Consider the following 71504-nt stretch of genomic DNA (forward strand, 5'->3'; position numbering starts at 1 on the left):
GACCGCACTTTTTTTTTTTACAGTGTGTTCAGGGGACAGGCAGCTAGCAGATAGTGAGGAGATGTTTTTTACAGTGTGTTCAGGGGACAGGCAGCTAGCAGATAGTAAGGAGATGTTTTTTAAAGTGTGTTCAGGGGACAGGCAGCTAGCGGATAGTGAAGAGATGTTTGCTGTATGTGACAAAAAATGTTGTAGCCTAAAAACCGTGTGACATCGCTTAGAGCACCTTTAAAATCCATAAGGTGGTGTAATATGTAAACAAACACTGGCCTTCAGTATGGACTCTGATAAACCTTGTTTTTTTACTCCCCAGCAAAGTTTAAGATTGTTCAAGATTTTCATGAAATCAAACCCCGTGTTTGAATCTATTTATGGTCTGCATTTGTTTTTCAGCAATGGCCATTCAATGTACTTACATTCTGTCATTACATCTCTATTAGTTGCATGTTGGATAAAAATGACCCCTCCCAAACAGTGAGCTGAAAGGGGAGTTGCAGAGTTGGGAATACATCCAACCGTTTCTCCCATGAGACCAGGTTGGATAATTCCATATTGGTACATGTCATTGTGAGTGACTACTTATCATCATTTGATCAGTTGGTAAAGTTTACCCACACAGGTCTTCCCACTGATGTTGCATGATTACAGGGCCCACACACACGTGTTAACACACACATGTGTTATAAAGACACACTTGTCTTTATAAGTTTAACAAGGTTCACTATCAATCATGTATCAATATGGGTGTATATGATCATGTTGTAATTTTGTGTATCATGTCTTAGAGAGGAGACAGAGTCTCTTCTCTCTGTGTAAAGGCTGTTTTATGCTTCTGCGTCAACTCCACGCCGTAGCTACGCCGTCGCTACGCCGTCGCTCCTACGGCGTCGTGACCCTTTCGGAGTTCTGCGTCAGGGTTGATTAGCATCGCGGTGCATTTCACCGCCATAAAGCTAGGGGGCAATAAGTCTGAGGTTATTTGCGAGGGGTCTGCCTGCCAGTTTATGTTATGTTAGCTAGCAAACTTTAGCACAACTGCCCGCAAAGTACTGCTTGCTGGTGAAGTGCTAATCTCAAAACGTTACTGACATATAAGACACTTTACAAACGGATAACCCCGTCATTGTATCCAAAATATGTTTGAGTTTATTTGCAAAGCTGATGTCAGTGAACTAGCATGTTGCTACTCCCCACAGTAGGCTGCTTGAAACACCGACTGTCAACACACAGGACCAGTTGACCAATCACAGTCCTTGAGGTCTGCGTAGCCTCGACGCAAAGTTACACATTTTTGGAGGTGCGTGTCGAGGCCAGGGCCGATGATCTGTCTATACATAATTGCAACATGTATAGTGTCTTCCACTTTACTAATTAGACCATGCTAGGCCAATATAATTAAGGTTATGTTGTAAATAAATCTGCATGGAGTGAACATCAGAGATCTCTGGCGTCTTCATGGAGTCCTTGTCTGTCAATGTATTCTGTACTAAAGTGAAATGGAACCCTCCCGCCATTAAGCCCAAGGACAACAGGAGAGTTTTAAGGGTTTTTACATCAGAAATATGGTTTCTTTCAAGCAAATAGCCCAAAAAAATAACATGGATGGTTCCATACAACGCTCTTCACAAGTAAAAATAATGATCAGTTCACTACTTTCATTGAATTTCTTTGAGTTTTATTGAATATTATAGTTATATATATATATAGTTTTTTTTTTATAAAAAGATGATTGTTTTTCTTGACATATGTCTGTACAGCATTATAAATAAAAGGACGTGTTAGCCATTGTAGCGCAGACAAGGATAAAATATTTCTTCCAACTTCACAGTGAGGGTTAGGTTCAGACAACTTCATTTTATTTATTAAATATAAACTCATCTGGGGGAAGGAACAGAAGGGTGTGGTATTACACATTGTCTTCAAAGACCTTGAATAAGCTCTGAACTGCAGATGATGCCTGTTATGTGTAGTTTGGAGTGTGTGTTCGGGCTGATCAACCCTAAAGCTCTAAAGAGATGTGTCTCAGTATAAGGATGAAGCTTCTACTGAGCAGTCTGTTCCTCGCCTCTCTCCGGGCCCGCTCATCTGGCAGTAAGTCTGCAACCAGCTCACAGTTAGCTTTTTTATTGCAGTATCCTAGTGTTGTAATGTAACAAAGTGCAACTACTTTGTTACTGTACTTCAGTAGAATTTTCACCCATCTGTACTTTACTTTCTTATTTATATTTCTGGAAACTTATACTTTTTAGGGAATGTTTCCGTACGTTGGAGGGAAAGATTCTTCCTCACAAAAAATGCTCTGTCTCTCTCTTTGTTGATGTCAGACTTGGAATTTAATGTTTAAGTCGGACGTGGAAACCCTGAATATTATGCTTCGTTAAGAAGCCACAATAAAGCTCATAATCAAAGTTCTTTTTTACATTTTACTTTTCCTTCTAATAATTCAGTAAAAAATCTAATATCTAAATCTAATATCATAACATGACTTTTGATACTTGAGTTCAGTAAATATCCGATACTTTAAGACTTCTACTCAAGTAGTGCTCTAAAAGGACTTTGTGTTGTCTTCCCGTTGATCATGCAACTTTTAGTTTTTCTGATTCAAAATTTAAAATTAAAACCTCAAGACACTTTTGTCACTTTTTCCGATGTCTTGGTCGATTTTTTTCTGCGCTTTTTGGGACGTTGTTGTTGTTGTTGTTTTTTTTACATTTTTGTCACTTTGTTTCTTCAAATGCCATAAAATTGAATAAAACACCCAAATTAAATAAATGTAGTGAACTGATCATTTATTTTACCCGTGAAGAACGTTGTACAGAACCATCCACGTTATTTCCTTTTGACAATTTGTTTGAAAGAAAACCCAAATTTATGATATAGAAACTTAGTATATTGATTGTAGAAGAAAATGTAATTTTAATACTCAGTATATTATGCACACACTGTTAAAGCATGTATGCATTTCCATATGTGGTGTTAAATTATGAACATCCCTGAGAAATGATTTAAAGTGTGTATTTATTTTATAAAATGTACAAGGATCAAATAATTGGATCATATCAACTTCATGAGTAATATTTAAGTTTTCTTGAATGTGATTTGATTACACATTAGTGCTTTCAAACTAAGAAACCATAAATGGATTAACACAGCGTTAAACTGCTCACAGATACAAACACTCAAAGGTCAAACCTATGGCAACACTTTCAATCAATCAATCAATCAATCAATCAATCAATTTTGATGTCACATGAAATTGTAAAAAGTACTATTCCAGTGGAAAAAAAAAAAGAGTCACCTGATTAAATGGCACCCACATTGTTATATTATAATTATATTATATGATGTTGATTCTGGCCCAGTGTTAAAGCACCTCAACTGATCAAGCAAATAAACACCAGGTTCCCCAATGTATTTTACTTTCTTTAATTCTTTAATTATCATTTCTGTTTTTTAGAAAACACACTGATAAATGTGTAACAAGAAATGGAAATTGGCAAAAAAAACTGACCACTCTTTCTTTATTTTTGATGTTGCCTTTCTTTAAATAATTGTTCATTTCTTATACTGCACTGTGACTTTGATTTTGGTATTTTATCTTTTTTTTATATCTTGTTGCTGAAAATGTGCTATACAAATAAAGCTGCCTTGCCTTGCCTTTATTGGTGTGGCATTACCACTTTACTTGGATGTTAACTATTGCAAAAATGTGATTAATTCGCTATGATCTAGTGTTTTGAATGATGTCTATATAGCGCATATCCTCTCATTTTGTTGGAAAGGGCCCAAAACTCCCTACTCGCTACATTTACTTTCTGCTTCAACTTCTGAAATGATGCAATATGTACCAGATGATGTAAATCCTCTGTCTCTTCATACTGTAGGTGTTTCATCATCAGACACACTTGTTGTTACCCAGACTCCTGATGTCTCTGTCATGGAGGGGGGGGCAGTCAACATCACCTGCTGCTGGACACGCCAGCTTGAGCAAGTGAGAGTACAATGGCTGAATCATATAAATGAGATTGCAATAATTCAGAATAAAATTTTCAGCTGGACGAATCAGTCTGAAGGATCTCTGCAAAAGGAAACATCTAACTGCTCACACTTGATCTTTACGAATGTCACAAGAGAGGATTCTGGGAGATACATCTGCAAGGTGTCTGTGGAGATACCACTTTTACGTGTGGTTTCTGGAGATGGCACGGTCATCACAGTTAGACATAAACCCTCCACAAAGGACACCAGAGAAGGTAGGTGACTTCTGTCCCCAAAACGTTTGGTTTCTGTGTAGGTGTAGTCTGAGCATGTTGCCTCTGTGGTTGTATTTCAGGTTCTCAGAGGGAGGAAGTGTTCATTTATATCTACAGGTGTCTGCCCATCATTTCCCTCGTCATATGCTTCCTCTTCTTCTACATTTTAGAGACTAAGGCTCACACACCAGGTACAACATCACTGTCACTTCATTATAGAGCTGCAAAAATGAACCGATTAATCGATTAGTTGTCAACTATTGAATTAACCGCCAACTGTTTGGATAATCGATTAACCGGTATGAAAATTTTCTGACTCTAGCTTCTTAAATGGGAAAATTGTTCTAATTTCTTCACTCCTCTGTGACAGTACACTGGATATCTTTGACAAAACAAGACATTTGATGATGTCTTCTTGGGCTTTGGGAAACTCTGATCCACATTTTTTGCCATTTTCTGACATTCTATAGACCAAACAACTAATCGGTTAATCGAGAAAATAATTTTCCAAGTGTCTAGATCGTACAGTAGCAGATATTTATAACACAGTACTGTACATTATGACTAATTGTTGGTGCATTCATGTTTCAGCTGCTGCTGGACATAAACTCCCAGGAGAAAACCAAGAAGAAGAGGAGATGGATGAGATAAATACTGAAGCAGAGTGAAGATAAGACAGGAGGATTTGCATTGTCTCGATTAGAACACAGAAGCATCGTCTCACCCTGTATGAGTGGCTGATGTTTAGGATAAAATATTTATATATATATATATATATATATATATATATATATATAGTACAGGCCAAATGTTTGACACGCACCTTCTCATTCAATGCGTTTCCTTTTTATTTTCATGACTATTTACATTATAGATTCTCACTGAAGGCATCAAAACTATGAATGAACACATATGGAATTATGTACTTAACAAAAAAGTGTGAAATAACTGAAAACATGTCTTATATTTTAGATTCCTCAAAGTAGCCACCCTTTGCTTTTTTATTAATAAGGGGAAAAGTTCCACTAATGAACCCTGACAAAGCACACCTGTGAAGGTAAAACCATTTCAGGTGACTACCTCATGAAGCTCATTGAGAGAACACCAAGGGTTTGCAGAGTTATCAAAAAAAGCAAAGGGTGGCTACTTTGAGGAATCTAAAATATAAGACGTGTTTTCAGTTATTTCACACTTTTCTGTTAAGTACATAATTCCATATGTGTTCATTCATAGTTTTGATGCCTTCAGTGAGAATCTACAATGTAAATAGTCATGAAAATAAAGAAACACATCGTCACCTTCCTAAAATAATTGCCTAAGTCATTTTTTAACAAAAATGATTTTGTTGCCTAAATCATCTCCTCATGGTGCAGGCCACCTCTGGTAAAATTGCTTACATCCTCAGTTGAATAGGTCATGTGATTCTACACCTTTAGTATAACTGCCTATGTCAAGCATGTGACTTAGGCAGTTTTATTTTTTGTGTTTTCTGAAAAACCTGAAAAAATGACTTAGGCAATTATTTTAGGAAGGTGACGACATTGAATGAGAAGGTGTGTCCAAACTTTTGGCCTGTACTGTATATATAAACTATTGTACCACCTGCACTGCAGGGGGAGCCAGACGTTGTGAAAATTTAGGATTCAAGCTATTTGATAATAGAATGCCTAAAAATCTGTACATCATTTGGGAAAAACATGATTGCCAAGGAAAGAAATCATGCTGTGGAGCCTACATCGTATTTTGTTCTCCAACTGTCTTCATCATTTTGTAACCAGAACACAACACATGTTGAGGATGACTCATTTTCACTTCTGCCACCTAAAAAGAGGAAACAGCTGATGTTCCTATTTTGAAGTTACATGACATAGACAGGGTAGGAGTTTGGTGTTAACAGCATGGCTAATCTTAAACCCTTTTTTGAAGTAGAGTTCACAGAGTGAATGTGCGATATACTATATTTCCCCAGTAATAGAACTTTTGCTCCATTGATTTGCTGGTCCAGTCAGAGAGACTGAGGGAAAATGACACAAAATTGAAGTTATTTTGTTTAAGTAAAAGTATGTAAGTATCATCAGGAAAATGTAAAAAATGTAAGAAATCCTCCCATTTTAGAAAGTGTAAAGGATCCAAACAGTTGTGTGTTTAATGGTCTAATGTTATATTAGCTGTTATATTGTTGGCTAGTTTACTTTAGAATAAAACATCAGATTTTATAAACTACACTTGTTTTGTGTGCAAAAATCTTAATTTGTAAAGTAACTAGTAACTAAAGCTGTCAGATGAATTTAGTGGAGTAAAAAGTCCAATATTTCCCTCTGAAATGTAGCGGAGTAGAAGTAAAAAGTGGCATGAAAAGAAAAGACTCAAGTAAAGTACCTCAACATTTGTACTTAAGTACAGTGCTTGAGTAAATGTACTTAGATACATTCCACCACTGGTAAGTTAGAGCCCTTCTGTGAAGGATCTGATAAACAGTTGAGACTCTGGGGACTCCTAGTGCTAGTTCTATAGAATACACTGTGCCATTTCTAACCTCCCTCTAACCCCTCATTTACTGTAAGTAGAAACAACAAGTAAACAGCATCAATTTCCACCAGGCTCACCTCCATGTCCTACAAACCCAAATGGTAATGAACTCACTGTGAAGAAAGTTAAACATATCAGGTAAACTTAGGACTAAGTTCAGGGATAGAAAATGGAGTCAGGCCTCCATTTCTGAAACCTGATAGATAGAACACAGGTCTAGGCCAAGACAGCCTCACAATCATTCTAATTTCAATGGCTCTGGAACAGCCTCCCATTTCACATTGTTATGTTCCACAATTTAAAAAATTTAAAAACCTACCTTTCTCGTTTTTAGTACAGTCTGAGGCTGCCCCATGGCTTCTGTCAAGTCCCCTCTTGACTTATTTTTTTGTGCTTTTTAAAGGTGCACTATGAGTTGCTGCATGGTTTCAGTGCAATTTCATTTTTGTCTCAAATGGTAGTCATCTCTCCTTGATCCACTAGCGGCCTGCCCCCCCTGAATACACTGTGAAAAAGCCTGGTCTCGGGAGACAACACGGGGGTCGTAAACGTAAAACAAACACTAGGGGCACAGGCTGTGCACCAAAACACAACAAACCACGTTTGCAGCAGCTACTCTCAGACACAACTCACGCTCAACGATCAACTCGGCTCACTGATGTTTGAGGTTACATACACAGCTATAAACTAGCTCTACGACAGTAAAACTGGGCACTTGCAGAAAGTAATGGAGGTGGAAGCAACGCAAACACCACAGCCATTTGTATTTATGTAGAGACGATGCAGGTGCATGGCAAGAGAGGACGATGTGTGGCCTGATGCTGCTGGAGGGAGGCAGGATTAGTCCCACTATTCTTTGTTACTATTACAGTACGTACCTTTAGTATAGTGTAAATATACATCTATTGAAGCAATCTATAACTGCTGATTTTCATTCCTTCTTGTTCACATCAAAAACTGGTTATGCTATGAAATACAAAACAAATTCATGTGAAAGATTTCCCTCTTTTCTTTAAAGAAAATATGGATTTGTGTGAAATCACTCAAATTGTAGGTGTTGGATGCTTGTGTTTTTACTCTAGTGTGTTCTGAGTGACAGTGTGTGATTATTCTGAGTGTTTGGCTGCACTGAGTCTGTTTTGAGACGTGTGTGGAGAGTTGTGTTGCTGTGAATGAGTTTAGCAAGTGATGTGAACTGTTTAGCTCAGGTGACTGTTGGCGATGCAAACTGTGGTTAGAGTTATGCACATGTGGCTCCAGTTGTGCCCACTGTTGTTTAGCAATCGAAAAATAAAAAAATAAATAAAAAAAACTGTAAATGTGCTGTGTACAGTATATAAAGATAAGTTGATTTGACTTGACTTGAATGAAAAAGTCCTTTATAAAAATATGAACACTGCTTATCTCCTCAACAGCGATTTTGTTGGTGGCACATTTCAGTATTTCTGTGTTAGGGTTAATAAAACCACAAACTGCATACAGAAGCCTTCTGTCTGAAGCAGGAAGGAACAAAAGCTGGGTGCGTGTGTGTGTGTGTGTGTGTGTGTGTGTGTGTGTGTGCGTGTATGTGGGTGCGCGTGTGCGTGTGTGAATGACTTAGAGAAGCTGTGTAGAGATGATATCAGTGGAGAAGCTGTGTGTGAAGATGAAGCTCCTACTCAGCAGTCTGCTACTCGCTTCTCTCTGTGCCCTCTCATCTTGGAGTGAGTAAAAACACGATTAACTTAACCTTTAACATCGCATCTGTTCCACGGACACATGCAATGGTTGAAATGCCTGCTCAAAAAATCAAAACTATGACTTTTGGTTTTTCCTATTACCGTATGTATTGATAATGTTAAGTAACATAAATGTAGATAGAATTCTTGGCTATATTCAGAGTATATGCTACATATACAGTGTTTCCCCTAGATTTGTGGGAGACTTAGGGGCAGGTATTTGGCGGGCAATTTTAGGGGTCCTCTCTTAAGAAGATTGTTTTTACAGGAAAAAAATGCAATTTCACATCATTTTGGACCATTCTTATTTTCATATCTGTGTCTAAAACGTTGGAAAAGCTAGAGCAGACAATGAATAAATAACACTCGGAAAGCTTAGAGACAAAACTCGCTAGAGAAGGCCACTGGGGACCGACTACAATCATCGGATCTTTATGTAAAATAAGTGATGCGGTTGGTTTTGATTTTACATTTTACATCCCAAGCCTTATAATGGTAGGAAAACCCCTTGTGTATGCTAAAATTAGCATTTGGAATGTCTTTGTCTTTCGGAATAATATATGTTACAACTGTTTAAATCTTTCACACTGATAAACGTGTAATGAGAAATAGACAAAAAGGGACCAGTCTTTCTTTACTGTCAGTGTGGCATCACCACTTTATTTGGCTGTTGACTTGAGTTAAATCCCTCTGATCTATTTTGAATGATGTCTATATAGCGCATATCCTTTGATTTAGATGAAAAGCACCATAAAATGTACTACTCGCTACATTTACTTTCTGCTTGAGCTTCTGAAATGATGTAAAGTTGTGTGATGAACTACCAGATGATGTATCCCTCTGTCTCTTCATACTGTAGGTGTTTCATCATCAGACACACTTGTTGTTACCCAGACTCCTGATGTCTCTGTCATGGAGGGGGGGGCAGTCAACATCACCTGCTGCTGGACACGCCAGCTTGAGCAAGTGAGAGTACAATGGCTGAATCATATAAATGAGACTGCAATAATTCAGAATAAAATTTTCAGCTGGACGAATCAGTCTGAAGGATCTCTGCAAAAAGAAACATCTAACTGCTCACACTTGATCTTTACGAATGTCACAAGAGAGGATTCTGGGAGATACATCTGCAAGGTGTCTGTGGAGATACCACTTTTACGTGTGGTTTCTGGAAATGGCACGGTCATCACAGTTAGACATAAACCCTCCATAGAGGACAACACAGCAGAAGGTAGGTGACAACACAGCTGGCCAGTGTTATATAAAGGGTTGAACTAATATCTTGGTCTGCCGATGGCTGGGGCTAACAATGTTGTGTATTCAGAATGGGATCAGACAAAAAAAATGCATCTCTTTTAAAATCCTTACTAACCTGAACTGCTCACAAATCACATTTTCTGTCAAAAAAAGAAATCCTGTTAATTTTCATCATAATATTTGTATTTCATGTTTTCTCACAACATGGACACCCAGGTTCCACCAGCGATCTACCGCTCCCGGTGCTCATTTCCCTGGCTGTGGTGGCTCTGCTGCTCCTCATCACTCTCGCGTGTTTCTGCACTCTGCGTAGGATAAAAGGTACAAAGGAAGACGTATCATTAACCATATTATTCAAGCATCAGAAACTCAATTGATGCATTGTACCAAATGTAGCATATTTTTTATATATTTACCTACCTCCAGTGGTATCTACTTTTTGCTCAATTTGACTAGGAGTCTTCTACCCTAGTCTTCTAAAGATAATTTTTTGGGCTTTTCCGCCCTTAATATTTGACAGGACAGCTAGGTGATAAAGGGGACAGAGAGGGGGAAGACATGCAGGAAATCATCACAGGTCAGATTTGAGCCCTGGACCTCTGCGCCAAGGCATAAACTTCTCAGTATATGTGCGCCTGCTCTACCCACTGAACCAACCCGGCCACAAAGGTGCAGCTTTTTAAAGGGTGAGAGGAGGGTTTCAGGAGAAATGGTAGGAATGGTTTCCTGCCACAGTCCAAACCCAATGGAGTACTTCCATAGGCTTTATGCCCCCCCATTACTGTGACCACGGATAAGTTGGAATAGAAAATGGAAGGGAGTATGGCATGTAAGTAGTAGTAGTAGTATTGTGGTTGTAGTAACAGAAGTACTAGAGCAACTTGTAGCAGAAGTTAACAGTGGCAGAGACAACAGCAGCAGCCGCAAAAACAAAATGAAGTATTTTGATTATAGCTGGAGTTTCATTTTGTGCAACAAGCCTATTAATTGTGTGTGTGTGTGTGTGTGTGTGTGTGTGTGTGTGTGTGTGTGTGTGTGTGTGTGTGTCCCACAGGTTCACAAGCAGCCAGGGTGATCTACGAGGTTCCCCACATTGACTCGGAGGAGGTAGAAATGGACAAACACAGCACGGGCTCCTCCAGAGGTTCTTCTCAGTGGGTGAGTCTAATGGCATCAAGTTCTACGCCTACAGTTAAAGGACAAATCCGGCGCAAAACGACCCCAGGGGGGCTTCGGTTGACACGTAGGGACCCTCATTATGCTACTGTGGAAGTGTGGTGCTATTTTGAGCCTTGTTAGTGGTATAGAAGTAGCGATTTCTTGTTACTTTACCCGTGCCCCGGCGACTAGCGCTATAAGCTAATTAGCGGTTTGCGCTAAAACTGGTCACATTCGATTAGCATGAAAACATATCCCAGAGAACTCGGTCGACTCGGTACCCATGTGTTATTAACCCCTAGGTTCCTTTTGCGCCAGATTTGTCCTTCAATGATGTGTGTAGAGTAACGTTGCCAAAACTATCGATACCTCGATACTTTTTCAATACCACATGTTTAACCCTCTGAGGTCTAAGGGCATTTTATTCTCCTTTTATATAGGTATTTGCATATAACCTGATCCCCCGTGTCTTTCATATCAAAATGTTCAGAACAAACTCAGCTTTCTGTATAGTGACGCCCAAACTTGTCCCAGAGCAATGTATAAAGAGATAATTTGGCCCTAAAGCGGAAATATTTCTCAAATCTCGTGTGAAAACGTAACTACGCTCCATTGTTTTGGTGCTTGAAATGAGTTTACAAAAAGTCGGGTTCACAAAAGTAGCGTAATATAAAATTAAAATAGGAAATAAATATCTAAAATAAAATTTTGTAATATTACTTTTTGAGTAGGAGTGCTGTCAAACAGCGCTTGGACTCGCCAGTGCGTCTTTTGTCCTTAAAACAATATAATCTATGTTAATTAAACATTCAATGTATCAAAGCTATACAAAATATATATATATATATCTACAAACACATTATTAAAAATGTGTTGGCATGTGTTCAGTGACCTTTTCTGTAGCACCGTTGAGGATTTTAAATAAAAAGAAGTTGTGAGACACTTTTGTGTGGTGAATGGTGTAAAATATGCACACGTAGACCTACTCCCTGAAGGCACATCAATATGATTTTATAGACAAAGAAAGCTACATCAATTTACATATCCGCCGTTGGTTACCGATGTGATGTTGCTATGTTATGCATCAACATTGACAGGTTTGACTATATTTTCAACCCACATAGTAGGGCAGTGGTTAACAAAGACGAGGCTGGGCGTGGCAGGTGAGCAGGTGAGGGTGGCAGCACAAAAGGGAACAAAAACAAAACGAAATGTCAGCCATGCAGGGCAAAAGGCAACGAGCGAAAGAACTAACAAGCAGGATGCAAAAATGCTAGCCGGCCGTGTAGCTACCACCGAGGGGTTACTACTGCAGCGGGAGGAGGTAGGAATCAAGTGCCTAAGGCCTAAGGTGGTTGATCGAGCAGGCAGGTAGGGGGAAACAGACTGCCCACGCCCAGCCTCTCTCAACGGCACACACAGGCGAGACAACACACACAGGGAAGAACAAAGGGAAGGGGCAAAGCTGCTGATCCTAACAGTGCATACACAACATATACTTAGTGTCCGCCCACGCTTTGGATCCCCATGAGTCACATAGGCTGTGGCTGTGGAATGTTGTAATGCATCGACTTCTACTTTAGTTGTTTCAGGTCACAACTCTAGTATTTTTTCGAGGTTGTATTTTGCAGCATTGTGTTAAACTTCATTTTGTTATTAGGTGGGGTTTGTTTTAACCCTTGTGTTGTCTTCCCGGCTCAAAATTGACCCGGTCTGTTTTGCCTGTTTTATAAAGCATAAAGTATACATCTTTTGAGCCAACTTCAATTCAACTTATCACCGCTAGTTTTACACTTATGTTTGTAATTCATGGTCAATTAACCTCATTTATATTAAATGATGCCTAATTTTGAGTTAAAAAAACCCCCATTATGAATTACTTTAGCTAATAATTAAGATCAGAGGAACGTACGTTGATGCATAGTTACAGCAGTATTGTGTATGGAACTATTCATGTTATTTTTGGGCAGTGTGGTTGAAAGAAACCCATATTTTTGAAAACTTTGAAAACGGGTCAAATTTGACTATCACCTTGCAGCGTAAAGACGTTTTTCTAGTCGCTCAGTTTGAAATACGATGCCTTGGACAGTGTTACAGAAAAGCAGAAACTACCAGCGTTGAGACATTATTAGGAAATATAACCGACATCCTGTGTCTGACTAATTATGCCTGTTGCCTCACGCCTACTCACTTGCTTTGTTTTACACATGCAAGCAAGGGTCTTTTGACACATGCTGATATACTGCTACACTGCACTGATACGGTATAGTGGGTCTAACTGTGTTTGTTGTTTTTTTTATCTCCCTGTCTCTCTCAGTGTCAGGTACCAGTGTATGAATCCTTCGATTACTTTGAACGGGTCCAGACCAAAGAAAGTGAATGAGGATCTATCTGCTGAGCGGCATTTTCCTCATCTTCCAGTATTTTCTGTCTTCACTTTTCAGCCTGAATATATATATATATATGTATATATATACACAGTGATGTATCCATTTGCCTTTCCCTGACTTAAATGATTCCAGATGAGTGTAAATATTTTATATTTTTCTACAAACTCTATAAAAGTCTTATCCATCTTCGTCGTCTAAGTTAATTTCAATGATGACCAAGTGTGTGTGTGTGTGTGTTTGTGTGTGCCTTTAGACAGGTTTACTTGACATATCATTGCTTTTGCTTTTGGCTTGAGCACACCATGTGCTAGTCCGTGGTCTATTTGAGTGGTATTGGTTCTGTAGCAAAGATGCCGCTATCTCTTCAGATCACACAAAGGTCGCTGAGTGGAAACTGTGGTCGCTGCATAACGGCAGGAAGTGGAAACAGCCCCCGTGACGGTGGAAGAAGTTTCTCCCCGGCCTTGTTGTGTGCTTTCTCATCACAGGAGCTGATACAGAGCTGTAAGGTCCAGATAGGCTCTAATGCACGACCACTGAGCAACTGACTCTTACTGTAAATACATTTAGCTGAGGCAGTGTTTTACTGCTGTATTTTGTGCATGTGTGTTTGTGTGTGAAAAAGTGCAAACATTGTCACTGTACACGTGAAGAGTAGGACCAAACAAGCTGGGGGTGGTCTCGGTACGCTTTTGATCTAACTCTGGAGTGGTTCGTTTGTGGTGAGAACGTGTCCCGACCTCTCACCGCAGCATATATACTCAGCACGTCTGAGCTAATAGGCTCGTTCGAGATGAGCCGGCCCTGCGCAGAATGGATCACCGGCGATCGCCGCCCAGTGCACGCCGGTTCGATTTGGGTCCGACTTGATCCCGACTTGCTCTGACGTCACGCACAGGTGGGCAACGGTAACCTCACGAGATCGAGGCGGCCGCAGGTTTGAGAGAGGTCCACCTGGGTCTAGCAGTCGCTTTCCACCGACTGCAAGACCCAGGCGGACCCAGGGCATGATGGGAAACGCCTGGCTCTCAGCTGATCTAACAGCTGATTGGTTCAGCTTTGACTCAACATGAGGACATTTTATATCAACTTTTTTATTGTTTTTCAATTGGAGGGATTTGTCTGATATAAAGGCTTATTCTGTACAGAACACATGTTGTGTGGCTGATAGTGACGTTTAGAAGTCAGAGAGACTAAATCTGTTCAGATTAGGGATCATCTACAGTCTGTTGTATATTAACATCATAGTCAGCTGCAAATATGGCTTGACCCCAAAAAAATTCTAACAAAAGATTTTTCAGTGGTTTACAGTAGTATCAGATGTACTTAAAAACATACTAAAAGTTTACCAAAGTTTGACTTCAAGAAAGGCCCCATTTTCAAAATGGCGGCCACCAGGTCCTTAAAAAGACCATTACTCCTTTGTATTCCTACTACATCATGAATACTTGTACCTTATACATGTTTTGGCCATTTAATAATCTAATTAGCATATTTGTATGATAAATAACTGATTACAAGCACAATTATATATATATATATATATATATATATATATATATATATATATAAGCAATTGGTTACAAGCATATTTATGCGAAAAATAAGGGCAAATAATAAAATGTCCCTTAAGTAATTGCATATTTCTCATAAATTTTTTTGCCTAGTGTTGGTGGTTTCTGTGACAGGAAGAGGTCTGGCAGACCCAAAGCCACCACAGAATCAGAAGACAAGTTTCTGAGAGTCAACAGTTTGCGTGATAGGCGGCTCACGGGACAACAGCTTCAAACACAGCTTAATAGTGGTCGTAATAAGAAGTCTCAGTTTCATCTGGAAAGAGAAGACTTGGAGCTGCAGGTTTGATAGGTCGAGTTCTAGCAAGAAAGCCATTGCTAAGACGTCAGAATAAGAAAAAGAGGCTTGCCTGGGCCAAGAAACATCGTCAATGGACTACTGAAGACTGGAAGAAGGTGTTATGGACTGATGAATCAACATTTGAAATCTTTGGTTCATCACGCAGGATTTTTGTACGCTGTCGAATAGGCAACAGGATAGTTCCTCAGTGTGTGACATCAACTGTCTAACATGGAGGAGGAAGCATGATGGTCTGGGGCTGTTTTGCTGGATCCAGGGTCGGTGATTTGTACAGTGTGAAAGGCACCCTGAACCAAAACGGCTACCAAAGCATTTTGCAGCACCATGCAGTACTCTCTGGTATGCGCCTAGTTGGTCAGGGGTTGATCCTACAGCAAGATAATGACCCAAAATATAAGTCCAAGCTATGCCAGAACTACCTTATCAAAAAAGAACAAGATGGTAAGCTTAAAAACATGGAGTGGCCAGCACAGTCACCAGACTTAAACCCCTGAGCTGGTTTGGGATGAACTGGACAGAAAAGTGAAAGCAGAGCAACCTACAAGTGCCACACATTTATGGGAACTTCTGCAACAGAGTTGGGAAGAACTTTCTGAAGAATATTTGATTTCCATTGTAGAAAGAATGCTTTCAGCTGAAAGTGTGTTCAGCTGTTATATCTGCCAAAATATGGCAATAATTTAGACTACATTTTGGTTTATAAATTGATTCCATCATTTCTTTTTTAACTTAAATTGTTCATTTGTTCTATTCTTTCATTTCAGAGTACAATAAGAGATTGAACTGCATGAATTTCAATTAAAACCTGGAAAAACTGGGGTGTTCTAAAACTTTTGACCGTAGTGTACATTTTCTTTTTTTACCCACCACACGGAGGAGGGGTGTGGTGGTGGGGGGTAAAAGTAATTTAAGTTACTTTTGGGTGGAATAACTTTTACATTGAATGTCAAGTCTGTGTTTTAGCAAAAAAAGGGTATGTCTCCAAAAACGCATACTGAATAGGATTTACATGACATAGGCTAAATCGTTTACATCTCTGGTTCACCCCAAAAAAGATAAAACCTTACAGTTATCTCACAAAATGTATTCCATAAGTATTTCATCATGTCAGTGCAATTTAGACAAGTCCAATGGATTCATAGACCCAGAAAACATGGGGTTAGATACCAAGATTACTTGGCTAGGTCCAATAATGAAGGAGTTAGGATATTTTGAGGGCTTCCTGTCCATCTTGGACGCCATCTTGAAAATTACACTTTTATAGTGGTCAAACTTTGGTAAACTTTTAGTATGTTATTAAGGACACCTAATACTACAAAAAAACAGCTGAGAAACCTTTTGTTAGAATTTTTTTAGGGTTAGGTGTTTTTTTTTCATATATGCAGCCGCCTATCAGCAACAGATCGCCTGTAGAGCATTTAGCTATTCTGTCTTAATAAAAACCACTGGAGACTCTGTACAAGCTGATTTATGGGTCTGAGAACATTTTGTTAAATTGGAATCGGACCTTACAGGATGTGAGTGTTTCTGTGACTTCCTGTTCCACCTGAAGGCTGCTGGAAACGGCTGGAAACTGTAGCTGAAGCTAGTTAGCTAGCAACTGTGTATGTAAAATTGTATGTTTGGTATTTTCATGTAGCCTATATGTTATGATTGTTGTACGTGGACCCCAGGACGAGTAGCTGCTACATTGTTAGCAGCTAATGGGGATGTGGATAAAGGCATAACTGTCAGCCTTGTAGGATATCCTATGTATAGAGAAAATGTGTCCTTTTTGTAACTGAGCACTCTTTACTCTGTGAGCAAGAGTTCTCCAAGTCCAGTGTTGGGAACAGGGGCGGATCTACAGCGGGGCAAGGGGGGGCAGCTGACCCCCCACTGTAGGGCCTTGCCCCCCCAGCTGCCCCCCTAACTCTGGTGTTCAAAAAACTTTGCTTGTAAAAACAAACTGCCACTATGTGCACAGGCTTCTTAAAACATTGAAACAAACAATTCATTTATATTAATTCATAATGAATAATAACTGTAGATGTAATCTTAGTCCCCTGCCCCTCAAATACTTAGCTACGTCCCTGGATCAAACGTGCAGAGCGGCGTTCGCACATTCTGGCTCGCACACACACACACACACAGCGAGTCTGCAGCGGGGCGGTGGCCCTGCATCCCGGCAAAGACTGGAGCAACCGAGCAGAGAGGTAGAGAGTGATCAGGAGGAGGCAGATGAAGATGACAGAGAGGAAGAGGAGGTTGCAGTTACCCATGGACCATATGGTTGGTTTATATTCTCCTTACATATAAATTGCAGTACAGTAACATAACATGTCGTGACATGACATGTTTCAGTTTTTGGCTATTTCCCTTCTGTTGTATATGTTATCGGGTTAGACATGTAAATATTTACATATACAACAAAAGTTCACTCTTCTACAGATAGAGTAGGTCTAGACCACACTCTTTAAGTTACAAAGACCCAATAATTCTCCCAAGAGCAAGCATTTGGTGCAACAGTGGCGAGGAAAAACTTCCTTTTGGGCAGAAACATCAGACAGATCCAGGGTCTTGGTGGCTGCTGGTTAGATACAGATGGATAGAGATATACAGTTACAGAGAATTATGATTCATAATAATGGTAATTATAGTAACAAAAAAGATAATGGAACTATGACTAGAAATAATAGTTGTAGCAGTTTAGGGCGTAGCAGTTTAGGGCGTAGCAGGGCGTTGCGGGGCTTAGTAGGGCATAGCAGTTTACATATGGGGGTTCCCATGTACCGCCTTCCCCTGCCACCCTACCAAGATCTCTCGCTACCCCTTTGCCCCCCCATGTAAAGTTTTCTAGATCCGCCACTGGTTGGGAAGGATACTTTCCAAACGTATTTCGTTACAGAATACAGAATACATGCCCACAAATGTAATTTGTAACGTATTCCGTTACATTACTCAATCTGAGTAACGTATTCTGAATACTTGGATTACTTCAGGATTACTTCCACATTGAATTGCGTTTTATAAGTGTAGGAATGCGACTATCACATCCAGCTTACTAAACAGGCCTATAATGGTGTGTTCTTTTTATTCCAACTAGCTGAATGTGTACCTGAACAAGCAGATAGATTATTGTATTGGTAGTCCCGAACTGCATACTACCAAAATCGAACCGCGGTCTAAGCTACCACAAGCTAATTTTAGCTAACGTTAGTTAGCATGTCAAACGAGGCTAGTCAGTCTTTAAACGGCTCTGGAGCTAGTAAATCAGCACCTAGGAGAATGTAAAGTCGCACGTCAATGTTAAAATAGCAAGGTGACCAGTAAAACTACAGCACGACTACTCTTGGCTAATAAAGCAAAAATAACTTACTTTAAGATGCTTCTTCAGGTTGGAGGTGGAGTAATTTGGAGCTGAAAGAAGGCTGGTTGCTGGCAAGCAGAGGCTGCACAGCACAGTTAGCTGTATTTCATTCTCCCTGTTTGTTCTTTAATGTGAAATGCTGTTTGATTTTCCAAGATAGAAACTTATTGCTGCCCTGGCTCTGTCGTGCCGGTTCCGACTCCATTGTAATTGATCACACAAATAGCTATTTTTTCTATTTCATATCTGGGCTTCTGGAAAATGCATTAAGTTGCCTTAATTTATTCAGAGTGAATAAACTCGTGAAACAGAGAAGTATCGTCATGTAATCCATTGATTTTAACAATGTAACTGTATTCGAAATACCAACTATTTAAATTGTAACTGTAACGGAATACAGTTACTCATAATTTGTATTCTGAATACGTAACGCTGTTACATGTATTCCGTTACTCCCCAACATTGTCCAAGTCAGATGTCTTCTGACTATCCAGAATAATAAATGTTCATATCAAACATTCCACAGACTTCGCTGCATCACTTTGTATGGTAGGCAGTGACTTTGGTAGTCTGTGGGAATAGGATTTCAACTTTAGTTTTTTTGCCCATGCAAAGATTTTATCATTCAGGCAGATAGTAGGCATCTGTGGGAAAACGTTTACATTTCCAACTTAAGGTTGGCACAAGAAATGCTAATAATGACCAGTAACTAGTAACCAGTGGTGAAAGAATGTAACTAAGGGCCTACAGGCCTACTTTTTAAAGACCATGACTCACTCGAGACAATGGGGAATTACACAACAGTTGGTATTTGGTCTGTATTGTGTTTACACCTGACTAGTCTGAGGAAATGGTGGAATGTAACCAAGAACATTTACTCAGGTACTTTGCATATGAATGAGTTTTTTCTTTTCATGCCACTTTCTGCTTCTACTCCAGAAACCCAAAACCAGTTTCAAACTGTTAAATAGTATTCAAATCAACAGAAAGGCACTCCTTCACTCATGGGAACAAACTAAACTGCACCTCTTACTGCAAACACGCTGTATTGTATACCCACTGATGTATAAAAAGGTGTTAACCACCACACAATGTGACTCTTTCTCACGCGTTCACACTATTTATTTCACTTGCACACATTCACCCTTTGCACATACAAATTCACAACATCAGTGGGATACAGTAATACTGTAAATTTATTTTACTGTCATGCACATAAATTGGATCTTCGAAAACCTTATTGATTCTGCTCTTATCACACTGCAATATATGTCTCGCCCTGCCTATGCAGTATGCACCACCTGTCTATACTTGTGTATCACATTGCACTTTGCTTTTTTTGCACTTCTGATTGGACGCAAACTGCATTCCATTGTCTTTGTACTTGTACTCTGCACCTTGACAATATAGTTGAATCTAATCCAATAAAACCTCAAATATGACTGAACCCATTGTGTTGAGCCACTGAATGCTTTTACAACATGTGAAGTGATACTCCAAAATTGCTGAAGTTATTGAACCATGTGTGGGAAGCATAGTTTGAGGAACGTTGCAAACATTTCATTAACTCTTCGATGTCACTCCGTATTCATACGTCCAATTTCTTAAATGTTTTTATAATGTTTCTTTCTCATCGTGTTTGACGTGATCTTTTTCCACCAGAGCAAGTGACCAGATAACATGCTTCTCTACGGTTTATATTCTGTTTACTGTATACTGAGCACTGTTTCCAGGAAACCAGCCCATAAAACAGAAACACGCTCACTCATATACCTTTATGCAATTTCCTCTCGTGGTTCATGTCCACCCTTACGTAGCATCAGACAACCACCGACTCTAGGGGATGCAGAGACTGCAGAATGGGTTTAAATGGGGTTTCCATATCAGCAAAGTGAGAACCAGCACAGGGTTAATACCTTGCGCTTACTTTGTCTCAAATAAAAAAACAAATCCCATTATCTACTGTGGTTCAGTTAATGGAAAAACCTCATCTTGAATAAACATGCTATTAAATTACGCCCAAAAGGGCATGTGAGGCAATATGTACACTGGGTGTTGTGCGTCTAAGCCTATGTTGACAGTTTGGTAGTGGCACACCCACTTAAAAAAGCCAGTACAACCTGTTATTTTGAAATATTTCCCCAACCCATTTTTCAAAAAGGTATAAAGGTGGGCTTTCCTCCTTTGCCGTCACAACACATTCACTGCTCTGTCAATCGGTGTTGTTGAATTTCTTTTCTCCTTATCACCGTATCAACCACCTCTCCAGCAGCCACCATGACCCAGCTAGAGACAGCCATGGCCATACTGATGAAGGTCTTTGACCAATATGCTGCTGCCGATGGCAAGACCAGCTCCCTGAGCAAAGCCGAGGTGAAGACTTTGCTGGAGAAGGAGCTTCCTCAACTAATTAAGGTACCGTACGTACGCCTGTGGGGGGAGGCATAGCTGTGCTGAGCATGAGCAAACGTAGTGACAGCACTGATTTAAAGAGGCTCATACTTTATCCACTACACGCAAAGCACAAGCTCAGAGCGTAGTTACAAAAGAAAGCAGCCAATACTGGAAATGTGTATTTACTTATGGTGTCAGGCCCCAAGTAGGAAAGTTAATTCAACATATCATAATGCCAATTTTGCTGATTTAATGATGATGCTAAACAAGCCGATTTACATTTGTGTTTTTATGTCAAATTTGTATTAGCTTCTTGGCTGAGAAATGTGTGTGGCTACCAGTTTTGGTGGTTACTTTTGTGGCTGTGCCATGACAGGTTTGTGAACAGCCTCCAGCCACAGTTTTTCAAATGATGACATTTTGCAGCTGCCCAATTTTAGGGTGTTTTGTTGAGAGGTATTTTGCATTTTTTGAGCAGTCTAAAAATTCCCTCCCGTCGTTGTGGCATGCCTCACGTTGAACTTATTACCATTTATGTGCCCAAAGAGTCATCTTTGAGCTTGAAAGTCTACTTAATATGTCTGAAAAAAAAGAAACTGACCCTTATAATTAAGCATTTAATACAGTATCTAACAACATAAATGTTGTTTTGTGGGTGTGTGTGTGTGTGCAGCAAGCAAAGAACAAAGAAGATGTAGACAAGCTGATAAAAAGTCTGGATTTCAACGGAGACGCCGAGGTGGACTTTGAGGAGTTCGTGGTGCTGGTAGCTGCTCTCACCTGTTCCTGCCACGGCCGCCAAGGCAAGAAGTGATCAGGGTGGCCGCGCCCCGGGGTGGGGCCAAATGGCAGCAACAACGACATACAATCCCCCTGTAGTTACTGCTTTCTGTTACAGCTCAATAAAAGAATTGACGTACCTGTGCGTGGCTGGTGTCTATGTCTTGTGTGACTAATGAAATCAAAAGCCATAGGAAGATACTTTTAGGTCATAAAGGAATTGATCCCATAAACCACTGTTGCCTTTGGAATGACAAGAGTATGGAAAGAAAACTATAAGATAGATATAACAGAAATCACATCTATGGTAATCCATCTTAAAATAAGGCTGGTTTTATTTGCTTAACCCTCCTGTTGTCCTCGGGTGAATTTGCAAAAAGTTTCTTCATCAGAAATTTGGGTTTCTTTCAACAAAAAAACGTGGCTGGTTCCATACAAAAAAAAGGAAAAATAAATGATCAGTTCACTACTTTCACTTTACTGAATTTGGGTGTTATATTCAATTCTATAGCATTTGAAGAGGTTTTTTTTTTGTAAAAGAACATTGAAAAAAGTGACAAAAATGTTGGAAAAAGTTTCTAAACACGGGGGAAAGCAAGAAAAGTGTCTAAAAAGATAACCAAAAAGTTGAAAAAAAAAACGTTCCAATTTGAAATGTTTAACCAGAAAACCTAAAACTTGCATGGTCGACAGTCAACACATACATTTTGGAGACTTTCTAATAGGTTTTTGTGACAAAGTAATAGATACGCATAAAACACACACAAAAAAAACCCATTTACAATACAAAAACATGATTTAAAAAAAAAAAAACAGGCAAAATGTGCGCCCAGAGAGCTCAGTTGGTAGAGCGGGCGCACCTATATAGAGGTTTCGTCCTCGATGCAGCGGTGCGGGGTTGGACTCCAACCTGCGGCCCTTTCCTGCGTATCGTTCCCCCCCTCTCTCTCCCCCCTTTCATGTCTTCAGCTGTCCTGTCAAATGAAGGCCTGAAATGCCCAAAAAAATATCTTTAAAGAAATCTATAGCAGCAGACAGAAAAGGTTTACAATATAACTTTGTGAACCAGAAGAATGAAATGATTAAAACATGTGCAACAGATAACTTGAAAAAGCTGAAAAGATATGAACATGTAGGCTACTGTACTGTGATTGTCTGTTGTATTAGTATGGTGGAAAAAGAACAACTTTGTAGGGTGACATTTCATGTGGGAGACGGTGCACGAGCTAGAAAATGGTTTTAAAGCGCTGTAGCCGGTGGTCAAACGGCCTGTTTCGTGTTAGAGCGCTCGTCTTCCTGTCTAACTAGGTCAAGTTAAGCTGCGTACGTACACAGTGTGTGCCATATGTCTTCTTAGAGGGCCAAAAGCAAAGATGTCGCACAGGTTTTTGACTTCACCTGCAGGATTACACAACATGTGTTTATGGTTGCCAGCCATGGTTTGATGAAACCATCTCAAGCTTAAAACAGAAAGATGAAACTGAGCAGATGGTAGAGTGTGACTGAGTAGGCTACATTTACTCAAGACAATATACAGTACTTAAGTACAAATTGAAGGTACCTGACTTGAGTCTTTTCTTTTCATGCCACTTTCAGCTTCTACTCCGCTACATTCCAGAGAGAAATATTGTTCTTTTTACTCCACTACATTCATCTGTTACAGCTTTAGTTACTGGTTACTTTACACATGAAGAGTTTTGCACACAAAACACATGGAGTTCATAAAATCCGATGTTTGATTTTAAAGTAAACTAGCCAACAATATAACGTCCTACAAGTCCAGCTGAGATGATTAGACCATTAAACACACAACTGGTTGGATCCTTTACTCTTTCTACAATGGGAGGATTTCTGTGCATTGAGCACTTTTACTTTTTATACTTGTACATTTTCCTGATGATACATACTTACTTTTACTTAAGTAACATTTTCAACACAGGACTTTTGCTTGTAACAGAGTATTTTAATTTTATTTTTTACATTATTTTGTCAGTAAAGGATCTGAATACTTCAGCTCACAGCTCCCCTGTAACTTTATCATGGGAGCTGATCTTGCCCTGCCAGAAACATGCAGCAATGTCAGAGCAGTGGCTTTGAATCTGATACGACGGTTTGAGCCGCGCACAAACAGCGTGTCGCACACATCTCAGCGGTCACACACGCACGGCTATTTCGAACTCAAGGGTTAGAAATGAACACAAAAACAACAACAGGATCTTTCTAAAGACCATGGCTAACTCGAGACATTGGGTAATTACACAACAGTTGGTATTTGGCCTGCATTGTGTTTACGCCTGACTATAGTCTGAGGAAGTGGTGGAATGTAACTATGTACGTTTACTTATACTGTGCAAATGTTGAGGTACTTGTACCTCACCTGAGTCATTTCTTTTCATGCCACTTCTACTCCGTTACATTCCAGAGAGAAATGTTATACTTTTTACTCCACTACATTCATCTGTTACAGCTTTAGTTATTACTCTACAAAGAAGGAATTTGGCATTCAAGACACGTGAAACGATCGATTGACAAAATATGAATTGGCAAGCTATTTTGATTATTCAGTCATTGAAACATTTCACGGTTCCAGCTTTAAAATCATGAGTAGTTTTTTTTTAAAGATTATTTTTTGGGGGCCTTTATTGGATAGGGCAGCAGAAGGCAGGACATGGGAGAGAGTATGAGGATCTGTCGCTTTTCCCTTGACATTATTTTTGATTTGAATTATTTGAAGTTTGTGCTATTGGCATTGTGAAGGTGTCACTTAGGGCTTGGGGTATTTGTGACGGCATGTCCCCAATTACTTAATTTTTTACAAATGTATAATCAACCGATTAATAAAAAAAAATAATAATAATAATCAGCTGATTCATCCATAAAGGAAAATAATCTCATAGTTGCAGTCTGCCTAAACCAACTCCAACAGTAAAATCCAGCTTTTACATGAATTTAGGAGTGATAATAATCCAGTAATGGGCTATATAACATATAATACGTAGTATAATACCATAGTAAAGCTTCTGAATGCTTCCTCCACCACTGGTCTGCCTATTCTCCCCCCTGTATCTGTGATACTTCCTGTCTTTAGGTCAGGTCAATACTCTATTAGCCCCCCAGGGAGACCTGGCCCAGTGACACACTTTCTCCAGTCAGGACGGTTGTGTAACTACACAACACCTCTACTGCCCTCTAGTGGCAGCAGATGATCTCACCCTTTAGACAATATACAGAAGAAAACTAGGTTACACCATACTTGAAGGTATCTACATAAGAGTGGCATGACACTGTCGTGAACGTGTCATAAACATTATAAACAAGTCATAAACATTCATGACATAACGCTTAGTAGGAGTGTCATTTGGTTTATGTCAAGTTATAGTTATGGTTATGGTTAGGGGGTTAGGGTTAGGGTTCTTGTGTCTTGACAGTGTCATGTGTTCATGACAGTGTCATGTCACTCTTATGTAGATACCTTCAAGTAAAGTGTTACCGAAAACTAAAAGAAAAAGTGTGCTCAGTGGAGATTGAGCCTCCTGACTGGCAACTACTGAAATGATTTACCGGCTGTCTGAACTCTTCTTCGGCTGTTATTATCTGAATCTCCAGCCTTTTTCTGTAATCAAAAGTCTTGCTATTTCATTCCTTTTATTTTTTATTTTCACCAAATTGAGATGAAGCCTGTAATTAGCTCTGTAATTATTTTTGTTATTCTACTTTGCAAAGATAGAGTGTGCTGTGTGTGGACATTGGATAGGAAGGGGTGAATGAAATGACTTTGTTACTGGTGCCATGTCATTCTGTGTGGGATGGGCCACGTAGTGGCATGACAGGTGAATAAAATAGCATTCATCACACAGAAACTATTGGGCTCTACATTAATGCTGCCTTCAGTCTGGGACCGGCCCCAGCCGGGCCCTCGTCGTAAAAAGACACTTGCCACCGGGGCTAAACAACTTTTCTGGGGGAAACCCTGGTTACTACCGCCACCAACGAGCCTCTGTATCTGGATTCGTGACCTCCGTTGTCTAGGGGACTGCAGTTGATTGGACTGTGCAGGACGAGTGCGAGGCCTCGCTGTTGCGAGGGCTGTTTGTGGAACGCGGCTGGCCTGTAATCGGCTTGCGAGGTCATTAAGCTCAGACTCTCCTCTCCCCACTTCCCCTCTGGCGCTCTCCCTCTTTCTCTATGTCCGGGGGAATTATAAAGGCTTATGGGGATTAGGTATCCAGAGTGGAGGAGGATGTAGCTCTGGAGTCAGGAGATTCAGGTGGAAAGAAAAAGTGTGGCGGGGTGAGGAGTCGCCCGTCTTTTGTGGTGCATGTGATCTTGTTTGCGTGTGATGTTTGTTTGTCCTATTATTAGCACCGTGTATTGGCAAGAAGCTGGCGATACGATGCATATCATGATACAGGGGTCACGATTCAATATATTGCAATACTGCAAGGCGATATATTGTCTGTAAAGGGGAGACTCGTAGGTATCCCTTTGAAAACAGCCATGCAATATTTGCCCTCGCCAAAATGTAGCCAAAGTTTGGAGCGTTCTTTTTGACAATCATGACACGGTTAGTAGAAATATTAACGTAGTCACCCATAAGTTTCTGAAGAGCCAAAATGAAGCTCAAAGTGGGCGGCTCCAGCTGTCACCATTTTGGCAGTGCCTGACGTGGGCTAATCCAAAAATGGGCAAAGAGGTGGAGCCTGGATGGAGCTGTGACGCAAACCCACCCTCAATTACTTCATGCATGAATATATAATTTTAGCGGGTAAGTTATAAAAAACAGATGTCATGAAGGGTGAACTTAGCTATAGACACGAAAACCAATTTTTGTACCAGACTTTAAACTTGTTTAATTCTGCTGTAAAGTTGGGTATTTTAGCATTGGGGTCTATGGGGATTGACTCCCTTTTGGAGCCAGCCTCAAGTGGCCACTCGGTGAATTGCAGTTTTCGGCACTTCCACGTCGGCTTCATATTTCATCCCCTTGGTTGGTATCTACAACGTGAGACAGGTGCGTAGGAGGGGGACAGGTAGGTCAAGAGTTGCAAAGAAAAACTCCCGCACGCTGTCAAAAAATATAAGGTTTTAATAACAGGCAACGTTTCGGTATTGGACCATCTTCATGGTCTTAGGTTATCTAGGTTTATATGATCCCAATACGCTCACTCTAGCTTTTAAACGAAGCTCGCTACAGCCTCTTAAAGATGGTCATGTCATCCTAGACCACTGGCTGTCCTGCGGGTCTCAGAGGGTTGAAAAAAGAATGGTAGTGTTCTTGAGAATCAGAACAGTATCACAAACGTAATACTCAAGTTTATCAATATTTTCTTACACCCCTATTTGTCATATGTTCTTACTGCTTTATTGGCATATTATAAATAATGGTCACAGAACGCACAAACGTATTTCATTTTTATAGCGTATATGATAAATCGCCACCCTTTCTATATGTCTGTATATGTGAGTTCTGTTATCTGAAACAAGCAGTGGGATGTGGTCAAAAACTCTGTAAGTAAATGGACCTTGCATTTAGAATAGTAAGCACACATATGTGGCCCCAAAGCCAAGAATAAATCGCCATGCTCAAGCCTTTACGAAGCCTTTATCAGTCATAACAAACTGCCTTATTAATTGTTGATACGTCTTTTTTTTTTAAAGCGCAGTTTCAGATTACTGCTGACTCATTATGGAGCCAGAGTCTTCCCATAGGCTACAATCTCAAACCGTGTGTCAATTCACTATGTTTGTGGTTAGACGTTAACACACACACACACACACAAACTCGGTCCATGAGTGAATAACTCATTCTGTTCTAAAGCAACACTTCTCTGGTCATATGAGCTGCCAGGGTGTCCAGCTCATCTCGTGGGGCTGACTTTCAGCAGGAGAAGTACCATAAACACACTGCTGCTCTTTGTCTCCAAACTCTCACCCAGTGCGTTTTCTTGTTCCGCCAGACATCACTGGGCTTTACTGATGGCCTGCAGTACAACCAAAAGCTACTTGAGACGTGACTGTTTGACTCATGGTTTGTTTAAATACTGATTATGTCAACTTTCAGCTTTTGATGTGCCATCAATCAAAGCTTTAGCGCGTAACCTTATTATAATAATGAATGTCGTTACATTCGAGCCGTTGCCAAATGAGTTGCTACAAAGCTAATTAAGACTATCAGCTCCACACAACTCTCTCTGGATTTCTCAGTTCCGAAAATTGTGTCATCTGGTAACTTTTGCACGGAGAAACTCGAGTGAAGATAATGACCTCTCCTGAAGAGTCTGTCATGTTTTTTTAATCCTCCGTGTCCTCCTTGGCTACTAGCAACTGTGTGGAGGAGGGGTGGGGGTGGTGCGCGATCACGGGAGGCTTGTGTCAGGTGGATGCGCCGACAGTGGTGTTGTCATTACTCAAAATTCCTCACGGGGGAGACAGAAACTAGGCATTATAGCTTTAAGAGGAAATAACTATTAGCATATAGTAAATATTTTTTGGTGGAGACCAAAGTAGAGCGTAAAGTGAGAGTGAAAATTGGACTTACTAAATGCAGGTTTAACTCTAAATAAACTACTGTGAACCTGACAATTCATTCTTGTTGATTTCCTTCATTAAATCGGTTTACTTAAAATTGTGCAAAAGGATGCTCAGTATAACTGAATGTTGTTGACATTTTTGAGTACATTTTATAGAAAACATATTTGTACGTATTCCTATTCTTAAAAATAATCAATGGTAATAAAGAAAACATTCCAACCATTTTAAAAAGATCGCAACATCTCAACGACTACCGAATGCCTCCCATACCACGCATTCCTTTCACCTTAGAGTCACGGAGGCTACTGTCTGTCTGCTTTGATGACTGAAGTCCTGTCTCCTGATTTATGAACACAGCAGCACCAAATAGTTCCCTTTCAAACAATAAGTGTGACTTAACTATACGATTTCTTTAAAGTCTGATAGTGAGGGGAAAGAAAACACAAAACAGCCCTCATTCATACCAGACAGTGATGTCACCTGTGACATACACACATAAGATAAGCGGGCTGAAGGTGCTACGTGCTCCTTGTGCAGGATCAGGTTAGCTTATTAACTCCATCATTCCAATTCTATCTGGCCCAAGGTGTGACAGCTTAAAGTGTTCCCTTGAAATGTGGAGGAGCGAGTTTAGGGCCACACAAGAACATGTGACACTGGAGCTGATCTGTGTAATGTCATTTCATTTTCACATCTGAGCTTTAAGATGAAACCATATAAGGATACAAACACATCTACAGATGTAATGGTAAATGATCACTGTTAGACATTTCCAAGAGTGTTTGAGGTAACGTACCGTTATTCAAATTTACAGTACCTAACCGGATATTACTTTTGCAGTAACACTTAGTTACTGTAATTGTTTATTACAGTTACCAAGTATCACTATGATTTTATATTACAGTAACATCACTGTAAAAACCTACATAATGTATTAAATCATTGTTAAATTTTAGATTTTATAAAATGTTATATATTGTTTATATCATACATAAGTACGGCCAATCCAGACGGACACAATTTAATATCAAAATCAAAATATCAAATCATTTATTTAAAACATTGCACCGGTCAAAATCCAGGGATGTAATGGTAAATAATTACAGTTCTGATTACATTTTGCTCATGTTAGGTTTAATTAGTGGTCATCAAGACAAACAACTGCCAACAGCTCCATTATAACAGTATATAACAATCAACTTTACTACTCGCAGCTCATTTGCATCAATTCTAGCTGCTAAATTCACACTATAAATTGACCTCATTCATTTACATTCTTGCAACACCTCCACACCACAGACACACACAAACACAATGCTATTTTCGGTCTGGATGCACAGGAAGTTGTCATTACGCGGGATGTTTTGTCTTTGTGTTAAAGGATAAGGTTGATGTTATTGGGAAATTTTTTTCTTTTTGGAAAATTCAAAGAAAAGACCCAAACCAACATCTCTTTATACCGTTTGTGCCTCTCAAGCTCCAAGCCCATTGGTTGCTACTGAAGATGTTAAGCCTATATATATATATATATATATATATATATATATAGGAAGGCAGGCAGGCAGGCAGGCAGGCAGGCAGACAGACAGGCAGGCAGGCAGACAGGCAGGCAGGCAGGCAGGCAGGCAGGCAGACAGACAGACAGACAGACAGACAGGCAGGCAGGCAGGCAGGCAGGCAGACAGACAGACAGGCAGGCAGGTGGACGGATGGACGGACGGACGGACGGACAGACAGACAGACAGGCTGGCAGACGGACGGACAGACAGACAGACAGACAGACAGACAGACAGACAGACAGACGTTTTGTTTTGCTGTTCTTTTGTCTGCAAATGGAAATATATGGTTACATTTACTTTCGATTGGTTCCAGCTCCTTTAAATCTCCTATACAGTGATGTGTCTGTTAATCAGGCTCTGATCAAAGAGAGACACAAATAATCAAAACAGTTTGAGCTCTGTTTGACTGGGAGCACTTTGTGGTGCTGTTGAAACTAGCAGTGATCAATCCATTGCTGCAGAAGTGCAGACAGCAGACAGGTCAACAGAGGGCTGTTGCTATTTGCATTGAGAGCACATTCACGCCTGCACTGTGCTGATAACAGGCTCTCTGTGCAGAGACGGCAGCCGCATGATGTAATCCACGTTTTCCTACTTTTACAGCCACTTGCCTGTGATGTAAGTAACGTTTGTGCACTGTCCTGGTGCAAACAGGCCTTCTCTTTGTCTTATTCTCGTATTCGAACACACACACACACACACACACACACACACACACACACACACACACACACAGTGAAACACATGACAGGGAGACGTTGTTCTTTATCGTCCTTCAGCACAGACACATTTACACATTGTCAGAGCAATAATCTCGACCTCACATCACCGCCAGCCAGCACATACAGGATCTGAATTCATTCACAGCTCTTACCACCCATAGAAATCCTTGAATGCTCCCCAAAGGTTTTCTCCCACTGCATGAGGTTTCAGGAGTCAGATGGACATTTAAAAATCCTGTACTTCCTCCAGGGTTTGGATCATTTATTATCACGGGGAGATACTGTAGATGAATAGGGAAAATATTGATCCCCCTCAGAGTTTGAGAACAAAACTCTTCTTTGTAGAAACCTTTAAAGATATGTAGGCCTATATTGTTTTTTATTGTAAAACTCCATACATTTTGCGAGACACTACAGGTGAAACAGGGTAAAACATTGAACAGACACATTAAACTTCCCCAGTTGATTACTGACAGTAAGACAATTCTTTTTTGTATCACAAGTTTTCTGAAATTTCTCATGTCTAAATATGCAAATGAGGCATTTACTACTGCCAACCTTTGGTCCATTTGGAAGAAATATACAGGCGAAAATAGACACAATAAACACGATGAAATACTGTATGTATTTTGAATGCTTTTTCTGTTAGATGCTTTTTAGAGGTTAAATGTTGAAGGAAAATAGCCCCAAATCTCAAAATTAAAAAATTATGTTTCAGCCTGTAGTATCTTTGCTTAAAAGAATGATATGCCTTCTCTCCTTCACTCAACAGTTAACTATCTCCTCATCAAATGATGACGATAAACATTTTTCTCAATTGTCAGGTTTTACAATCCATAATGGGATAATGCTGTTAATCCTTTTTTTTTTTTAAATGCTGCTTTAAGAGCCTGGGGTTTAGTTGCGTAATTATAGGAGGAAACCAATCACCGCAAGCCATCAGACTGATTGATCTGTATCGACTGACCCACTGACTGATCTCTCTAATGGAGTTATAATGGAGTCACAGGGCAAATCAGCCTCTTTACATCACACACTAATGAGTTCTTCTGAACACAGATAAAGAAGATCACAAGTGTAGCCAGCAGTGTTGTAGTCCAGACCACCTAAACAGAGACCGAGTCATCACCAAGACCAGAGTGTATTGAGACAGAGTCAAGACCTAGACCAGAGTGTATCGAGACCAAGTCAAGACCAAGACCAAAGTGTATCCAGACCAAGTCAAGACCAAGACCAAAGTGTATCCAGACCAAGTCAGGACCAAGACCAGAGTGTATCGAGACCGAGTCAAGACCAAGACCAGAGTGTATCGAGACCGAGTCAAGACCAAGACCAGAGTGTATCGAGACCGAGTCAAGACCAAGACCAGAGTGTATCGAGACTGAGTCAAGACCAGACCAGAGTGTATCAAGACCAAGTCAAGACCAAGACCAGACCAGAGTGTATCGAGACCAAGTCAAGACCAAGACCAGACCAGAGTGTATCGAGACCAAGTCAAGACCAAGACCAGACCAGAGTGTATCGAGACCAAGTCAAGACCAAGACCAGACCAGAGTGTATCGAGACCAAGTCAAGACCAAGACCAGACCAGAGTGTATCGAGACCAAGTCAAGACCAAGACCAGACCAGAGTGTATCGAGACCAAGTCAAGACCAAGACCAGAGTGTATCGAGACCGAGTCAAGACCAAGACCAGAGTGTATCGAGACCGAGTCAAGACCAAGCCCAGAGTGTATTGAGACCAAGTCAAGACCAGACCAGAGTGTATCAAGACCAAGTTAAGACCAAGACCAGACCAGAGTGTATCAAGACCAAGTCAAGACCAAGACCAGACCAGAGTGTATCAAGACCGAGTCAAGACCAGACCAGAGTGTATCGAGACCAAGTCAAGACCAAGACCAGAGTGTATCGAGACCGAGTCATCACCGAGACCAGAGTGTATGCAGAGTCAAGACCATGACCAGAGTGCATCGAGACCAAAACTTTGACGGGTTGAGACTGAGTCAAGACCAAGAACAAGACCAAGACCAAGACCTACACCAAGACCAGTGCCAGACAGCCAGAGCTTCTCCTGTGACCTACATTAGCTTTGGGAATGTGTGTTAAGGGGGGCGGGGTAGAGGGGGTTAACAGTTAACACATTTCAAACTAGAAATGAGTCAAGTTGCATTTGAAGCAGGAAGTTGTACATCCAATCACAGTACATTGTTACATCTGAAGTGCAACCGATGCAATGTATGTGGACTTCTAGTTGTAGGCTAATTTGCCGTCCTTGTCCCTGGTTAGGCTGAAGAAGAAGAAGAAGAAGAAGAAGAGGGGGGTAGATTGTCAGCACTACAGGTAAAATACACCCACATGTATTATGTTCAGAAGATCCAAACTCCAGTTTGTTTTCAGTAGGCTATGTTTCTGAATGGCCTGAGGTGAGGTATGGTAGCTGTATGCTGGCTGAGTGCCAGTGGAAGCATTGCGCAACTGTAAGCACAAAAAAACCAAACATCCAAACATGCATGTATGCAGTCAGGCATGCAGACAGAGTCCAGACAGAGAGCAAACTGTGGTGAACAGCTTTGAAGACAGGAAAGAGGAAACAAAATCATATAGCTTTGTTTGGGGCGGGATTAGTTTCTTAGTTTCTTCCTTTAAAGATCCTGATTGGTCCGTTTAAAGGCAAGTATTTCAATTCTGCAAAAGGATTATGTGTCGCGAGAGGTCAACTTAAATAAAACAATGATTTAAATATGATTTAACTAAAACGCATCACTTTTTCACAAAAACAATACTGAATACCTGTACCTTAAATGCATTTGTACCTAAGTACAAATGTTGAGGTACTTTTACTCCACTACATTCATCTGTTACAGCTTTAGTTACTTTACACATTAAGATTTTTGCACACAAAACACATGGAGTTTATAAAATCTGATGTTTTATTCTAAAGTAAACTAGCCAACAATATAACGGACTACAAGTCCAGCTGAGATGATGAGACCATTAAACACACAACTGGTTGGATCCTTTACACTTTCTACAATGGGAGGATGTTTCTGCATTGAGTTTTTATTTTTAATACTTTAAGTACATTTTCCTGATGATAAGCAACATTTTCAAATCCAGGACTTTTACTTGTAACAGAGTATTTTTACATTGTGGCATTAGTACTTTTAATTAAGTAAAGGATCTGAATACTTTTTCCACAACTGCTTTAATCAAATTGTGATTCTAATAACCTCAGACGGAATGACCAAATAAAGCCAACTATGGTTAGCATAATCTGATATTTCCTCCCATTCTGAACTGCACGAGTACTATTATTCCAAAACGTGCATATTTCTCCATGTAGCATATCTAAATTAAAGAAAGTAATGATGAGTGGTTACGCTTTTTTTTTTAGATTGTTTGTCCCCTTAAAACTGTAATTTTTGGAACTCAGCTGAAGTCTTTACCAGCTACAGTAAGTGCAACAAGCTTTAGTAAATCTAAGCTAAAACTAATTGTTTTGGGGAAGGAATTTACACACAGTAGTCACAGATTGACATATAGCTGGTAAAACCCAAATCCTGGAATTTGAACTAATTCTGATAAGGCATTAGGATTACATTCAGTCATGCGCATTACACGTTTCCTTATTATCTTTAGTCACTGCAAGCAGGGATTTAAATTGACACCCGGCAACCCGTCAAATGCCGGTAAAAATAAACTTGTTGGCTGGTATAACATTGTAAAGTTACGAGCCACTTTGGTGATGAATGAAGCGAAACGTCCGTTTAAATCGTCAGGTTGCAGAAACGATCCGAGAAGTCAGTGTTTCCAGATTTATTTATTTTTTTTCTGGGCGGTTTGGTGTGTGTTTGGCTTGGAAACGAACGGAACTGCACAAAACAAACCAGAAGAGCTGAAATAAAGTAGTAAAGTTGGTTAGGAAAAGAAAAAGAAAAAAGTGTGGAGTAAGCATATTTATTTATTCATCACTCTTTGTTACCTCCAACTGTGCAATATGTCATTTCTATTCATCTGTATATCTGTGTTTATATACTGTCTGTTTATATAAGGGTGTTTATTGTGTAAATATGTTTGTTTTATTACTATTATTATAACTTATGCTATTTTTTCAATTTCTTATACTTTATGTATATGTTTTCTCCTATGTCTACTTAATATGTATGTTATTCTGATGTGTGTACATTTTTGAGCTGCTGTAACACAGGAATTTCCCCAGTGTGGGATTAATAAAGTCTATCTTATCTTATCTTAAATGTTTATATTTTATCTACCAGCCATCAACCCAAACCCATATTTTTTTATTTTTTATAGAAACATGGATGCTTAAATGGCACCCATAATCTGTTTTATTTTCACTGGGGGAAAAAAAGGTCTAGTGGAAAATCTGATTGGCTGGTAAATTTTGTCTTTAACAATGTACTAGCCATGTTGGCTGGTGATTAAAACAGTTCATGAACTGAGTGCAGGTGTGTCCCAGAAGAATTAACAAAAAACTACAAAAAAAAACACATGAGCTGAAGTGTTCTTGAGGCCCTATCTTTAACTGGCCCTTGTGGGCAAAAGCAGAAAAAAATGGCATGTCGGCTTTGATTGTGAAATTGCTTATACGGTTTTGTAAGGGCACAGAGAGAATGCTACAAGTAGGCGTGTACAATACACCACATGTCTATAGTTATCTAGCTCATGAGCTGGGACTAATATAGGATTCACCTCAGTGACCCACCCTGCGCGTGATAACCAGCTTCACCTCACGCAGCACTGTGAACTCGCTGTCAAGGTGCACGAAAGCCACACTAAAGCTTTGTGGGACACATTTCTCTTTCACAACCTTGCAGTGAAATCCCCCAGAGAGGCCTCTTACCCCACCCCTTACCCAATCTCCCTCCCTCCCCCCCTCCCCCGCCCCTTTCCTGGGAGAGGATTACGGGGCATCTTTTAACTGTGCCATCTGCTCCAAATTGACTTTCGGTTAGCACTGGCAAACGAGAAAGCTGTAAGCGCAAAGAGCAGTGCGGATTTAAGGTGCCGCTCGTGGCTGGGGGTGTGTGTGTGTGTGTGTGTGTGTGTGTGTGTGTGTGTGTGTGAAGAGGATATGTTCCCACCAATATTTAGAAGAGGTAGATTTGTCGTCCTCAAAAAAATGGGAAAGACAGCCCACTCCCCAAGGTCAAAACAACCGTTCAGGGGCTTAAAACGTGTATGGAAAACAAGTGTGATTTTTGTGATTTCCTTTATTTTATGTAGATGTAAACTTTGGCGCTTATGGCTTGAACAAGGTCTCATTCTTTTATAGATTTGTTGTTGAGATACTACTACTTTGTACATGATGTCTTCATAGCCATCCTGAAACACATGTGATTTTTTGAATATGAAGAAAGTTTGGAACAATACAGAATCAAGAGTCAATACAGACTGATTATTTCCTTTACCCTATAAAAAAAAGACATCTGCCCATAACTTGATTCACAAAAGGCCCAAATTGTTGCATAAAAAGTCACCAGAATGCAGGGAGTGAAGTGTTTGCCAATGTTGAAACAAAACCTACGCTGTTGACAGGATGACAGGGAAAAAAAAAAAAAAAAAAAAACACGCAACTTTATCCCATCGATCAGGCGTCAGTGTTACAGAGGGTCAATTTGTGTTTGGCCTTGGGCTGCAGTGCTCTGGCTTCAGATAAAGATCACAAGCAGAACTCAATAGTAGTCTATTGACTGGCCCTGAGGGACCTTGGGACCTGTAGTAAAATGACAGATATACCATGTCAGCTGTTAGATACACACTCTGTCTCTCACTCACACTAAACATATCCCCCCCTTCCACACACACACACACACACACACACACACACACACACACACACACACACACACACACACTTCTACACTCCCTTTTCTTTTGTTTTGGCTCTCACGTGCACAGCCTCCACACACATCATGTCCTGACCTCTTTTGCTTTCTCTCACACACACACACACACACACACACACACAAATACACTTTGAGATAATATATAGGGATTTAAATGATCAACCATCCAATATCATCGATTCAAAGCTGAAATATGGATATGGATAAGACGTTCCTTTTATTTTGAAATTTCCACTTTGTATTTATTCTTTTTATTAAAAAGAATAGTTTGTTTTTCATTTATATATCTGGAAGAGTTCAGTAATAAAAAGAATTGGCAAATCACATTTTAGTTGCTTTTTCTTAGTAGACATAAATATCACTTATTGTGTTAGCATAAACAGCTGGCCAATAGGCCTTGACTCATCTCGTCCCGTAGGTCTTAACCCCAGGGGCCAAGGACACATGAAGTGTGCCACACTATTGACCCCTTGATTGGGGCAGGTGGTAAGTCTAAAGAATTAGTACCACCCCCCACACACACACACACACACACACACACACACACTGGTTTGTGACAACTACAGGCTTTGAGAGGCAGAAATAAGATATAGGCTACTTTATTGTTTGTTTTGGAGTTGCTGGTTAAAGTTACAGGATCTCACTCACTGTACATCTTTTGGTCTTGAGGAGTAGCCTAGTGGCACTATAAAAAGTAGGCCTACTAGTAATGGTAACTGTTGTAGTAATAAGGAGTTAATGGTACAGTCATAGGAGCAGTACTGATATTTAGTGACAGTAATGTATCTCTGTTTTAACCAAACGCTGGTTCATAATAAAGAATACAATGCCCCATGATACTGAATTAGTAAAAATAAGCAATACCTTGGAAAGTACATCTGCATCAGCCTGATAAATAACAGCAATCTAAATTTAAATAAATACAAATCAATCTAAAATCCGTTTTAGTTGCTTTGTCAAAACTATAACTGAAAAAGGGGCATTTTCTAAGGCCAAGAATTATTGGTTCATGCAAGAGGTCGAAAACTCAAAGCTATAGTCATACAATACAGAAATTTGATTCCTGTTGTGGTTTCATTTATAAATGTTGTTGACTATGTTGATTAGGCTAAAATGGACATTATATGAAAATACCATCATAAACATATTGTAGAGTAATTAATAATGACACAGTAAATAAACTAGCCTATTTCGATCAACTGTAACGATATTATACTATACCATTGTGTATAGTGTGCCTCTAGCCATAACATAGTGCTAAGACAAGTTATTTAAGTTGGTGTTTTTGTTTTTTTAATAATTCCTAAAACTTGAACCCAAAGGAGAAGATTGAATCGCTTATTCATTTTTTAGTTTTGAGTGTTAATTTGCTCAATGTCATTCATCATATGACTTTAGTTTGAAGAGTACTAGTTGGGCTTCTGATGCAATACCCTAGCGGAGGAATCAAACCTGAATAGGACAGGGGAGGTTTGCCTTGTTGCCTAGATACGAACGCGGATGGTGGCGCATTTAGGAGTCCTTCCCTGAATGAAACTGGCTTTTCGATAGCGGACATTGTGGTTCTGGATGTAATTGTCATCGAGGAATGACCTTCCTCCTGCTTGAGCCGGAATGTCGCCGTTTTCCTCGACGCTGTTGAAGAAGAACTGGATGTGAAAACAGCGCCATTTCTGTCGGCGTCCATGATACGCGATGCTACCGCAGCGGATTCCAGAGCTCGAGCTCGGAACGGCAGCGGAAGAGAAATAGCCGCTCCTCTTTCGCGGCTCCTCTTTACTTCAGCCCGCGGCAGGTTTGTAACCAACTGTGAGTTTTCTTGTCAAACTGTGGTGTTTTTGTCCCTGTTAAGTGTTACTTGTTTAGTCAGTTTACTCTTTCGCTGTATGACGATATGGCGTACATTTTGAAGGGAAAACGTCTGACAGTCCTCCGGTAGCCCGCCGGGGCAGCCGCTCCTCCTCCCCCCTCGGTTACAACAACAAACGTACGTGAAAGCTAACGTTAGTTTAAATCTGAATCGCACATCTCTGCAATATTGTGTTGACGTTTGGCCATTTTGGGTGCTACGTTTCCGACTGAAAGTTTAGACTTGGCCTAACGTTAGCGTGTTGCTGTTTGCTAGTTAACTATTTAATGTCACTCTGCAGCCTCCGTTCACTGTCCGACATATAACACCAACTTAACGTTAACGTTAGCTAGCTAGCCTTCGCGGGACTGGGAGAGGTCGTGATTAGCGTTAAAATTAATTTAGACTGCAATGTAACGTTCTTGTCTCACCCGAATGACGAACGTTAGGTAAACGTCAAAATAATAAACTGCCTAACAGGAGACTAGCAGCTCTCGGTAGCTAGCTAACTTGGCTAGCTAGCTCATTGGCTAACGTTAAAGGTCGGTTGTCCAGCTAACCTTGCCATTTGACTGCAAAGTGACGCTAGCTAACCGATGTTAATACCACAAGTCGGTACAACGTTACTTGACACTTCAGCCGTTACCAAATCACCAATGACATTAATGCTTCATCTTAAATATCGCTCCTGGCTGTTCTGTAGCTAGTTGCATTGCCGCACTCGATAGCCCAGCAGTGTAACATTAATGTCAGTAACCATAACGTTAAACATTTGCACAACGTTACAATGCACCCGAAGTAGCTAACTCGGTAGTTAACACGGCACACACTGCACTTATGTTATTTTCCATGTCAGAGAAATTGCCATAACAAATCGGTTGTAGGATAAAGTTGGTTTGTGGGCAGGGCAGTCAAGCGCTAGCCGGCCGGGGCTAGTGTGCATACAAGAAACAGCTGGGTTGTAGACACTGGTCAGCCATGTTTAGCAAATATCGATGAAGCTAGCTAATCTTTTATCTGTTGTATCTGTATTTATTTAACCGACAATGTTATTCCACGAAAGGGTGATGCCTGCTGAAATAGTATGGTGGCATATTATATCGCATATTATCTTTTGACGTATCTAATGGGTAAACCTATAATATCCTACTGTTGAGTGACGACCAGGCCAGCCAATCAAATCGGCGCAGCCTCCATTTGCTCCTCACTTCTCTCCCCTAATCCGCTGCTGCTATGTGAAACACATGCACTTGACAGCCACACAGTCATTCTAGCTGGAGTTTGCTTGTTGTTTGTTATTGGCACAAATCTATGAGATATTTGGTTGTATTACTCACAATTGAAACTATACAGCTGTTATTTTGTGATTGTAATGAAGGGAATAATAAGCAAAGTGGTGCTTCCTGTTTAATACGTTTTATAAAGCCTTGTATCAGGTGTTTCAAAATTACGTGGTCATGGCCACTTCTGTCATTTAGTTCATGTGTTAAGTCACATTTACTTAACAGGCGGGTCATAAGCAGTCATTACACATACACATTTGAATAGTGTTTGAGGTACTTTCACATTGATGTGAGAGGTCACTTTGTAGTAAATGTGCTGTATTTTGAGGAAAATGCACATTATTTTAACATGTTAATCACTTTAAATAGGTCTTATCACAATAAGGTGTCATGATTGTGAGTGCTGTTTGCATTATTTACAGAGCTTGTGCTCTCTCAGGAGCCTATTAGCTTGCTAGTAATCGAGGCTATTCACAGTCAACTTGTATGCTGTGTGGTAGGATCCGTCAACATTTGTCTCCCTGTTTCTTTCCACATTTTAAAATTTAAAAAAAATGCATTTATTTTGCTGTTTGGCTCTGTGCTGTGGTTATGTGTAAGGTCTTTGACTATATCTTTGCTTGCGTTCAATATTGAAAATATTTATGAGAAACTGAAGCATGTTTTTTTTCCCTCTGTTTCAGGTTGTGCCGGTGAAGTAAGACGTAGCCCCAAAATGGACCCCTCCGACTGAGACGCAAACACATTCTGTGTTTTGCTCAGCAGCTGAGATCTATCAGCAGCATAAGCCATGCCTGACGATTAAAATCCCCCGTTTGCTCAAAGCAATAATTAAAAAAAAAAAAAACATCCTACATGCCTCCCCATGTAGAGCCCCTTCAGTGCGTCCTGCTTGAGTGACTGCCCTCTCTTCCCAAGGTTCTGCTTCATCCTCTCTCTGTACCCTTCTCCACCGACCACCCTACAGTAACTACCCATCACAATGCTGCTCCACCTGAGAATGGCCAACACCTGAGGTCCCATGCGTCCAGTGAGCACCGATTCAGACGGTCCTGCTCCTCCTGAAAACCTCTCTTGCCCCTACCCCCTCGCGGGCCCTCTGCCTGCCTCAGAGATGTCCCTGCTCCAGTCGCTGGGTCCAGTACAAAGCTGGCTCTGCCAGGAGCTTGAGAAGTGCGGGATTGATGCCATGATTTACACCCGCTATGTCCTCAGCCTTCTCCTGCATGACAGTTACGACTATGACCTGCAGGACCAGGTGGGCTCCCACAACCTTAAATTTCTAGTCAAAGTCAAAACGCTTACAAAGTTTTTGTTTGTCATTGTTAGGGTCAGTGTTTTGCATTGTCACATGAGTAATCAGTGGGCTTTATACAGGAAGGGAAGTTAGTGTGTAAATATAATGGCCTAGGTAGAGGAGAACATCAATTTGCCAGGAGAGGCTTTTCATTCACATCATGGTACTTCTACCACTGACTAATTCCTCCTTTTGATTCCTGTCATTTGTCATTACAGTCATTGATATGCAGATTGCTGTGTTAGTGTGCAAATTTCTTCTATAGAAATGTTTAGAGTGTAATGTAAATGAGTAATGTTTCTGTGCTTTAAAAAAGGTTGTTTTGTCCTTTGTGAGTGACTTTTTCTCTTTTCTCGGTATGTGTTAAAGGAAAATGACATCTTCTTGGGCTGGGAGAAGGGAACTGGGAAGAAATGGGGCAAGAGTAAGAAGAAAGGAGGGACCGACTTGAGTCTTGAGGAAATGAAGAAGCAAGCTGCTGTGCAATGCCTCCGCTCTGCATCTGATGAAGTAAGCAGCATTGTCACTCAAGCGGACTGTTGTAATCCTGTGATTTTCATGATTTATGAGGATGGTGTTAATCAAGTTATGCTTTTATTTTTCTGTAGTGTAAAATGATACTTACTTGAATCACTATGGCTTTGTAATAATAATGCAAACAAGTCATCAGTAATGCATTGAAGCGGTAATTCTTTGCCCTGCATCGTCTTATATGAAACTTTTGAATGAAAATAATTCTGAATACAGAAGGCATGTCAGAAATGTTAGTATTCTTTGTTGTATGTTAAGGTGCAGTCATGCAGATATTAATTGCATAAATCACGATGAATAGACACTGAATGAAGCTATGTCAATGTGAGTGGCTAAAGCATTGAACAAGGGAAGACAGTACAATGTACATGCATTGTCAGCTCATTTGGCTGGGTGGCCACACCTTCAGTTAGTCGAAAAGGTAGTCTATATCCTTGACGCTCCACTTCAGGAATTGCTCCGTTGCAGCCGGAAAATCTGCCGGATTTCACTCATTTAGTGTTGGCGTTCTAAACTCTGGTGGATTTCTGAGGACTATGGTTAACTGCTCCTCAGATCTCTGCAGGGTAAATCCAGACAGCTAGCTAGACTATCTGTCCAATCTGAATTTTCTGTCGCACGACTAAAACTACTTTTTTTTTTGGGAGGGGGGTCGGAGGGAGGATTTCTGCCTTTATTCGATAGGAAAGCTGAGATATGAAAGGGGGGAAGACATGTAGGAATACCGTCACAGGTCAGACTCTAACCCTCTGCGTTGAGGAACAAACCTCTGCACATGTGCACGTGCTCTACCAACCGAGCCAACCAGACACACTAAAACAACTTTTAAACGTACACATGTTGCACCAAAACAAGTTCCTTCCGTACTTATTTTGCAGCGGCACCGCAGCTTTTCTCCGGTGATTAGCACCGCCCAAGACGATTGTTATGGTTTAAAGAAATGCCAATAAACAAATTCAGTTGCACACATTCGTTTGCATAAAGCTTCGTGGTTGTGTCGATTACCCAAAGCCATATAAAATAATTAGCCAAATAATCACAAACTCACTACACTACAGTTTAGCCTATTTTAATTAAGTTAATAAAACAAAAATCCTAAAGGTATAGTGCATAGCCCCAATGAGGAATTCTAAGTAATGACAACCACACGGTGCATCCACATGACGCAAGTAAATGAAATAGCAATAATTCCTACTCCCTAATACATTACAAAACCCATTGCTAACCTATTAAAGAGAAGCGTGTCTGACCTTTTTTCAGCTTCTTCCAACTAGGAAAAGCCACAACAATGGTTATCCGTGTTTGTCTTCGCTGTCGGGCAAATTATTTTTGGGGATTTGGTCACTTTCTTTTTTGGATTTTAGTCCTTCTGCTGAACGCGTAGGTCTTCTTAGCAGTACAATCACTTACTGAAACATTTTGTGGGCCCTTCTTCGGGTCTTTCAAGGGCTGCAGTTTTCTTTTTTAGTGGCGACGTATAACTCATCACTTGAGCTGCTGCTTGTGAATGTCGCCGAACTACACCATTTTGTAAACCTAGCCATACTGAGAAATACAGAGAGTTTTGTGGAGCTGATAGTCTAAATTAGCTTTGTATCAACTCATTTGGCAACGGCTTGAATGTAACTAACGTTCATTAACATAAAATATTCGCGCACTGGAACTTTAAAGGGAGGGAGAATTAGATTCAATAGAAAAATCCTCAACAAAACATTTGAATGGCATGAGAGCTATGGCGCTTACAGCAACGAGGCATTATTATGCACCTGTTTTGCTTTGTCGGCAAGACCCGCCCTGCTTAGCTTTCAAGCGCTAGGATTGGCCAGGCGTCATGCTCGCGCAATGTACCGGGACCCCATTTGTTGAGGTCCTATCCCTAAGCCGTATAATGGCAGGGAGAGCCCTGCCTTGATATAAAACAATGCTATCCTCACTTATAATGCATGACATTCGAAGGAGTGTCATTTGCATGTAAGCATATTCATTTGATTCCATACATATGACTCAAAAAAGCTACAGATAGATTCACAGTACTTAAACTTTCTTCAATGGCCTGCAGTAGTAAGGGAGGTGTGATTTAGTTGAGAATGACACAACATAAAGCTGGAGGGAGGGTAGGGGGAAGGGTCTGCAAGGCAAGAGGAGGAGTGTTGCGCTCCTCTCTCGGGACTGGATTCTGCAGTCTATTTTTTAACCAGTACACACTGCACAGGATTGCAGCAGTGAGCGGCAGAGCCGGTCGGCTGTCAGCTGACCGGCATTAGCACAATGATGCAAGAGGAAACACAGGGCAGGAGAAAACTTTGCTTTGCTTTTCATGAAGTGGCATGGTAAGGAATATTATTTTCCGGGAGAGTGATCAGGAAATGAGTGAGCTAAAGTGTCTGTCAGGACTGGTACTCAGGAGCAGCTATGTTGTGATTTTAATTTTAATTTTTTTGAGGCCATTTGCCAGTGCCTACCTGATCTAAGCTTGCATTTGAACGTTGTTGTGTTTATTTCAAACCCTTATGTTTTTTACACATAATATTGCTCAATGTGAGAAGGCAATAAGCTAAACAGGATATGTAGTAAATTTCCAGTGTCTTAGGACATAGTGAGGTAATCACTTGTACTGTTACTTAGCCCCTTTTTTATTTAAATTTTTTTTTAAAGCATTTCTACACCATAGCTAAATATAGGACAGTCATGGCAGAGCATGCCTAAGCTCAGCCGTCAGCTGGTTTGTCTTGGGTCAACTCCATACCTTTCATTCTTAGTTTTGGGTCACATTAGGGGTCAATGTAGCTTTTAGAAACTTTGCATTCTTACCTAAGACTACTGGATCTTGTCAGTCATGATGTTTTTGAAGGTAGAAAAAGAAAAAAGAAAATGATTGTTTTGTGTACATCACGGCTTGCTTCTTTTTGTTATCTTAAAAAAAAAAAGTGTCCCACTTAAAATACCTGGGTAGGATTTCTGGATTTGATTTACATTTTTTTTTTTTGGGCATTTTAACCTTTAATGGAAAGAACAGCTAGATAGGAAACAGGAGAGAGAGGGGGGAAGACATGCAGGAAACCGCCACAGGTCCGACCCAAACCCTAGAGATCTTTTCATTTCAGGCGTGTAACAGTGTTTTTCACTCACATTGCTGGGCATACAACTTTTGCCAAATATGTTTTGTACGTTGAAATGTGCTCAGACCAATTCCAACTATTGTTCAAGCTAAAAGTTTTGTCACATTCACAAGTATTCGAATACATCTTGTAATCTGCTGTTCACAATATTTAGTTTGAGTTCTCAAAAATCTGTTTCTGTTTTGTCTCATTTGTGCAGAACTCTGGAATTGAGAGCCTGGTTGAAGAGCTTTGCTCTAAACTAAAGGACATCCAAAACAAACAGAAAGGTTTGGTTGAAGACTGTTATTATCATATTTAGAATTTTTTTTTTTTTTATAAAAATATAGAAGTTAAATAATAATTGTTCTAATAAATTGTCTTAATGTGCTTTTTACAGAGGAAAAACAGATTCAAAAGAAATCTGATGGCTCTCAGTCTCCGGAGCGAGCTGAGTCCCCCTCTTCAAAGGACCAGGTGGAAATGTAAGCTACATCATGTATATTGTGGACCTATGAATATGCGTATTTACAAAAAGTGGCTGCATAACACAACCCGTGCATTTGTTTATTTGAACTCTGCTGCTATGAATGGATTTAAATCAAGTTTTCTCTCGGTCTGTTTTGACTGCAGGTATTATGAAGCCTTTCCTCCTTTGTCAGAGAAACCTGTTTGTCTCCAAGAGATTATGACGGTGTGGAACAAAGCTAAGGCCTGCGCGTATTCAAGTTCATCATCTGCGGCCCCACAGACCAGCACAGACACCTCTTCCCCAAAAGATTGCAACAGTGAAGGTGAGGCTGCGAAGGAGCGAAACCTCGAAGCATGTGGTACCATCACTACTGTGACCAACGAGAGAGGCCAGCAACGACGAAGCAAGAGGGAGAAAGAAAATCGATACCATGGTGGTGCAGGAGCAGAGGAGAAATCTACCGTCCACTCGAAGAGACAGACGAGACACAGATCTGAGGGCAAGTACAGACCCAGATCTTGGTCTTCTGGCTCTAGTGAGGCGGGCTCCAGCTCAAGTGGGAACCAGGGTGACTTGAAGTCATCCAGAAGCAAGGCAGTTAGAATAAGGCACAAATCCAGGGAGGCTGCAAAGAATAAGAGAACACGCAACAGCGGGCAGGTAAAGCTACAGGTGAAGTTAATCGACCGAGAGGAGCGAAGAAACACAGGAGGGAGCAGTAGCAGTGCCATTGGAGGCGCTGCCAAACAACCACAGCTTTACAAAAAGGGGAAGAGACCTCTGAAGGAGATTCGTAAAGATCCAGGCTGGAAGGAGGGGAAGGAGTCCGGAGTTGAGGCCAGAAACAAAAAGGAATACATGGAGGAGCCACTTTGGTACACTGAGCCCATCACAGAGTATTTTGTACCTTTCAGCAGCAGACAAAGCAAGCTGGAAACAAAATACCGAAACAAGGTAGACTCTCCTGATGGCTTTGCTTTGTCAGCAGACATGGAGAGGCTGCCGGAGAGAATCCAGGGAATCTGCATTGCCAATGAGAGCTACCACAGAGCTTACCTAGCAGCAGGCTCCTTTGTAGATGGGCACTTTGTGGAAGGGCCTGGCGAAGCAGAAGATGAAACTGTTGAACTCACTGGGACCTCAAGCTGCCCTCAGCCAGAGGATAGTAGAGATTTAGATGACGAGCATCTGTCTGAATTCACTCACTTCTATGAAGTTGACATTTATCAATCCATATTGGATACTAGTGCCTCAGACTCTGTACAGGAAAGTCGAATCTTAAGCATGATTCGACAAAAAAGCAAAGAGCAAAGAGACGTTGAGGCAGAATGTTGTTTAGTGTTAGATGGCCTTGAGCAGCAAGGGAAAAGTGCAATACGGGCAGACTCGCAGGAAGCTTCGGGATCTATTGGATTCTTAATGGAGGATCTTGAAAACATGGCTCAAGTGTGGGGATGTTATTCGCCATCTACTTCAGAAGATATAGACGGAGAAAGCTTCGTAGGAGACTCTCCCGTTCGACTCTCCCCCCTTTTCGATAGTGTTTCGTTTACCTTGAGCGCACTATCTGGAAATCTGGAGGAGCCACCTGTCCCTGAAGCCTCCAGTGAACCGTCTGGTTTGAACTCGTCCTGCTTCTCTCTTTTTGAGCTGCAGTATGACAGCCCCACTTTTCCTTTTTCCCGCGACTCACTCACCGTTGGTCATGAAAACAACACCGATTCTAGTAGCTGTCTTGACCCCCATCCGCATAAACAGTCTCGTTTGCTAATATGGACCAAAAATAGTGCCTTTGACGAAACTGAACACTGTTCGAACCTTTCAACACGGACTTGCAGTCCGTGGTCACATTCAGAGGAGACTCGTTCAGACAACGAGCAAGGAAATGTTCCAACGGAGGATGCTGCTCAAATTGGCAACGAAGAGATTGTTTGTGTAATCCCTCCTCTCTCTGGTACATATCTGGAGGATGAAATCTTGGATTTTTTGCAAGAAGACCCTGGCCGTAAGTGTGAGGATGTCAGTATTAGTACAGCATCCAATCAGACCTTCACCAAAAAATCTAAATTGGAGTCCATTTGTGGTATAGCATTGGAAGAGGATAAGAGTGAACAGTACAGCACTGGCATGTTTTCGGACAACACAAACCAACACAGTGATGACTACAGCTCAGGGATAATAAAGGATATTTGGACTGCAATAGGAGATGACAAATCTGTAACGTCAAAGCAAGGAGCAGAAAAACCAAGCGACGGGCTGTTCTCCGATGAGTCAGGCGGTTACTGCTGCAGCTGTCTGGAAGTGCAGGCAAAGGGAGTTCCAATTCAGGGACCTCAGAAAAAAGCAGTGCAGCGCTCAGAGTATCACCTTTGGGAAGGCAAGAAAGAAGAACAGGACTTAGCCAAAAACAAACTCTCCAAGGTAGATGGTGCCGGGGATTACATGACTCCGTCCAAGCCCTGGGACCTGAACTCTGACAAGGAGAGTACATCATTCATCCTAGGAGGGGTGTATGGAGAGTTGAAGACACTAAGTGGTGATAAGAATTGGGCTGTTTTGCCGCCAAGTGACACCCAAGATAGCCTGCTACAGTGTGCCGCTGCAGCTGCATCTGCTTCCAGCTCCGATATGCTTACCATCACTGGCACAGATGTGTTCATGAACACTGGTAGCTGCTTTGCCCCTGGGCACAGGCCCCTGTGGAGGCCTCTTGTGTCCTTTGGGCAGAGTGACCAGGCCATTAAAGGAGGCGGAGATGGATTGAATAAGGGATTTTCTTTCATCTTCCATGAAGATTTGCTCGGATCTTACGGAGGCTTGCATGGTGAGGAGCAAGGTTTAGATTACCCGTTCGCATCCTTCAACCTGAACAATCCCTTCTCTCAAGTCCTCCATGTTGAGTGTTCTTTTGAGCCTGAGGACATGGCGTCATTCAGTCCAGGGTTCAAGCCCAAATCTATTCTTTGCTCGGACTCTGAGAATGACGCCTTCCACCCACGAATATATGGCATCAACCGGACGCAGTACAGGGCAATTCGCATTTCCCCCAGGACTCATTTTCGACCAATATCGGCCTCAGAGTTATCTCCTGGAGGAGTCAGTGATTCTGAGGCTGAAACTGACAAGGAGGAGATGAGTTTTCCCGTCCTGGCGCCGGTGGACGTCTTTGATGATCCTCAAGCAGACCTCAAACCTCTGGAGGAGGATGCAGAATGTGAGGGCCCTTATTACGGGAAGTCAGAACTGGAATCTGGTAAATTCTTACCCAGATTAAAGAAGTCTGGCATGGAGAAGAGTGCCCAGACCTCTCTGGATTCACAGGAGGGCTCCAGTACCCTCCTGCCAATTGCTGAGCAAGAGATATGCTTAGACTGCAAAACGGCAGCAGCTGCACCCACCGCAGGTGGACAGACAGACGCCTCTGTCGGCAAGATTCAAAAGGAGGAATCTTCAGGAGAAAAGCAGTCCTGCTTATCTGCACCAGCAGGTCAGATCCACAAGTATGGGATTGCTTATGACTTTGTTGGAGATGTGCCAGAGGTGAGGTTTTCTTAAAATGATCTAAGAAATCAATATATTTTGTGATCTGTGTGCCTGAGAGTTTTTGACAAAATTGTTTGCCTAACCACACAGCGTTTCATAATCTGTCATCAGCTGTAAAATGCAGACCTGCCAACCTGTACGCATTTTGCGTAGTAGATACGTATTTTGACATCAAAATACGGTGATACGATTTGTCACTTTAAACTACGCGTAAACCAGGTGACTGCTTTGAGTTCACTCGTTGACGCGCAGTAACCGTCTCAGTCTAACACTTGATGGTAGTAGGCAGCAAAACTTATGGCTAAACAGCGTAGCAGCCACGAGCATGCTGAAAAAAAAAACTAAAGAAGAAGAGTTTGACCAATCGCACCGTCGAGTCCCTTCCTCTAATGTCAATCGGGGATATCGGCTACTGATAGTGTTATTCATTCCTCCCTCATTCCCGTTTAGTTTGGTTGGTTTCCCCAATATCTATGGGTTTCTCAAAGGGAGGACGGTGCTGGCAAAGGTAAACAGATTTGATGTAGAAAAGTGAAATTGTGAAATGAATTAATTTACGTAGCCTACCTGTCAACTTTGGAGAAATATTATTTATTTATATTATTAATAAAGCCTTGCATTTATAAAGTCTTGGATTTTGTTACAAAGGTCTTATATTGTTTTGCCTTTCCTATGATTAAGTTCATACCGTAACAAAATTAACTGTTACTAATTTAGGCTAATTAAAAACTGACCGGAGCCCGTCGCTGGACGCACCGGAGGGCCGAGACACAAAGTAAACACGCCTTTCTGACCGGTACCGGGGGTTAAACTGAGCGGAGGATGTGCGGAATGTGTCGGTGTGTCTGACCTTGGCTGGCCGTTCGGCGCCTTCAGATAAAGCTCAAGCTAACAGGCTAACGGCTTATTAGCTAGCCAAACACCGAGCGGTAACATCTGCAAAGATTGGCTCTGTGAGCGCATCAATCTGCTCGGTGTGTGTCTTATAACAAACGGAGCGAGCAGCCGCCGGACTCTTACACCTGTTGATCCGTGCAGGACTTCACTGTGAGCGGACTGTTTAGAGACGATGTGACCGGCAGGTAACGTTAAAGGTTAGCTGCTACTGTAGCAGAGCTGCAACACTGAACTGAGCTGTGTGTTTTCAGTGTTAAACACAGCTGCAGGTGTTCATGGTGATTTCCAGAGGTGGAAGACTTACTTAGATTATGTATTGCAGTAAAAGTAGAAAAAACTGTGTTGTAGAGTTACAAATTACTTGTCAGTTACAAGTCCTGCATTCAACATCTTCCCTATTTAATAGTACAAAAGTATTATCAAAATATTCTTAAAGTACCAAAAGTAAAAGTGCTCATTATGCAGTGTAATATATTTTATTTTATTGGATTATATTATGATCCATTAATTGTATTAAATTAATTTAATTTAATTAAACTGACCGATAATTTAAATAAAATGTTTTATCTAATTCAAGTAGCCTACTTGAACATCATTATTTTTCTAGGGTTTAAAATGTATACAGATTTGACATTTAATGGCACATATATCCCGCGTGCGTGCCACCGTGTTCATGAACCAGAACTTTGACAATAAATCAGTAAGTTGCTACTCAAAAAGGTTTTTCAAGGTTGGCAGGTCTGAAAATGGGTTCCACCTGTGACGTCTCAGGCAGCGGTTTGCTAAAACACACTAACCACTTCTCCATTTGTCTTGTTCAGTTCCCTCTGTTAAATATAAGTGGACAGGGAGGAACTGGCAACCAGCAGGACGAGTGCTGGTGGCAGAGCACACTCTGTTCCCCCCTTTTCCCTGGATCTCAGTGTACAGGTAAACCAGTTTTCATAAACGACTTTCATTTTTTTTACCATTTTATTCACATAACGTTCTTGCAACACATCAAACCAGTGAATTTAAACAGTTAATGATTCATTATTTTATTTCAATTTGAGAGATAGTATTAGTTTGTTATAGACAAATGTGAGGGCAACATCCAACTTATTAAACTCTTATCTACCAGTCCCGAACTGTGACAAAATGTACTGGACATATCTGTGCCCACAGAGTAGTGGCTGAAAACGGGTTCTGAAAGTGAGAAATCTTGCACTATGCATCGACCAACTCATTTAACCCTCTGCAGACGATATTTATTATTATTATAACTCATTATGTAATATTTACATTTAGGGCTGAGCGATATGGAGAAAATCAGATATTGCGATATTCTTGTCCTAATACCTCGATGTCGATATTGTGGCGATATTATAGGGTTGACAACTGGTGCTTTAACAAAATATCTTCACAATGACATTTTAGATAAATAGTCTTCACTAATAATTCAGAACTTCTGTTGTAAATTGTACAAGCAAGAAGCAACCCTCAAATAGTTTTTAGAATTCACCAGGTAAATGTTTACATAACAATTGGCATTACACTGAAATATGTGACCACCTCCCGAGTATTATGACTCAAAAGGAGTTTCTCATGGGGAAGGATTGACCAAATATTGACGGGATCCTAGAGACAGACCCGTACACTACTGGCCAGCAGCTTCTGCTATAACAACCATCAAAATATGTGAGCTAACTAAATAGTATCCCCATTAGTGGTTAACGGCTATCAAAATCCACTGAGGGATTTTGAGAAAAACATCGTCCGTGGCAATCCAGCTGAAATTCCTTGTTGGGTCACAGAATCTGAACCGTCAGTTGGAAAATACAACAGATGCTGGCGGTAAAGAAATCAACAGGACAGTCGGTCAGCTGCAGCATGGATATTCACGCGTGCTACAATCTAACCATTCTGCTTGACTTCTTTTCTCCAGGGAGCAACAACATTTGAATACTCCAGTTTTGCAGAGGACACCTGTCATAGAGAGGAAACCTTCCTCTCCTTTTTGTGACTGGACCTCCTACCAGCAAAGATTCAGGGTCATCTCAGAGCTGAAAAAACCTAATGTAGGCTCATTTTCTGACCCACCCCCCCTTCAAACAAACCCACACATAAACCTGCTGGTTTTCATTTACTAACTTAAAAACCTTGTGTAATCAACAATCAGATCAAAAAAAAAAAAGCGAGAGAAAAATAGGAAAACTCAAAAAATATGTTCAGTCTTTGAGTGATGCAATGTGCAGACATGCATTTTAGGCATTTTTAGAATGTGTTTAATTTGATTCTTCTGTACACTGGTCCTCATTCAAGTCTCACAGTTAGGTAGTAGGGACAATCTTTTGTTCTATTCTCGTCCGTTTTGTTCCCGCCATTTTGCTTTTGAGCTAGGATACTGGTTGTTGGTGGTATCTGAATGGTTGTGCATGTGTGTTCGTCCAGCCAGTCTCTCACTCTTTTCCCTAGTTGAACATAATCTTGTGTGAAACGACTGCTATCGCATCCTCTACTTTCCATCTTGTGTTCAGAAAGACAATATAAGGATGTTGAGGTTTTTGAGTTGCGTAAGCATTTGAGAGTTTAATTTAAATAGTTTGTTTTGGAAGACTTTCTGAATGTGAAGTAGAGAATGTGTGCAGCTTTCTTCTTTCTATCCCGAAATTCCCCATGTGTGAAAAGTTATCATAAATGAGTCTGATTTTTGAATGGTGATAGTCCTACAGAAGCTAGTTGTAGAAATAGTATGGTTTGTGAGGCTAAAATAATAATAAAAAATCCTTTTTAAAAATAGAAAAAACAGGAAATCAAAAGGAGTTTTGTTGGAAAGAATACTAATAATCTACTTGAAATGCAATGCTGTAAAAGAATTGGGGGATAAAAAGGAAAAAAAAAAGTTTGAGTTTTGGGTTAAAACATCATAAAGAAAAACATGACTACAGCCATTTCTGCAGACACCTGTGTTGCAACTGAATGAAACCTTTTTGTTTTAATTTTTTTGTAATTTCTATGGTACAGACTATTGGTGCTATGAATATGTTCAAACCTTTTTTGAATTTGCAGTTCCACAATACGGCTGTGAGAAGTAGATGGCATAGCCTAGTTTTGTTTGTAGTCCAGACAGTCAGACTCAATGAATATCTTTTTGCAAAAAATTGTGAAAAGAAGTAAAAAAAAAAAAAAAAGAAAAAAGAAAAAGTTTAGCCTGATCGCGGCTCTTGCTTAATGTGTCTTGTTTTTTTTTCTTAACGTCAGGCCTGTAACAGCAGAAATAAGCCGAAATAACGTGCAGATAATACATCTCACGTTGCTACCCATCTTTTCAGTTACTCGTCCCCAAAGCAGAAAGGACAAAATCAGCATTGACTGATGGTTAATTGTCCATGCTGCAACTAATGTAACAAATGTCTAACAAAACCAGTGGCCGGGGTGGTGGTCAAACCAAAAACATGGCATAATTACACTAAGGTACAAAATATTTGTTTTTGTTTTTTTCCCATATGAGGTGTGTGTGTGTTTTTTTGTTTTTGTTTTTTGGTTTACAATATATCTTGTTGAAATATTGAGTAACGTCTCACTGTTTGTGTTGGCAACAGAACTTGTGAAGGCACTGGTTCAGAATGAGTGCACTAGACTATTTTATCTCAGAGAAACGTGAATGTATGCAGAGACATACAGTACATTCACACAAAAAATATGCAAATGCATAAGTGCCCCCCCCCCCCTTCTAAATTTGAAACGGCCTGTACAAATTAGCTATGAAACGATTGAGGTGTGGTTGGACTGGCCCCTCTTGTGACCTGTGCTTTGAAAATTAAATTTAAGTCAAAGCATCTGCAGAGAAATGCATTGTGCATTTATACATTTTTTTTCTTACCTTTCGATTTAACTTTTAAACCGGTTACGAGGACAGTGGCCGAGTGACTTATTTGTCACATACCATGAAACTGAAGCACAGACAACTGAAATCATCCCTCCATTAGTGGGCAATGAAAAACCGGTCAGCAGTGTGAGCAGACTCTGTAATGCACTGTCGCAGGTAAAGGTGTTTCTATTGCGGGCATGGCTTTGGAAAATGGCTTCCTCATTTAAAAATGCAAAGCTTGTATGTATGGTTTGTTCAATCCAATGTCACTTCAATTGAAAAGAAAAAGAAAAGAACACCCCCCCCACACACACTCCCCCTCCCCCTCCCCCAAGTAGCTGAATGAAAGGTACTCTAACTTCTGGGTCTTGTCACCTTTCTTTGACAGTCATCGGACACTCAGGAATTTTTTAATATAAGCATTACTGCATAATCTACACTCAGACCTGTGACAGTGCATTGATGCATCAATGTAAAACCTTTTATTTGATTGTAGAGCAGAGATTATTGACAGGAGTAAACCACAGAGGTGACTGTCATTAACTTAGAGCTATAGCTTTAGGGAAAAAAAAGAAGAAGAAGTAAGCCATTGTAGATTGCATTCGCAATGTGGAGGGGAATTCAAGAGCCCTGAGAGTCCTATGCAATACCTTGGCGCATGTAAACATCCAAGAATATATGGAGAAAAAGTCATTCAGTTCATTTTTGCATGTTGATTACTTTTGCGTGAGGGACGCCTGAGAGAAAACAGAAACCAATCATTGACGGTCTCTAAAAATGCAGCATGCAAACATCACACTTGTTTTTTATGTTGGATTTAACAATATTTTGGTTGAATAAAAACAAATAAAAAATACAAGTGAGGTTAAATCGGTGATTGAAAGAATGTTGTGAGTGTGTGAATCTGTGAGCGAATGTGTGCAAGTGGTCAAGTCCCAAAAAGCACTTAACATGGGAGTCGAAAGGAATGCATCCCACCTTTCTTCATTTAATTCTTCCATTTTAATAGACCATGTTGGGGGACATGTATGACGAGAAAAATGCATTCAGTGAGGGTATATGCATTTGGAACGACACTGACGGGGTCGCTGAGTTTCAATCGCACCGTGGTCTGAAGAACATATCCAGCACTGAAAACTTGCTCATCTTTTCATTCCCACCTAGACGTCCTTCACCCCCCTTTCCTTCATGTCCCTAAATCCCATCTATCCTGGGTAGATGTGTTCTAATTTCATGTACACCCTGAGTAAATTATTTTGTTTCATTGTGGATTTTTCTTAACATCTAATAAAGGAATAAACCAAACCTCAGCCTATGAATTCCCCTGTGTTTTTTATTTTTTATTTTATTTTTATTATAATTTTGAATTTAGGAAGCAAAGGCTGCTTGACATTTTCAAATCCATGACCTGATGCTAACACTAGAGGGCAGGGTGACGATGCTGTAGGAGGAACAGCCAGCTCATTTCTCATATCACATATGAGGCTTTAGTTAGGATTGGCTGCTGATGCGCAATGATATTGTAATGGAAGCTTCAAACATTTTAGGACCTATCCATTTATTTTTGTTTTTGTGGGTTGCCATTGGAGAAATTGTTATATATATTGTTTGGTGGACACTACAGCATCCATCCAAAAGGTTATAATGAAATAATATTAACATCACTTTTTCTTTTATCAGGCAATACATGTTATGTTTTGGCAACATTTTCTAGTATTTAAAATAGGGTTAGGAATGTGTTTATATATCTTACATATCTTGATATACTCTTTTTGAAACACTGGATATAAAAGTCGATATATTTTGTGTAATCTGGCACTAATTATTGTTACCAAAATAAGTGAAAAAATCAATTATTCAATACCTGGAATTAAATTTCTTAATCACATTTGGTATACTTTATTTTTTTATGTTTCAGTCACCAGTAAAACAAATTGAACTGCACAACAGGCGTATACAATCTAGATTGATTGATTGATTGAATGGGATTAAACACGTGGACATGTTTCATCCAATAATAATAATAATAATAATAATAATTTTGCCGCCCAATAATGTAGGCCAACCTTTAGGAATAATATTCCTAATTTCGAAGAATAAAACTATTTTGAAGCCTTAAAATGGAAACACACAATATTATACAAATATAATATATATATTTTTTAACATTAACGAAAGTTATAACACATTGAAAATCTCGCGTTACAGTTCGAGTTCTGCGGAATTCACCTTTCTTTCCAAAGTGTGTAGGTTGTCAGGTTGCAAGGTCGATTATTAATGCCTTCAGTCCCAGACAGGTGAATCTATCGACGGTCAACATTCTTGACTCGATTACCACAACGCACCCAACGGTACAAGTTTGTTTTAAAATGGCGGCGGAAGCGTCAAAACAGGTACGAAATGTTAACGATACCGGATAAACTTGTGAAATGCGTCGGTTTAAATAACACCGGAGAAGCGGTTCCTCTCCTGTAGGGATGTTGTGAGAGCGGAAAAAAAAGAAAGAAGGAAAAAAAAAGTCTCGCATTTGAACTTCATTTGGCTGCATATATGAGGAAGCTGCTAAAACCATCGAGTCGGCGTCAGCAGCAAGTGCACTTTGCGAGCAAGTGTGTTTAGACCGACGGGGTGTTTCTTGTTTACAGCCTCATGTTCCCCCTGTCCCGCTGAGGTGAATTTATGCGTTTGTCCCGACACATTGCCTCACACTGGTGCTGTTTTTTTGTGTGTGCTCTAAGCTGCGTTGAGGAGAAAGGGAGGTAGGGTGGTGCAGCAGCAGCAGTCCCAGCATCATCACCACCACCACCACCACCATGCACCGCTCCAGTCGGCGGCTGCCTGCCGCTCACCTGTAGCATCCAACCGGCAACATGGCGAACACGAGACACGGTACCCAGGACCGGAGAGACAGCCGCTGCGGTAGGTAACCGTGATGTGATGTACGTATCACTGTTTACATACGTAGGCTACCACATGAACTGTGACCCGATACTGGATGTGCAGTGTGCCCCCCCCCCATGGTAACATTACAAGTCACGCCAAACTGCATTTTTAAATGTCTTGGGTTAAATACGCCCTCGGATGTTGTACATTTTACACAGTTGATAGACCATGACGTAGCATTTTATGATTTTTATTTAACCCTTGTGTTGTCCTCGGGCCAAATTTGACCCCTTTTCAAAGTTTTTAAAACATTTTTTTTTATAATATCAACCAAATATAACAACCAAATTGCCCCTAAATAACTAGGATACATGCATATACGTTGTATGGAACCCTTAAAACATACATCCATGTTTGATTTAATTTCACAGAATGTTTAAATGCTTTCAAAACAGCATCCTGACCAAACTTTGACCAGTCTGATTTACTAAACGTCCTCTGCTCTTAACTATTCTATTATTAGTCAAAATAATTCATAATTTCTGCTCTTTTTCAAACTAAAAGTTCATTAAAGTAATTTTAAATTCGGTTTATTTACCATGAATTTAAAAAAAGAAAGCGTTGAAAAGAAGGACAAAACGTTTACAAAAAGCGCCAACAGCATTAAAAAAAGAAATGTTCCAAAGAGAGCGCAGTTTTCAATTTTGACCCAGAATGACAAGTTCATGGCCGACGGTGAAGACGACACCAAGGGTTAAGCCGGTCTTTTATTCGGCATACATTTAATATACCAAAGGTCTCTGGTTTTTGAGATTACATTTGAACTTTTAATCACACAGTTAAAGGTCCAGTGTGTAACGTGTTTAAGTTCTTCATTATCAAAATCGGTATTGCCCGTTCACCAACTTGTCCTTTTTCCATGAATATTTACCACCACCATCAATTCCAAGTATTCCTTTTGGCTTGAAATTTTACATTTGCGTTTGCATGAACTGGGGTAGACGCTCCGTATTCATGCTCCATCTTGAAATACGTTAGCCGGTAAGGGACATACAGGACGTACTGCTCCGCCTTTCGCGTTTTTGCTGTCACATGATAAACTCACAGGTGCTGCTAATGCTGCTAATGGGTATCGTAGCTTCCGGGCCCGGCAAGTTTGAAGAAGGAAACCTGGAGGACCACACGTATTCAAAATCCAAATTTCAGGAACAGGAGTCTTCTTCTTCTTCTTTGCCCAGAAAAAGGAGATTGAAAAGAGCAAGAGACCGGCGTCAGGAAAAAAGCGTGAAGGCTACCGTAGCTGTAATACGTACTTTGAACTGCGTGGCGCGAGAGAGTTGATTGGGATATATATATATGATCTCAACGCTAGATGGGAGAAATTCCCACACGTTGGACCTTAAAACACACGCAAGAACATGTTGTGAATTGTTTAAAGCCAGTCATTAATTCAGCCAGCAAATGGTATTCATTTTGGCATACATTTAAAGTATCAAGTGGCACTTGCTGAGATTTAAACGTTTAACCCCCAAAGCTATTAAACAGTGACTCGTAACCTTTCGTGAATTGCTAAAGCTAGTCTTCCTTTCGGCATGTAAAACCAATACAAAAACCAAACACTTGCTCAAATCCAGTTTCAACTTTTATCCACTAGGACTTTGTTTGCTCATCATCCTCCTGCAAGAAATGGAGCTGAGAAAACCGAGGACTTCTCAAATAGTTTTTATGTCGTGCCCTGTATTATGTACGCATCACACACCATGCATTCCAATCTTTTGCTGAAGGAGTGTCTTAACCCAAACCCAGAAACCCTTTCTTAGAAAACCACTTAAGCATTTCCCACATATTTCAGAATTTGTGATGGCACAGTGTTAACCTTAAGTTGTGACCTAAGTTGAAAGTAATTCTAGTGATAATATCTAATAAGACTTGCAGAACAAGATTGCTGTGTGTGCTCAACCTGGGTGTTTTCAAGTTGAACAGACAATAAGAGCCACCCTTTGCTTTTATCATGACTTATTAAAACAAGAGCATACATGTCTATGCTGGCGTGGCCCTAACCGTTCACTGCTAATGCATTTAAATGCTGAGTGCCATTGCATTTTATATTTTAAATCTAGATTTCAAAACCGTGCCCGTTTACAGCAGCACGCGGTGCTAATATTAATGATTCAGTTTGTACAGATTCTGACTTTTATTTTTTTTATTTTTTAAGTGACCTCTGGTTGTAGATGATTTCCACAGCGGCACAGGACCGACCTGTTGCTGTGTTTTGTGACAAAGTCTCACCAGGATCACATGACAACCCGCAGGTCAGGGTTTAGAGCTTGGCTAAGAATCTGGCTTTGTGTGTGTGAAGCATTTGGACAACATTAGGCCCTGCTGCTGTTTAAAAAAAAAAAAAAAAAAAAAAGAAAAGTGTATTTATTAGGGCTGCCACCTCTTAGTTGATTAGTCGACTAATCGGTCGTTTTGGTCTTAGTCGACTAAGATTTCTTTAGTTGATTAGTCATTTTTTATGCTTATTCATGCTTAATTATTTTTTTCAGGAAACTTCTGAGCACATTTATGGTAAACACAAGATTTAAAGTGGTGCTTTTGCAGGATTAATTGTGGAGAAACTCAGTTTTACAGATGGTTAATTAACTACATTTATATTGTGCTTTTCTAGTCTTAACCACCTCTCAAAGCGCACAGCTCTGTCAATTATATCAACTAATCGATTAGTCGACAAAATCCTATAAGTGTTAGTCGACTACGAATTTCTTTAGTCGAGGACAGCCCTAGTGTTCATACAGCTACAACAACGGTGCTGTGGTGCTTGTGTGCTATCTGAAGTCCTGGGGATTCATGACATTCTAAGTGTGAAACGGGAGCGGTACGCACGTCTCTGTCCACGAGCATCGCAAGCTTAAGGCCGGCTGCACACTGGCTGCGTGGCGTGAGCGCGTCCCATTTTATTTCGGCTCACATGTTAACGGGTTAGAGCTCGCACACTGCCTGCGTGACAGGCACGTCTCAGGCGCGGCTTGAAAACGCGTGCATGCTAGAAATAGGAGCAACGCCTATTTTTCACGCGACACGCAAGCGTGTTGGAAGCGTTTCCAGGCAAAATAGAATAGGAAAAGATGTTTATATGTCGTTTTGACATAAATTACATAGCCTATAATAGAGCTGGGTGATTTGTTTCCCTAAAAAAATCTGCGATTTGTTTTTTTTTTTTTATAAAAAACTCGATTTTCGATTCGATTCCCCCCCCCCCCCTTCCATTTAAAACAAAAGAACTGCGAATTGTATATATATTTTAAAAATATATATTTATTGTATTTAATTAAAATGCATCAACATGAACAAAATTGCAAAGGCAAACCCTTTCTCTAAGTGAAAAGTCACTGTGCAGTGTGCAACAAAGATTGTTAAACGTCCAAATTATTTATACTGTATTTGGATTAAAAAAAAATCTAAAAAAATTGATTTTTTTTTTGGAAAATATGAATCGATTTGAACTACCAACTCGATTTTTAAATCAAATCGATTTTTTTTCCCAGCCCTAGCCTATAGCCTGTTTTGCTGGCAATACTGCCGACGTTGTCTTTGTTGTAATCAAATCAGTATATATTTATGTTTGACATGGTATTTCATTTTATCAATGGGAAACCTACATGTGTCCAGACAAGGCTAGCAGCAGCAGCACCGCGTCAGACACGTTTCTGGTGTGTAAAGACGTAGAAAACGCCACGCAGCTGACACGCAACAGAAACGCCACGTCACGTAGCCAGTGTGCAGCCGGCCTAATGAATGCAGCCCGAGAGCCTGACGCTTTAGCTTTAGCTTCCCAGCTGGTGTTGAAGCACGATGCTGCCCTACTGGGGCCCCTGTTCACATTACAGCACAGACTCCAGTTACAGCCTGGCTGCTGTGGGATTAGTTTTCACCTCTAAAGGCTTCCACACACATCGTTTCTGATGCCCTGGTCAATCCGTCAATTGAACTCAGTATAGCTGGTGTTCTCAATTTGTATATATATTTTGTATAATGTCTGTAAAATATCCAGAAAAGGCCGGATTAAACATGTCGGTGGCCCTGGGGCAAAAATGAGCTTTGGTCCCCTGTTGACCCCCATCTGTCCCCACTTTCTCTGCATTCTATGTATTACTTAGTAATTACAATAAGTGTGTTGTAGGGCTGGGCAATATATTGATAATAGATCGATATCAGGGCTAGATATCGTCTTAGATTTTGGGTATCGTGATATGACATTAGTGTTGTCTTTTCCTGGTTTTAAAGGCTGCATTACAGTAGTAAAGTGATGTACTTTTCTGAACTTACTAGACTGTTCTAGCTCTTCTTCTAGCCTTTTCCCACTTAGACATTATGTCCACATTACTGATGATTATTTATCTAAAATCTAAGCGTGAAGATATTTTGTTAAAGCACCAATTGTCAACCCTACAATATCGCCGCAATATCAATATCAAGGTATTTGGTCAAAAGTATCATGATATCTGGTTTTCTCCCCTATCGCCCAACCCTAGTGTGTTGACTTGATTAAGCACATTTATTTAGGAATAAGCACCATTATATAATCTGAAACAATTCCCTAATAATACACATGTCCCCTTATGTTGAGCTTCTTTGGTGCAGACAATATTACCAAACATATCAGCTATTACTCAAAGGGTCACAAACCTGATAGTCAGATGGTGAATCCCCCTGGTCCCACTTTACCCCGTTTGGTAATTAGCCTTGATCACAATTCCCCCTGAGCCCAAGTAGATCAATTGATGGTGGTGTGGTGGTTCGAAACACCACATGGTACCTCTGTTAATGAAAGCAGGGTAAAAAAATGGGCCAAATAGAATCTATACACCAGTAAAAGATATTGTCAATATTTATTTTTTGAAAAACAAGAGAGATGGGTAGGTTGATCTCCTTTTGGCACCTCGGTCCACAGTTCAGGGATGGGTAAAAATGCGCTTTGCCCCTTGAGCTCATCTCACGCATAGGCAACGCTAGAAATAGTTCATTTATTAATCAAGCTGAGCTTTCACAATCAGAACTTTTACTTGCACAGTAGGAGGAACATCTCTGAATGTGATTATTTTGACTACTATTGCGATATGATACATGATATCGGAGGGAATGATCATTTTTGTTTCATTATTCTCATTTACAGTGTGATTTTTGGCGCGCATCAGTACCAAAGAAAGATGTTTTCTTGAGTCTGTAAGAAGGTTTTGTAGGTCGAGACGTCTCTGCAGCATCACAATACTTTATTCAGAATGGTTTGACACATATTTATTTCATATCCCTATTGCAATTTTGATAGAATTGCGATGAATTGTGCAGCCCTGCTTTTACTTCTTTTGGTTAATGAAATACTGGTCAGTGAAAATGTATAAAAATCCAACTAATTGAATCTGCTGTTCTTTTTGAAGGTGTGTCTGGAGAGGCCATAGTGGAGAATGGCTGTGTAGTGACAGAGCTGACTCCCTCTGACCTGCACGATCACACCAACCACCACGGCCGCGAGGCCAGCATGAACCCGTACAGCCAGCCCGTCCTGCCCAGCTACAAGCCGTCCTGCTCCTCCACCCCCATCTACTACTGCAGCCCCCAGAAGAGCTACTCGGACCTGAACCAGGACAGCAGCAGCTTGACTTCCCAGGACTCGGGCATCCCGACTCTGGAGATCAACCCTCCGGAGCCCATCCTCCATGCCCACCAACGCCCAGGCGACGGGGACTCCAGTCACTACTCTCCTGCCACTCTAACTCTGGATGAAGATCCCTGCGATGGCAGCTCCATCCGCAAGTCCTCCACTTTCCCCCGCAGCGGCTACGACTCCATACGCCTCTTCAGCCCCGCCCTCAGGTTATCCGCCACCGCGGGGATGGGTCTCGGCGGCGGCGGCGGCGGCGCTTTAAACCGCAGCGATGACATCTCTGTGTGCAGCGTGTCCAGCATGAGCACCGAGCTGTCGGCCTCCAACGAAGACATCTTGGATTTCACGGTCACGTCGAGCTCCAGCGCCATCGTGAACTTGGAGACGGACGACAGTGGCGGCGCTCATTTCTCCGACGTGACGCTGTCGTCATCATCGTCGCCGTCGCCGGGACGCCCCAGACACTTCTGGAGTCCGGGGTCTGGTGACTCGCAACAGGAAGAGGATGGCCGGCAAAAGAAACTGGGCCCTCTAGCAAGCTTATTCAACAGGTATGTTCAGAAAGGATCCCTCTTATTGTATTTAGGCCGTTTTAAACTGACTCCACACACTGTAGGGCGTTTGTTAAAATAGGTCTCAATCATGTAAGGGAATTCATCTAATATTCATAACCAAAAATTATTTTAAATAATGCCCTTCCATTGAGTCATACACACAAATTATTTAAAATTTTCTTCCTATATAATTTGTTTGCAGGTTAAAGTAAAGTGTAAGAAGCAAAATGAGTAAGTAAATTGAATTGCCGGTAAGCAAGAAATATGACAAAAATAATCGTTAGGGACAGCCCTGTGTTACATTTGCATTTATTAAATGTCTTTTTATCTATCTGCACATTCCATCATTTGGATATAACAAGAAAAAAAGCATAGATTATCCTTCATGTTTCGGTGGCCAAAAAGAAGCATTGTGGTCAGCATCAGCCAGGTAACTCTACTGTCTGCACTTCCTCTCATCACAGACTCTTTGTCCATGGCATACTTGCGTGCTTAAAGAAGAAGGCATTGCTTAAAGTTGCGTTTCAGACCTCGCTTAGCCGAGACATCCCCCACCCCCTCCCACCACACGTGCATATTACAGCTTACCAAGAATGTGACCCTCTTTAAAACAAAAAGCTGCCTATTCTTGCTCCAGTATCGCTCTAGTGAACTTCTAGCTAAGGAGTTGTCTCAAAGAAAGGACAGGAAGGCTAATAACAGAGACCAACACATGAACACACCAATAGAACCTGATTGACGAGAAACAGAAAAAGAAGAGGGGAAAAATAAGAATCGCTTGGCCTTTTATACGTTAGGGATTGCCCATTAGGGCTGGGCTATATACAGTATCGATAATATATTGACATCGATACATGAGGCTAGATATCGTTTTTAATTTTAATTTATCATTATTTGACACAAGTGTTGTCTTTTCCTGGTTTTAAAGGCTGCATTACAGTAAAATTATGTACTTTCTGAACTTACCAGACTGTTCTAGCTGTTCTATTATTTGCCTTTACCCACTTAGTCATTATATTCACATTACTGATGGTTATTTATCACAAATCTCATTGTGTAAATATTTTGTGAAAGCACCAATAATCAACCCTACATTATCGCCGCAATATAGATATCGAGTTTCTCCGTATTGCACAGCTCCATCGCCCATCGTGTCCCAATACCCCAAACCCCAACATCGCCATCTTGGCTGAGGACGTTCCTCAGTGCAGTGCTGGGTGATACAGAGACAATCCAATATCACGATATTTTGGACCAAATATGTCGATATCAATATTGTCACATAATATTTACACATTTTATTTGATAAATAACCATCAGGAATGTGGATATAATGACTAAGTGGGTAAAGGCAAATAACAGAAGAGCTACCACAGTCTGGTAAGACATCAGTCTGGTACATCACTTCACTGTAATGCAGCCTTTTAAAACCAGGAAAACACTTCTGCCATATTATGATATGCAAAATCTAAGACGATATCTAGTCTTGTATGGACGATATTGATAAAATATTGCCATGTTGCCCAGCCTACAACATTGCAGCACTACACACTTTGCTTAGAAGTTCCTGATTGGCCCGTAGGGAGACTGCATCATTCTAGGGGACGACACCACTGCTCTTGATGTAAAGAGGACACTGTCATGCTGTTGCATATATAGTTTTACTTACCAATTCTGTAGGTTTGGTTTTCCTTTCTCTTGCATAGCTACATGTATATTGCAGACAAAGCAGCGGGGGAAACAGTAGGTTATCTTTCAGATGCTGCTGCAGCCATTGGCCACCCATTGATTTTAAACACCTCTACCAATAGGGCAGGAGCATACGCATAACCACACTTTAATGTATTGGTCTTTCTTAGATTCTCCGTTTGGTATCATTAGTATTTCAGTATTTTGTAGAGATGAAACTGTTAGTCATTTAATGGATAAGTCTTTTGACAGACAATCTCCAACTAGTTTGTTAATTGATCAACTGAACTGCGTTGTGTCTGAGCAGACATAATAATCTCTGCATTTGGCAAAGTAATGAATGAATTGGTTAGCCTAAGATTGTCCTACTCAGACTCTAGTCAGAATATCCACAACGGATCAAGTCCAGACCGAATTTCCCGACCTCAAATGTTGTGGGCGGGGCTAAGTTCGGCTGGCATCCAGGATATGAATTAGTAGTAATTAATTTTCTTTTTGAAGAAACTTTTCCCGAGGTCATAGTCAAGAGAGCCTTCTTCAAATAAATGGGAGCAAAAGTAAAGGACAAATAGGCCTGTAACAGTAATAATAGTCTAATTTTCAAAATGTAATAAGTTTAGAGAAATTTGAAAGACAAGTAAGCACACCTAAAAGCAATCAGCCAGGAGAGCAGAGCAGCGCGGCAAGCTACTAGGTCATAAGACTAACTATTAAAAGGGATCAAACGAATCCAGAATAACTTGCAAGTTGCCACACGTTCCTTCATTAGCAGTTTCTATTTCCCCTGAAAGACTCCTCCCTAGTTTTAATTAACATACAGCAGTTAATGCGCTCTGCTCTGGCCGTTGTGATGGTGATGATGAATGATGATAGCTGCTGATGACTTTATAGTACCGCCTATGAGTATGGTGAAATTGTATTGAAAATTCAGCGAAGTTAGTTTGGAGTTCCTGGAACTGGTTCTAAAGTTGGTTTCACACTCATTGGCCTTGATCGCATCACATGTAGCCAATAATCACCCAGCAGGCCTTCCACTTCCTCTCACTGCTTTGCCACATTCCACTTTCTATTGAGGACCAGAGTTTCCTTTGAATGAACAGGGAAGGAGGTTACACAGCACCTTGTCCAACTTGGAATTATTATTATTATTATTTTTTTTTATTAAGTTTTAGACCAGGCTGCTGACAAAAGCAGCTGTAAGCTGACACCTGCTGGTTTGTGTGTGTTGTGTGTTTTAAAAAAAAAAAAAAACCTTAGTATTCGATGCAGGATTATTACATATTACTCACATAAATAAATACAATATATAAATTATAATATTAAATTGCGTGCAGCAATATCAGGGCCCGTAATGACAACCAGTCTGGCCACAATAGCAGTGTGACTATGGATTGCAATGTCAGTTGGTTGTTTCAACACTTGGTCCAGATTGAAATCTCTAAACAACTATTGGATGGATTGCCCTGGAATTTGGTACATACTAGGGCTGCACAATATATTGTCATCGCGATATCAACTGGCGCAATAAACGCATCGCGAAAGGCTGGGACACATCGGTAAAGACACTCAGATTTTGTGTTAGTTGAAAGAGAGTATGAGTAGAAAATGACCCTTTAAAATGTAACTGTCATTCTTTTTATTAGTGGAGCCTTTTATGTTCAATTCAATGTTCAATTTGTTCCGTAAAACAATGTTAGAAAATGATTTCCTTTCATTTGTTTTAAATTCAACAGAGCGCAGCAGAAAAACAGAACTGAAGACACTTTAAAACTGTTGAGTTGAGTTGAGTTTTTAAATGCTTTATTTTTATTTTTGGTGGGGCATTTTAGGCCTTTATTTGTATAAGACCGCTTAAGACATGAAAGGGGAGCAAGAGGGGGGGGAATGACATGCAGCATAGGGCCGCAGGTCGGAGTCGAACCCGCGGCCGCTGCATTGAGGAGTGAACCTCTGCGCTTTACCGGGTGAACTACCCAGGTGCCCAATATCTGTTTATTTATCGCAAGTAATATCGTTATCGCTATATTTAATTTTACCCCATATCGCATATTTTCCTGATATCGTGCAGCCCTATTCCATATATCTATTAAGCCCATTTATCTGCTAAAAATGAGCATGTTGACATTGTCATTGAAAGTACAGCCTCAGAGAGCCTCTTGTATGTTTCCACTGTACCTGATTTTTAAATAAAAAAAAAAAAAAAGAAACTAGATTTATGGTCCTACATCATACATACACATTAAATAGCAGTACCTGCCTTTTTCATTCTGCCCACTTTTCTCTGTTATCCCTCCTTCCTCACATGGAGAAGTTACTCATTCCTTCAGTACCCTTCAGACTCCTTCTCCTCACACCCATTCCTCCCCTCCCATTTCTTACGTCAGGCCTCTGTGCCTGTTCCTCCACAATCTCACTCTGTCTGAACATAGTGGCTGTGCGGGACTTGTTTTTTTTCCTCCGTGTAACTGAAACTATGGAAGATATGAGCCTGTATCTTGACTGAAGAAGAGATTCAGTTTTTGCTCACCTTTTTATTTACTCCTTTCTGCTCTGAGCGCTCAACCTCCCAGGTGCCTTTTTGTTTTTTGGGGGAAGAGAATTTTGATTCGGTGTTTTGCGGCTGACGGAGCAGGATGGCAGCCCCATCCCTTCTTCTGTACATCGACAGGTAGGATACCAGCAGATGACATGACTTCACCACTGTCACACGTAGTTGTTCATTTCTCTCTGTGTTTTGTATGCAAGCAAGCAACCGAGATGGGCTCAGAAGTTAACGTGGCTTTTAAACGAGACGGCCTATGTTTTGTTGGACTAAATGCACACTGGTCTCTGGATTTAGTGAGTTTGACTGTCATAGAAAAAGAGTTTGGAGGAGCCCCACGTCCTGCTCGCTGATATGTTATTCTGGAAAAACTTCAACTGTATTTCTTCCTCTTCTTGTACAAGCTTGTTTGCTATGTCCATGCCAGGTGTGCTCATTTTTAGTTGAAGCGTACCGTGGGAACCACGGGGACACCTTATTACCCAATTTGCACACACCAAGACTGCGTGTTGAAATCTAAAATTCTTTGGAGACTTAAAACAAGTGCCGTGCAACGCAATGCAACGCCTCAGCTCGAGTTCAACATACAAACAAACAAGCACCACTTGCCGATCCACTTGAGCACTCGACCATAGCCGCAGTCATTCAGCTGTCACGCTGACGCGTACTTTGCCTGGACCGAATGCAAATGCTGTTCCTGCTTTGTGAACATTTGTTTGGTGGCATAAACATGGTGCAAAAATCCGACCTTTTAAAGGTGGCACTCAGTTGGCCTCTGCACTTTGATCTAGTATGCGTTCTTTTATGGCGTAACCCTGAAGTTCACCACTCCCTCATAGTTCAAGGCCTGCTTGCACTTTATTTTTTCCCACCTCCGTTAAACCCTGCTTTGCTGATGCTGATATGCTTGGATGATATGAAGTTCCATTTGTCATGCACACTTCAAAACACCAGTTCGGCTTGAGTTCACCATTGACCTTGGAAATGATTGTTTGACCAAAAGAGAGGAAGTCTTCGCACAAGGTTTCGAGCTTTTTCCAGAGCTTTCAACCGTGTTTAATGGTCTTCTTCAGCAGATGGAGGTGGTTAATCCCATAACCTAAGTATCCATGCATGAGAGCATGGGTCATGAACGTATCTAAACACTGATGAAGACCGTGAGAAGTGCAGTTAAAAGCTCTGATTAGAAGCCAGTAAGTGGACCTTGAGTTAAGATTTCTTTTGTCAATGTATAGGTCACACTGTTCTTTCTATTATCAGCCTCTCTTTAGATCACATTTTCAGATCCTTTTAATTCTCCCATTGCGGTTTTGTGAACTGAAATCTGACGTTTGCTTCATTTTTATTTCCTCTGGCTGGAGTTGATTGTAACCATAGTCCCGTAGTCAGATGTTGACTTCCTTATCAGCTCAGTACGTGGTGTAAAATGTTGCTCTGCAAGTGTCTAATGCCTCGTGTCTTCCAGCATTTGTCTGTTATCTTTCTGAGAAAAGAAAAATTGTTACAAAGCTGGTGGATTTCCATTCTGTTTCCAATGTGTGCAGCTCTAAAAAATACCTGACTAAGATAAGCCTAAATGTCACTGATAGAACACTGTCACTACATGTTGCACAGTGCTCACACTCCGTACCATAGCTCAAATATCTGTTGCTATGCAAACTTCTTCATTAGAGCCTTGAGTCACCCACACAATGAAGAAATGCCTTCTGCTTCTTGCGTTATCTTTGTGTACTGCAGTATCAGTTAGCGGAGTGGAAATATGCACGACTGACGTGAAACGTGCCAAGAGTGAGGTGTTATCGCTGGAGCGTAAATAAAGGTAAAGGTGATGTGCTGGCTCGTTGACTGTGAATAACCTTTGGTGGAATTCAAGGATTTGGTCGAGGTTATCGTGGGACAGAAAAGACAAGGTTCTTGTCCACAGGTTGACACATTACAGATAAACCAATGTCCTCTCATACAGTAGTGGAATGTGGTTAATGTACAATTTGTGGTTAGTGGTAAGTCATTGCTGGTCAGGATAATTGACTTTGACCTGTCACACTGGAATGGAGCCATTGCTTAATCAGCTTGTCAATCCTGGATTCAACAGGAAGCCAGTGCAGAGAAGCTAATAACGGAGAAATATGATCTCTTTTCTTAGTTCTTGTGAGAACACGCACTGCAGCTGGAGAGTCTTCAGGGACTTATTTGAGTTTACTCTTATCTCTTCTGACTTTAGCATTAATTCCCTCTAATTGATAAATAACCCTGAAGCAGTAACTGCTGCTGAGTTTCAGTGTTGATCAGTGAACATTCTACAACACAGGAAACATCTACTGCAAGGTGAAGCATATTTTAAAATTGCCTCCGGTGTTCCACACATTGCCTTGTAAACTCTACAGCACATTAGTCTGGCCAGGATAGAAATACTCAGGTTTTGCTGCAGGTCATACCCATCTGTCTCTCCTCTGTATCTCAGGCATAGATAGAAATCTATGATCTCAGGTGTCACTACAAAATAAAGGCACAAAACTATCTTTACAAAAGGGGGAAAAAAAAATACAAATGGTAATTTAAGAGTGATTGTATCTCTTTTGTACATTGTTCTTCATTTTTTTGTAGCCATTTGTTCTGTAATGGTTATTTTTATGACTAAAAGTCTTTTCTGGGCCCCGAGTGCATCCAGTCACCTGCAGTTTCACTGTGACCCAGTTGCCAAAAGTGGTCACACAGCCTGGTGCTGTTGCCGTGCAATTGGTGCTGATAGTTCTGTAACGGCCATACGTGGGATTTGGTGCAGCATCCCCAGCGAAACTAAAATGACATGTTTCAGTATTCACTGACATGTGCAGAATTCTAAACCAATCAGTAGTTCAAGTGTCCTAGTTAAGCCAGTTGGTGTCATTTTGTAGCCTGACGTCATACTGGTCAGAATATGAGTCTGATACTGCTCTACTGGGCTGTGATTATGGGGCGTGTTTCAACCGAACCAGGAAAGAAAATGCCTCTGCACTCAATTGGGTAGACCTACAACCAATCAGAGCAACGGAGACCGACGTCCCAGAAGCTGCAAGTCAAAGGCAGGCTTCGACAGCGCAAAGGCAGAGGCGGCAGTTTCCGTGTCGTGCTGACGGGTGTGGCGATGTGTATACATGCGTGACCGCGGTTCTCCGTTCCTCTTTTTAAAATGAATGCGCTGTCTGTATCTTCTATAACAGATGCGATGGCGGCCATTTTTGTTGTAAACAAATTCAACCCAAACGCTCTTTGACGTGGTTGTTTACGTTACTGATGATCATCTGTTCATCATCGTATAAAGCCGGCTCTGACAATTTAATTGGTGCGAACAGCTCTGGTTGTAGCATAGTTGCTCCACAACGGATCAAGTCCAGACCGAACTTCCCGACCTCAAATGTTGTGGGCGGGGGGCTGAGTTCGGCTGGCATCCAGGCTTGTCATTTTGACAATTAATTTAACATTTCGGTAAATCAAAATGTACCCGTTTTGTATTGTTCTCCAACCATCACTGCTGTGGTTATCTGTATGGAAATGTATCAGGATGAATCATTATGCCACAAGTCATTAGTGAGCTCAGCAGAAGGCCTCTCGTGTCTTGATGGCAGCTGTCTCCAAAACAGCAGACCGGGTCAGCTGCAGCTGTGGCTGCTCAGTGTTTGGAAGGCGGCTTCCTGTCCTCACTTCCCTGGAGGCGACCCAGAGAGGTCGACGCACACGGTGTAGCAGCAGTCGGCGGCCAAAAAAGACAGCTTGATCCAACTGAGACAGCCTGTGTAGTCAGACCTCCTTTCCACCTCTCGGGGTCCGCTGGGTTAGGCCTTATTAACTGTCAATGCAGAAAGGTTGATCAGTTACTAGAGCTGAAATAATTGCGATTAACTATATAATTGTCTCTTTCGGTCAAATTTAAAAAAAGATGTATTAATGTATTACTTCATTAAACAAATTTAAAGTTTCAATGAATTCCAGGATACATCCTTTGGTCATATCACTGTCATGTGACCCAAATAATAATAACACAAAATGCCTGTTTATTATCATAAAACATGTTTTCTAACTGTATCCACCCTAGTCATTTTTGTTAAGAATGTGTATGTAGTACGAACAACAATTGAAGTAATAATAAAATGATATAGTCCGACCACTTATAGATCGATCGCTTATATAATTAGAATTTGGCATATCTAAACAAAATCAACAATTACCAGTCATACGCCTTAAAACCTTAGCTAATGTTAGCAATTAATTGCGGTTAACAAAGAAACCACAATTTAAAAATAATAATAATAATAATAGACAATTTTATGTAATAATTGTTACAGGCCTAGTAGTCAAGACATCCTTTCCACCTCTCCAATGTCTACTGTGTTGGAGCCAAGAGGTATCAGTGCAACGTGTTTAGCAGAAAGGTTGAATAATTACAAATGTTGAATATAGAAAATATGTCCTTAATCAATGTGTAGACAGTTGCCTCTCGATGAGATTCCACCTAGACAAACAGCAGAATTTGGACTCTTTGATGTTAGAGCCCTTTATGTCAGCCCAGATTTGTCACGTGAGCCTGGTCAGAAGAGGCTTTTTATTTGACCACTTTATTCATGTCTTTTCACAGCAGGTTGAGTAGTTGCGAGGACACAGACACGTATTGCATCTCTTGGGGCCCCCAACAGTGACCCAGTGAAGACTGTAATCATAGCTTTTGTTACTACGTTTGGCTCTTGTGTTCTAATGGCCTAATATGTTACTTCCCCCTCTGCATTCGTCCCTCAGGAGCCTGTTTGCCAGGAAGGTGAAGGACAGTCGGCCAGTGGAGCAGAGGGATCCAGGCTGGAAGCTGTTTGGGAAAGTCCCACTGCGAGAAGGCCCCATTAAGGACCCTAAGAGAATACAGAAGGTAGAATCTTAATTTTGGGGATCACAGCATTTCCTGCAAAAAGGAATTTTTGGCGCCCCCCCAAAGAGGTTTT

General features: G+C 40.7%; 5 protein-coding genes across 10 annotated transcripts in view; all 5 read left to right on the top strand.

Annotated features, from left to right (window-relative positions):
* The first annotated feature begins 1984 nt into the window (after positions 1-1984).
* On the top strand, positions 1985-4969 carry LOC114573997 (uncharacterized). The gene is made up of 4 exons (XM_028606268.1): positions 1985-2091; positions 3885-4253; positions 4334-4444; positions 4845-4969. The coding sequence occupies exons 1-4, from the start codon at positions 2016-2018 to the stop codon at positions 4919-4921; spliced, it is 633 nt and encodes a 210-aa protein (XP_028462069.1). The 5' UTR covers positions 1985-2015; the 3' UTR covers positions 4922-4969.
* Positions 4970-8416: 3447 nt separating this feature from the next.
* LOC114545777 (uncharacterized) lies at positions 8417-13491 on the top strand. The gene is made up of 5 exons (XM_028564291.1): positions 8417-8485; positions 9360-9731; positions 9974-10078; positions 10812-10915; positions 13233-13491. Exons 1-5 carry the CDS (start codon positions 8428-8430, stop codon positions 13296-13298), a joined length of 705 nt encoding a protein of 234 aa, XP_028420092.1. The 5' UTR covers positions 8417-8427; the 3' UTR covers positions 13299-13491.
* A 7245-nt stretch (positions 13492-20736) lies between these two features.
* Positions 20737-21848, top strand: LOC114545930 (protein S100-P). The gene is made up of 2 exons (XM_028564552.1): positions 20737-20944; positions 21597-21848. Exons 1-2 carry the CDS (start codon positions 20807-20809, stop codon positions 21735-21737), a joined length of 279 nt encoding a protein of 92 aa, XP_028420353.1. The 5' UTR covers positions 20737-20806; the 3' UTR covers positions 21738-21848.
* A 16001-nt stretch (positions 21849-37849) lies between these two features.
* kiaa0232 (KIAA0232 ortholog) lies at positions 37850-53826 on the top strand. Of its 4 annotated transcripts, none has more exons than XM_028563778.1 (8): positions 37850-38193; positions 40200-40774; positions 41183-41323; positions 44663-44732; positions 44843-44927; positions 45076-48454; positions 50176-50284; positions 51279-53826. In XM_028563778.1, exons 2-8 carry the CDS (start codon positions 40538-40540, stop codon positions 51293-51295), a joined length of 4038 nt encoding a protein of 1345 aa, XP_028419579.1. In that variant the 5' UTR covers positions 37850-38193; positions 40200-40537; the 3' UTR covers positions 51296-53826. The 4 variants fall into 4 exon arrangements, with proteins under 4 accessions (XP_028419579.1, XP_028419578.1, XP_028419580.1 ...); XM_028563777.1 differs by having other exon boundaries at positions 37850-38179; XM_028563779.1 differs by lacking the exon at positions 37850-38193 and adding an exon at positions 38294-38371.
* Positions 53827-55507: 1681 nt separating this feature from the next.
* The window catches only part of tbc1d14 (TBC1 domain family, member 14), a 66916-nt gene continuing 50919 nt past the window's right edge, over positions 55508-71504 (top strand). Inside the window, exons 1-4 of one of the 3 annotated variants that reach the window (XM_028606172.1) lie at positions 55508-55597; positions 55943-56123; positions 61526-62303; positions 71308-71431. In XM_028606172.1, coding sequence (XP_028461973.1) covers positions 56075-56123; positions 61526-62303; positions 71308-71431 — 951 coding nt within the window. In that variant the 5' untranslated portion in view covers positions 55508-55597; positions 55943-56074. The other 2 variants (XM_028606173.1, XM_028606174.1) reach the window with 2 other exon arrangements.

This window comes from Perca flavescens, chromosome 19 (assembly GCF_004354835.1).
Source record: "Perca flavescens isolate YP-PL-M2 chromosome 19, PFLA_1.0, whole genome shotgun sequence".
In the NCBI taxonomy this organism is placed as follows: domain Eukaryota; kingdom Metazoa; phylum Chordata; class Actinopteri; order Perciformes; family Percidae; genus Perca; species Perca flavescens.

Excerpts from the sequence above, each read along its gene's own strand:
- kiaa0232 (XM_028563778.1), top strand. The coding sequence starts at position 40,538 with ATGCGTCCAGTGAGCACCGATTCAGACGGTCCTGCTCCTCCTGAAAAC. Across the intron at positions 44,733-44,842 it reads CATCCAAAACAAACAGAAAG|AGGAAAAACAGATTCAAAAG; the intron begins GTTTGGTTGAAG and ends TGCTTTTTACAG. Across the intron at positions 44,928-45,075 it reads TCAAAGGACCAGGTGGAAAT|GTATTATGAAGCCTTTCCTC; the intron begins GTAAGCTACATC and ends TTTTGACTGCAG.
- LOC114573997 (XM_028606268.1), top strand. The coding sequence starts at position 2,016 with ATGTGTCTCAGTATAAGGATGAAGCTTCTACTGAGCAGTCTGTTCCTC. Across the intron at positions 4,254-4,333 it reads CACAAAGGACACCAGAGAAG|GTTCTCAGAGGGAGGAAGTG; the intron begins GTAGGTGACTTC and ends GTTGTATTTCAG. Across the intron at positions 4,445-4,844 it reads GACTAAGGCTCACACACCAG|CTGCTGCTGGACATAAACTC; the intron begins GTACAACATCAC and ends TTCATGTTTCAG.
- LOC114545777 (XM_028564291.1), top strand. The coding sequence starts at position 8,428 with ATGAAGCTCCTACTCAGCAGTCTGCTACTCGCTTCTCTCTGTGCCCTC. Across the intron at positions 9,732-9,973 it reads AGAGGACAACACAGCAGAAG|GTTCCACCAGCGATCTACCG; the intron begins GTAGGTGACAAC and ends ATGGACACCCAG. Across the intron at positions 10,079-10,811 it reads CACTCTGCGTAGGATAAAAG|GTTCACAAGCAGCCAGGGTG; the intron begins GTACAAAGGAAG and ends TGTGTCCCACAG.
- LOC114545930 (XM_028564552.1), top strand. The coding sequence starts at position 20,807 with ATGACCCAGCTAGAGACAGCCATGGCCATACTGATGAAGGTCTTTGAC. Across the intron at positions 20,945-21,596 it reads AGCTTCCTCAACTAATTAAG|CAAGCAAAGAACAAAGAAGA; the intron begins GTACCGTACGTA and ends GTGTGTGTGCAG.